The following is a 72,089-nucleotide window of genomic DNA, read 5'->3' as shown; positions in this document are numbered from 1 at the left end:
GTCCCAAGTAGAGGTGGTAAGTGATGGACAGGGCTGTCTCTGCATCCAGAGACAACAGGTCTGATCTAACAGACATTACTATCCAAATGCCCACAATAGGCCACTTCTTTCAAGAGGGGATACAAAGAATGGGGAAAAACAGCTGACTTCTCATGCTACTGAATGAATAAAAAAATAAATGTTTCAAACAACACAAGATAATTGTTTTAATTTGTTTTCACTGGAAGCTAAAAAGTGTCCCACAAAAAAAATTTATTTCCCCTTGAAACATTTCATTTTGGGTGTATTCTTTATTATCAACAAGACAAAAAAAGGCTAAAAAATAAAAGACCATGTTCTGATTTCTGCATGAATTTATGCACATTTTAGTCATCCCCAAACTGATTTTTTTGGGTTTTTTTTTTCCTAAATTAATATTTTGCCTGTAGAACCCTGCTTTCCTCTAGGTGAGTGTAATCCTGCAGGTGTAACTAAATGCCCATGACAGGATTATTTCTGCTAAAAGCAGTCCTCAAACCTTCCCTGACTCCCAGTATCACCTCCATTTACTTACCAAATTCACATTCCCTTTGAAACTCTTACAGAAACATCCACAAGCCCAAGTTTACATGTTAACTTTCTTTTTTGGCAGCTTCTCCATATGGAACTCACATCACTATTTGCACTCTCAACAGCTTGACTGAATCCCTCACCCACACACTGCACAAAACGGGCTCCTCTTCAGCTGCAAGCCACAGAGCTCCCCGCTGAGCCGGAGGGAATCACTGCAGTGCACCAGCCAAACTGCAAATTCATGCAGTTCAGTCCTCAGCCCTGCGATCCCAGGGAAATAACTTCCCTGTGCAACTTCCCAGGGAAATAACTGGAGAGTCCTGCACCAAACCTTCTGAAAGCTGCTGTTTGTATAGAGCACATCCCCTGATCATCCCCCCTCCAAAGCAGCAAGGGTTTAAGGGAATTTGGTCAGTGCTAAACTAAGCTTCCAGAAACTACTTAAGTCACTTTTCATTCCCAAGAGTATTATATTAATATAATTTTTGGTACTAGGTTACAAAACCAGCATTGTCAGCCTCCTTTCTGGCTGAAGAAAACACTCTGTTTAGTTGCATCCCCCAAAGTGGAACTTTTCTTTTTGCTTATTGGTGTTCTGACAGTTGAAGAACCTCAAACAAACAGGTTTCCCAACAGGCTATTCCCGTTCTCACTGAGGTCACTGGTGAGTCTATAGCTCCAGTGTGGAACTGAACTATATTCAGGGGATATATTGCAGAGGCCTAGCTTGGCTTTTGCAGTTCGTGCAATGTCTGAGGACAAGCCAGCAGTTCTCCCTGGGTGCTGTGCAGGACTGCTGAGCCCTGACACCACAGAGGGTCTTGGTGAGAAGCAGCTGCCATGCACCGTGCTCTGAGAAACAGAGGACACACACGCAGTTGCTGGTCCTGACTCAGAGTAATGCTCCTTTTTTCCCCCCTTGCAGATGCCTTTATAGAATTGTGTCTGGGTCTAAATTTTCTCTGTTCTGCTATAAAATACTGTGAAAAATAAAGCCCCACAACTAAAATATAACAAAGATTCTAAACAAGGAATTCCTCTGAAAATCAAATGGCCGAGAAGAGATCATAGGGCGCACTGCCAGCCCTGCACTCAAAGTATTACTCGCTAGTCACGCTGCACTCTCACTCACAGCACCCCTGTGTCTGCTGAGTGGGATGATGCTGTTTCCTGAAAATCCCCTAATTTCTCTGCAGGGTCCAGGATGTTATCCAGCTCTGAGGGCTGACGTGAATGAATAGTCTAAATGGCATCTTCCTCCACTTCCCGATCGCAAACAAGGAATATTTTTATGCATGTGTTTTTCCTCCCATGGGAGAAGTTTTCTTCAAACACAGCAGAGATTAGATCTCTCTATACACTTTCCCATGACTAAGTCCCTTCCCTTTGAAGGAATTTGGAAAAAACCCAACAAAGCACCACCAAAATACCCTGCTTGAAGCTAGAACACACAGCTACCAAGAGGCCTGAGGAGAGGCAATGCAACGTGCTTACCATGCAAGGAATCAAGCAGCTCTTTCACAACATCCTTATGTCCAAAATATGCAGCCACCACGGCTGCATTGTCATCGTTAGGTTCTGTTGGTAACACCACTAATGCTTCCTTCAGTAGATACCTCACCGCCTGCAGATCTCCATATGCTGCTGCAATACCTAAAAGCTGACACTGGCAAAGAAAATATAGCAAAATTTAAAAAAAAATAGGGGAGTGGGCAGAGAAAGAGAACATTTCTAGAGCTGTGTATTTATCTGTGTGCACGCAAATGCACACCCACTGTGGTTAACTGAGAATATCACAAACACTAGTAGCAATTATAATAATTGGTAATGATATTTAATGATACTAATTTGCTGGGGGGGGGGGGTTGTTTTATAGTTTTTTCTATGGCTTTACCACAAAAGTGCCCGAACCCAGAACGGTGAGTGTAAATCCACTGCTCATGGATCGGCAGAACAAGCGTTAGCACAGCTCTGCTATGATGTGTAGCAGTTCCTGTTTTGGAGATGGTCAATACAGCCAGACTCGACATGCAGGTACTCTCCCAAAACATGAAGATAAGCTCAGGCCCAAATGAAGGTGAGACATGAAGAGCAGGCCCAAAATGAGGATTCTGAAGGCAGTGCCCTGCAGAAGGTGGTGCAGAGAATATAGAATCACAGAATGCTTTGGGTTGGAAGGGACCTCAAAGATATCCAGTTCCAACCCCCTGCCATGGGCAGGGACAATTTCACTAGGCTAGGCTGCCCAAAGCCCCATCCAACCTGGCCTTGAACACCTCCAGGGATGGAGCATCCACCACCTCCCTGGGCAACCTGTTCCAGTGCCTCACCACCCTCGTAATGAAGAAACTACAGTTCCAAACACAAGCAGAAAAATCTTCCTGGGGAGGCTGTTAACCATCTTTGTACTGATGGGGGACTACATTTTTTGGTAAGTCTATAAACCGCTTCCTTTTTATGGGGAAAAACGTATTTCCCTGTTTTAGTGACCAAAGCACCAGTGCCCCTCCTCACACAGCCTCCTGTTCCTACTTATGCTGTTCCCTGAGGTCTCATCTTTCTGATGGGTGCTTTCAAGGGCAAACACAGTCCCTGGGCATATGGTTCTGAAGTGTCCCACACAGCCAGCCATGGCTGCTGGGACCCTGCAGACCCAGCATAATACAATTAACCAAACGGATTTCCTGCATAAGAAATGATGGAAGACAGCAGCATGGTGTTTTGGTTTCTTTCCCAATAAAAGGAGTAGGAACCTAACCCTACCTTTTCCACTTGCAGTGCAGTCTCCTCGCATGACAGCTTAATCAACTCTTGGGCCTTACTGGTGTCTCCAGCTTTGTAGGCATCCTGAATGCTTTCTGTCACAGGTGTCTGAATAATGGAGACTTCGCCCACTGTGGACTGTTTGCCACCCATGTCCACAGTTCCTGCCATGGAAATAGAAAAGAAGGGTGAGGAAAAAAGACCTGTTCATCACTTGTGCACAGCTGTGATGTCAGTGCATCCTGGCAACAGAAGAAGGGGTTCAATTATTTTCAGTGGAATATTTATACACAGAATGAAAATAAAAAAAAAAGAGGCAGAAACCTCAGCACCCAGTTGCCTGATAAAAGAAAGTGATAATATGTTAAAGTACTTTCCAAGAGGGACGTGAAACTAGAAGGGACAGTGAGTTCCCCAATTGCTCCCACAGGTGGTTTCCAAAGGGTGGTGTGAAAGCTCACACACACAGACAGGCCCTGCAGCAGGAACCAGGGAAGGGAAGGGCACCATGAGACTGGTACCCACCAGGCTTCCGAAGAAGCAAAGTGTCTGCAGCACCTCCCGAGGTTCTCACATCATTAGCTTTGGTTTAGTCACGCTTCATTCACCTCCTAACAACAGCCTCAGGAATACTGTACTTCTTCAGCACTTTCAACCAGAGCTTTATGCAACTCAGTCAACATGAAAGAAAAGAAATCAGGAGTATTTTTACTCCGGGAAGGCAGAGTGAAAGGAGATTATGCAAGATGCCCAGCATCACCCTGATCAATCCTGGAGAGCCTCCTAGGCTAGACATTTTTTTTAAATGCCTTTAGGAGCCAGAAGAGTTTTCACATGTCAAAGATTAAAAGCTGCAAACCATTAGTGAAGATGCTTGCCGATGGGTAACGAAGAGAAAACCATGAAGCCTCCCACCCACCCTCCCTCCCCAAATACCAGGGCAGGGAAAGCTGCAGGAAAGTCACTGAATTATGAGTAAGACGTTCAGATCTACTCCTGAACATCACACAGGATGGAGAAAAGAAGCACTTTTCACTTGAAAAGCAACCATTCCATTCTCAATTATTCCTAATAATTATTAATCCTTATTCTTTATCTGCAACTGGTTAAATAAAGCCCTTAAGCCCACAGATTGCCATATATGTTAACAAGGATCTATTTTCTTTTATTAATAGACATCTGTGTCACGCAAGGCCTACTTTAATGCAGCCTGGAAACAGAAGTGAATTTGCATCAATACATAACTGTCAGTAAACATCGTGGAACAATGCAGTCTGAATCACTGATACACTCTGACTAACACTGCTCATCAATTATTTAAATGAAGCTCAAATCACTCAGACATCGGAGACGGCCCCAGAGATTGATGCCATTAAAAACGTGCCCACATCAATAACCTTCCCCAGATGATGCAGAACGTGTGAAGGACGAGCAGCAGAAATGGAGGGAGATGAGTGTGGTGTTAAATTACAGTATAATAAACAGCACCTCTGAGTTCATGTTAATGAGGGCAGTGCTGTCATCATCCTGCAGTTTTTATGGAGTATGTGGGAAAAGAAACTCATCCACCATTTGGTCCAGCCTTTCTAGCAGACAACTCATCTGGAATGGATCTCTAAGAATACTGCACGTGATTTAATTCTCTTTTTAATGGATACCAAAGGTAGGAAGTGCAAATGACCCTTAGGCAAGTAATGGTTCAAAGGGTGATAGGAGAGAGAACTTTCAAGTTAAATAGTTCTTCAATCTAAACAGCTCAGAACTGGAGTGGGTAAAATGGAGAAGTATAGATCCAAGCAAACATTGCAGTTACTGGAACACACAAGCCTCCCTCTGCTTGGCACCCTGTGATGAAATCCTGAACCTAGAGAGAAGCACTGGAATTCCCCTTGGAGGAAAAAATGCCTCACATCAGAGATACAAAACAGCTGGAAAGCTGAGCAGGAAGCCCTGCAAATCAGGGCTGACAGAGCACTGCAACTTTAATCCAGTTACTAAAAAAATGCTGGAAGGAGGGATAGAATTTTACTCCCTTTCAGCTTCAATCCTGATTTTGGGGACTATCCCTCAAGACCAGCATCCGCAGCCAATTCAACATGCAAAGGCACATAGTTTCTGCCCAGGATTAATCAGGGCCATCCTTCTTTCTTTTTAAATATTGGCCAGGGAAGACAGAGATACAAGTATCTCACGGTCAGAGATTTATTTGGGATCAGGGAGAACCTGGTGTCACTTCCTCATCTATTAGAGAGTCTCCAGTCACCCTCTCACACATCCTCCACACTAGAGCTCTTCTTACAGGAGCAACTGCCACCTCTCCTACTGGAACTGCCCCACTGTACAGGGAGGACTACCAAATCGGTTGGCCAGGGAGCACAAGAAGGACCACAGTGCTGTAACTGAGGGAAGGAGGAGTTCCACAAGCTAGACCCTAATCCCAAGACTGTTGCTGTGTTTTACCCAGTGTCTGCTTCACAAAACTTTCTGGCTAACGTGTCATGCTTCCTCTTGAATTTTCACCCTCATCAAAATTTCTTACCTCCTTCAAGTGTAATAGCTTAGTTACAGCCACTGTTCCCATCACCACTGTTGAGAGAACATGTGCTGGCCATCAGCCATCACAGCCTGCTCGTGTATGTTAGGTGTTGACTTCTGGGCGCTCCAGGAATGGAAGGATCACAGATGTTTGGCTTTCAGGAGTTTCCATGTTCCTGGAGATAGCTGGAAGTTTAATTAGAAGTCTTTGGGATCACAGAATCGTAAGGTTGGAAAGGACCTTTGAAATATTAAGTCCAACCACACCTGTCCTCTACTAAACCAGACCCCTGAGCACCTCATCTACCCATCTTCTAAATCCATCCAGGGCCGGTGACTCAACCCCCTCCCTGGGCAGCCTGTGCCAGTGCCCGATAACCCTTTTGGGGAAGAACTTTTTCCTAATGTCTAATCTGAACCTGCCCTGGAGCAGCTTGAGCCCGTTTCCCCTCATCCTATCAACTGTCATTTGGGTGAAGAGACCAACACCCATCTCTCAACATCCTCCTTTCAGGCCCCTAAACTCAATTTTAGTCTAGTCTTAGGCAGATAAGTACTTTTTATTCATCTAACTAAAACTGCCCAGTTTTGAACATTTGAACATTCATCAAGTAGAAGTCAATAAAAGCTTCACTGAATGTAAGAGATCTGTTTGAAACCAATATATTTATATCTAAGTATTCTTGGCAGAAGGATAATGCTGCTCATCATTCAAGTTTCTTATTTAACTGTCATCAAAACCTCTTTCTATGAATGCATTTTGCAGAGTAAATTGATCCCTGATGAAGACCTGAGGAAAAAAAGTGGCCAAAGGACATCAGCAAAAAATGACCTTGGAATTCAACTAATTACAAACCTGGGAATAGCAAAACTGCTGAGATAGAGAGTGATAAAAAGTTTGCCCTCAACAGACAGCTGTACTCGTGTGATTTGGTCAAAATTAACTTGAGCTTTCCAAGGTTAAATGAGAGAAGGTGGGTCATCTATTCCTAAATTCCCCCAAACACACAGAATCCATCCATTTCAAAGCTAAGCATCTTGCCAACCAAATGACTCAATTCCCAGAAGATTTCCTGGTAAAAGATATACTGACTTCTGAAATACAAGTGGAAAATAAGCAGCAGCATGTTTTATAAGCAGAATTTATACTCACCAGTAGGAAAAAACACCAAGGAAAATGACATTCTACTTACTAAAGACTGGTTTATTCCCACAAGATGCATGACTGTACTATCATCAGTACTGGCATTCATGTAGGCTGGGACTAAAATTTTGCCAATAAATGCATGAGCCCATTTTAGCAAAAATCTGGGCCAAAATCCAAAGAAATTCTGCCTATGGTTTTAACCCTACAAATCTCACTCTCTTTACCTGAGCTCTAGAAGTGGCTTTCCCACCTCCCTTGTCTCAGCTTTGACAAACACCATATAAGAGCAATACTGAAGTTGAATAACAATAAATCTCTATTTTTTTTTGCTTGATCATGCAATGTGCTGAGTATTTAAGGCTGGATGTAACAAAGTGCTTTTAATCCTTAGATTGTATGGGTTTAGGCACTGGCTCCTGCATTCTGCAAGATAACATGTATGACAACTGTGCACTGCTATATGCAGATCAGCATATATGATAGCCTAGCAGTACTTCCTGGGTATTTCTGTAATAAAAGGCTACTAGAAGCTCCAGGAACTTAATACACACGTTGCAACTTCCTTTACTTTTCGCTTGGTGCACACAGTTCTGGGACAGGGCTCTTGGGTTGGGACAGGTTCCCCTAAAACTAGAGCCTTGCATCAGCACCTCTGTTGTGAGTTTGCAACAGGGAAGCTGATAAATGAAGCCTGTTTGAGCTCAGGTGGTATGGTGTGGGCTCATTTCTCTAACACATTGGAATCTCAATGAAAATAAGGTCATGGGGTTTACTCCACATCATTCAGATCATCTCTGCATCATCTCTATTCAGTTTCTCTGTAGATCCACAGCTTCTTTTCCTTCCTTGCTTTCTAATGACTGTAAGTAATCCAAGTGCTGTTTGTAAGGGGAAAAAGGGAGCATCTGCCAACCTCAAAAACACATCCTTCATCTATTCCTCATGCTGCTTAACAGCTTGTACCAAAACAACTAACTCTGGAAATATTTCCCAACCCAGATTTCAATGTTTGATGCTTTGGAAGTAGCCTTTAACCTTGGCTATGTAAGTAACAGCCTTTTACAAGGGCTAGGGGCAAGGCAAATTTTCTTTTGAAAAATATTCCAATGGAAACAGATTATCAATTAATAAAGCAGTGTTATTTTATTGCCATGCAAAGGTTACAAGAGCATCGCTTTTAAAGTGCAACAGACTGCTGGCCCGGCTCAGAGAAACAAGCCAAAATTAAGGCTTCTAATAAAGGGCATGATGAAAATTTCAGAAATAAATGTAGCTACACACTATCTCAGGCCTTGTTATTACAGCAGGTGAAAAAAAAATCTAGTATTTCAAAATTGAGAGTATGCCATTATCATCCAAAAGGTGAGAGTTTGCAGGTCAGTGCTGAGAAACCACAAACGGCCACGTAACACAACAGCACACTGTAGATGACTATTATCTTTATATCCCAGATCACCGCATTCCTGTCCCTGACACATTAACTCAGAGGGTTTCTAAGTGCTACATCAATCCCTTTGATAAGCCAGGAGTTCCCTGGCAACTACCTGGAATAGTTTTATTTAGCAGAGAAAGATATAAATGAATCACAATCGGTAAGGGGATGCTTAACGTGGGTAAAACAGGGCAGGAAGCTGACTTACTCTAAAACACAACCACCAGAGGAATAAAACTTTAAAGCTGCTACTGACCTTGTCATAACGTGTGCAGGTATTTCCAGAGCTGGGAGCAAATCGAGATGATGACTTTTAACACAGCATCCCGCTGAGTGATGCTCAGTTAAGCTATGAATTCCCTGGACTGTTAGCCACCCACCTCTGCTTCAGCACAAGCAGCTCCTACAGCGGCCGCTGGATGTAGCGTCTTTCGGCTGGCTGGCTGCTGCTTTGTCTGAATTAACTACTACATTTTAGCCCTGACAGTTATTTTCATCTCCACGTCCCACTACAGCGAAATCCAAGCCTCTGGTTCAGAGAGGACCTGGGGATGGGGGTGGGCAGGGAGGCTGCCTCTCCGGGCTGAGCTCAGACATTAATTCCTCAACAGCACCAGATGGTTACAGCTAACCTTCACCAGCTTAATCTTTTGCCATTTTGACTTCTGAGTGCTGCCACAGAGGAAAGAAAAAATGGGACAGAGATGAGGTTTAAGATGTGTTGAATATTTAAAGCCAATCCCCCCAAATGCTTAGAAACTCTCAAGTGTTGCTGAACATCTTTCAATACGACTCTATGGAAGCTTTGACCAGTTGGTTTGCAAAATTACTGGAAAACCGTGTTATTTCTGAGTCTCTGTAAGAGACTCATGCATTTTCTGTTACTTTGAAAAACTTCAGGCTAATAAACTGAACAACAGCCAACAGGAAGCCTCCAGTGATTTCAAAGCACGATGGATCTGTCCTACATTGTGCTTTCCGCATAGATGGGGAAGAAATTCTTGCAATCCTCTAAAAATCTTTGAAATACTGAAAAATAATTCCCAAACCAGGAAAAAAAAAAACCCAAACCCTGTTTTCTTCAACAATAAAATGTAAAAATTTAAATCAGCACAGTCAAAATGCTTCAGGAAACAAAGATACCTTTTGTGTACCTTCTCTAATTAGTAGGCACTTAAATTTATTGAAATCAAACATATAGTCAAGGTCTATGTGGCCCCACAGCCAGGACCTGGCCCAGGACCATTCAAAGGAGAGTCCTGGAGTAAGAACCCTACGATCTATTGCACCTTGGTCTCAGATTTAAGTAAAAGACCTAAATGAACTCTGATATGAAATATCCATGGCAAGGTTCAAAAATGGTCAGAACCACATATAAACCCGGCTGTGAGAAGGGAAGCAGAGAAAGTCATGGTAAATCCAACTGAGGGGTAACAGGATGGTTTATCTGGGAAATTCAGCACCCCCACAGGACAGGGAGATTGGGCAATGTCCCTCTGACCCCAATTAATATCTGTGAGTGAGATGTGCCAAGTTCTCAGCACACAGAGGGAACCCTACACCCAGTTTTTCTGCCTATTTTTTGTGGTTCCATTTCACCCAAACATCCATTATTTCAGCTAATTAAAGGAGTGCCTCTACACTAAGACCTGCCTGCCAAGGCAATGGAAAAGATGATGTATTGAGTGTAAAAGAACCCCACATCTACAACACATCATCAATGCCTGCTGCCCCAAAAGGAAACTTGTAATCCTACAAAAGACCAGATCTGAAACACAAAAGAATGTTGCAAAGACTCCAACTCAGTACTGAAAGGATCTTTTTCACTGTTATTGCATAATCTGGAATTATTTTTGAATTGTTTACATGCCAGTACCGTGCATGCAGAGTGCTTCTCTGCATTAAGCATTTTCCAGCAAGCATAAAGGATCTCATAAAGGGCAAACTGGCAATTTTAGGTACAGCAATGCAAAGTGACCAATTATCACCAAAGCCATTGGAAATTTTCTATTTAGAAATGCTCTTGACCTGCAAGGAAAAAAAAATACATATTTGCCAATGCAAACCTGAAAGGAAAATATTAAGTGCTGGATGGAAAAAATGCTCTGGACTCCTGCCTTTTTGAGGAGCTCCAGAACTGAACTACAGAAAAACAGACGTCTCTAGCTCTACACTTACAGGATCATTTCTCAATCATGCAGGATAATGGGGGAAGAAGGGACAGAAAAGCCTCAAATACTAATGACACAGAGAGGCTCAGCAGGCTTCAGTGGGCAGTATCACAGATGCCTGAATGGCGTTGGGGAGCTGTCTTTCAGCCACAACCAGCACTGAGCTGGGGCAAAAATGCTCTACCAGATCTGAGTGGGCTCCTGCACTTGTGTGTATAGCTCCTGCATCCCTGGGACTCTGGAACTGATTTGCATTGTCTGAGAAGTTCAAATGAAAACAAGGTTTTATTCCTATTTAACTCTACTTTAGACACGATGCTCCCCACTGGCTATGCTCTGGACTATGCCTGATGGAAGAGGGGCAGTGAGACTTCAACTCTCACCGCAGAATTGAAGTGGAGGCATGTCACCAGCACCGTGACTGGGCACCCCTTCCTCCCAGCTGGGCTCCAGGAGCTGCAGCCAGCCTTTTGTGTGCTGACAAACCTCACACAGAGCCCCAGCCAGCCGTGCATACCAGCACACAAGGTGCCCATTGCTCAACACCCCACCTTTTGTTTCAGCCTCTCTGTTGTTAACACTTCCTGAGCTGCAACAGGGAACACCAAGACAACCTCCCCATCCTGAATGAACCGCAGCACTGACAGCAAACACAGGGCTGCTGCTTCCTCCTCTCTCTTCTCCTTCTGACTTTTCACCAGGCTGTTGGGTACCGAACACAAGCAGGCAGCCCTTCGCTCACCCTGCCGTCCCCAGCTCACCAGCACGACAAACTGGGCCACTGTTGGTGATGACAGTGATGGGTTTGTCCTCTCCCCCAAGTACAAGAGTCAGGCCTAAGCAGCTTCATGTGCATGTGTTCAACCTTATCAATCCACTGGAGCACTCAGAGCATCAGTGGCCACAAGACATTTGTCAGTCACGTCACGAAGGCACCATCATCACTGGTAGACACACTACTAGCCTTTGGGCAAGGGAGCAACAGGACAGAGCCAAGCTCCAGCGAGCACAGGGCAAAGGCTGGCTCTTGCAGCAAAGGGGAATGCCCCCCATCCCTCCTGTACTGCTCTCTTCGAGGTGCAAAGGATCAGCAAACACCACAAAGAACAGTGGTGTTAAATTCCACCCCAAGGGAAAAGAGGTTGAGGGAACCAAGAGAACTTCAAACAGCCAGAGCACCAGTTGCCGTATTGAAAATGCAAATGACTCAGCTCTAAGTCAAAGTTTCTATTTTTGTCTTTTGGCCTCAGTGATTTGGTCCCAATCCTACAGCTTGAATCATTCAGAAATCGGCTTTTGCATGCAGGGCCAGCTATGCCACTCTTGCTTTCCAAATTTTAAATTGGAAGATATACATTAAGCATGCAGAATGTACAACTACTCTCTTGGATTTGCTTCGTGCTCATTTCCAGGCATGGCTGGAAAGAGAGGATTATTAAATGATGAAAGGTGTCTCTAGTGGGACCATTCCTGTCCAACTGAATCAAGTATTAGAGCCATGAAACCAAACCAAGATTGGATTTCAGTTGAAACTTCATAAAATAAAATTTCATGGCTAACTCTGGTTTCTTTGAACTCCTGTAACTCCCCACATGCTACCAGCAAAGACAAGAACTCATGGGGCTTTCAGAGAAAGCTGATGAAAGTGGTAAGATGAAACTCATAGTTGCTCCATCAGGTCCCCTTGGGTCACAGCAACAAGCCCAAATCTCCATCCCTCTGTCGCATGGAAGGGGTCCTGGGTAGCTGCTGTCACCAGCTCGACTATCAGTGTCCCTGCTCCCTTCCCCAGGGAGCAGAGTAGGTCTCTTAGGGAACCTGGACAGATGAAGATTTTTGGGAAGGCTGGACAAAGAAGAGAGGAAAAAAGGGAAAGCCACATTAAAAAGGTAAGTAAAATACCTCACATGACTCCAGTGTATCGTGTTCAAGGAAGATTAAAAGAATTTAGAAGAGGTGGAGAAGACAAATTGAACGAACGGGCAGCCTAATTACAAGACTACAGATAAAAAGAACTTGGCTTGTTGAGCCTGGGAAAACGAAGGCGGGGTGGGGATGGGAGTACTGTCTATAAATACCTCCAGAGGGAGACACCAGGGAAGGAGAGGAGCTATTTATGAACAGGGTATGAATACATTCTGGCTGCCAATTAGAAGAAAGTTTAAAATGTTGGAGAAATGAGGCTTTGGAACAGTGTTCTAGAAAAAGCAGCAGCAAGGGACAAATCAACTCACTTAGAACAGGCCTTGCATAGGGTTTAGGAGTGTGATACCAGGGCACTGACCTCACCACTCCTTCCAGCCCTACATCCCACATTCCCACTTCACACTTGCATGGACATTAACTCAGCTGCCAGGCACTAAGGCATGAGGTAACAGCTTCACAGGCTACTTTGAGGGAAGTTTGCAGAAAGAGAGAATACATTTTATTAAACAAACTGATGGATCTGTAAAAAAACCCAGACACATCTAAGGCAAGAAGCCCTTCAAGAGATCTGAGGGGCTGAAAAACCCATGCAGCAAAATCCAAGCTTAGTATATGTTAGACACAGCTTAATGGGCTACTTTAAAACACCTTACACTTTGCTAACCTCACTTCTATCACCAAGACACCAGCTCTAGTTTAGATTAGGTGAAAGTGTTGCATGCAGAGGAAAAGAAAACACAGTCAAGATAGAGGATGTGGTTGGCACCAAGAGAGTTGAACGGGTAATCTGGCAGCAGCAGAGCCAAGGGAAGTGCAGAGCTGAGAAGAGCATCAGAGAAAAGAGATGAATGGGATAGTTTGGGAAAGAAAAAGCCAAACAACGGTGCAGAGAACGAGGCTCCACTCCAGCTTCTACTGAACTCAGTGCAAGTGCTTCCACCAGCTTCCATATGAGCAGGAGCAGATCCTCGGAGACGCTGGCTTCCGGGATGGAATACTGGAGAGGGAAGATTAGATTAACAGCTGGGTCTGGAGCAGAATAGAAAGCCTGATGAAAAGAGCTCTGGCTAAGACAGTGCTGGTCCTGGACCAGGCTGTGCAGCGATGTGCTGCCAATGCTTTGCTACAGGGGCTACCGTAACACTAAAACCTTCCCTCGCTGGTGACAAACCTCTGAGCAGCAGGAGTGCCCACATTTGCAGGGGGATATGGAGAGATAGTTCCCTTTTGTTTTCCTGATGTCTGGGAACATCAGCGTTTGTTTCAGTGGAGGGAGGACAAGGACTCTGCCTGGGAGGATGCTAGGTTCAAACAAAGGTACATGCCATAACCCTGCTGCACCCACAGCATTTTCAGATGGCTGCTGCAAGGTAGAGACAGAAAAATTATACAAGGTGCATTTCATACCCTTCTCCCCAACCTCTGGTGAACCTGGATCCACTGCATCTGAGAACCTGGACCAATCCATGCAAATGACTTTGATTTGACAGCGTTTATTCCCACCCTGCCATGGTGCAGAACGTCCAAAGGTGCAAACCACTGCAGGACTGTGAGCATGACTAAAAGCCCACTTAAGGAGTGAGCCTTTTTTAATTTTCAGGCTCCACTTGAGATGTGAAAAGGGGTCTTGTCCATTAGCGTTACAAGGAAAAAAAAAAAGAAGTTCCTGTTTGATGCAAAAATAAAAGCAATTTCAAAGGCTCTTTGATGTTCAAGACAGAAAGACATGCAGGCAGATTCTGGAGGAGGTCTTGTCTTCAGCAATTACCAGCAGTCTTTTTGAATCTTACTCCCCAGACAGAATTTTTATGTGAAGCAGATAATCGCACTGCAGAGTCTATCAACTCTAAACCTTGTGGCTTTTCAATTAAGCAGCAATAACCTCTAGTCAAAGTACTCCTTAACCAAGATGGGAATAAAACAAACAACCCCAAAAGCAACTATCTATGGGTGAAGCGATTCCAGAGACATACATCCTTCTTAAAGATTTCATTTTGAGCTCTTCTCTGGTAGCCATGCCAGTTTTCCAAGCAATATTCTGATCATTAAAACAAGCAGTGATGTAATTTCCACAGCGACCACAAACATACCGAGAATATTTGAGCTAAATTTAGCCAGGCTTCTTGTTTGAATCACTGCTTTGGTTCATTATTTTTTCCATGATTTTCAACTATGCACAGAAAAGGAATTATGGACAGCCTGGGACTGAGCTTTCGCCAGCACTATCTGAAACACCAATCTTTCAGCTTAGGAGCCACATACTGACTATTAGAAACCAAACGAAGCCGCTCCTCCAGCTTCCAACCTCAGGTCCTTGCTCCTTTCACCCATGCTCCTTTCATTCTTCACTCCTTTCATCCTTGTACCTCCCGCCCTTCCTGTAGCAGCTTGACCCTTTCCCTCACCCTTGGGTGACACAACATGGGGCTTGTCTTTGTGGCCAAGAAGTTTCCGCAGCTCATCACAGATCAGCCACCCTCCCCAGCCAGAGATGGAGCTGTGGAGAGGACCTGCACCAGATTTCCCACTGCTCTGTGCAGCTCCATGGCAGACCCCAAGTCCTGCCAGCCTGGCTGGAGTACCACGTCCCACCATGAGTACTTGTGCCAGGAGAGCTCAGGATAGGAAACGTGTCTACAAAGGCATCCCTGGGTTTTGCCCTCTCTTCCAACATGCAGAGGGCAGCTAATCATTATACTGGGAGGGACTGGGTATTTGCAAAACCTGCATCATAACCCTGAGATACCAGCTTTGCTACTGTTCAGTCAGAATCTTCTTCAGCTGCCAGGTTTTAACATGGTACATCCTTGCTGACTCCATTTCAGATTCCTGACCAGCCTCACCAAGTTTGCCTGCATGTAGCTGTACACTTGTAATTCCTGAAAAAACACTTTAAAAAAAAAAACCAACAGAAATGCTTAACCCCCACAGCCCTGCTGACTACAGAAGGGCTTTCTGAATGCTGAGGGTCTTCCCTAATACTTAAAGACTTCTTTTATAAGTCATCCATTTAAGTGGAAGGAAGGCACAAATACAAAGCTTGGATACACTTCTGTTGTGAAACCATCAGCAGCTTACATAAAAGGGCTGCTGCTGTGGTGATACATAATCATGCAAATAAGCAATTGCTGACCCACTAACAAGCACACAGACTTGGAGAGATGAGAGGAACTAAATATCAGCTAAACTTGATGTAAAACCTGAAACAGAGCCTGTTAAGGGCCAGCCTTCACCTGTGCATCAGACAGGGAGGTGGATGGTATAAAACCCACTCCCCACATCCTCATCTGCAATGCAAACATTTCCTCCCAGTTAGCTGCCTCTGCCAAGCAGAGCCCTGGCAGCCCCTTTATCAATCAGAGAAATGAAAAACAAACAAACCGCAGCCTTAATGCTCTAAGGATCCCTGAAGATCTGATCCCAAGCCTGTTGTGTCAGTGAAATGACTTTAATGGGTTTTGGATGAGGCCCTCACAGGCTTTGGAGAGGATTATAAAAAAAGAAATGATAAAATTCACAGCACTTTCTTTAATTCAAGCGTAAAATTGCCTGTAACATCACTGACAAAACAATAAATCAAGCACGGGCCTGGTACACACCAGGTCAGTGTGAGCACTATCAATTGCATTTCCCCACTGAAACAAAGGCTCTATAATCACAGTGTGAACCCTCACCTGAGAGTCACCTTGTAACTGTCATTAGCAGCACTGATACGGAATCCCCAGCTACAGGCTGCAAGGACAAAGGATTCTCTTTACTTCCTTATCACCTCACCTTTTTTTTTTCCCAGGCTTCCTGACAGAGCTGTCATAAATGAAATCTTCAGGTAATCCACCACCAATACATTTTGACCGAAAGGTGAACAAACAAAGCTGTACAGCAGCAGATAATGCCAGACACAGCTCAGATAAAGAGCAATGTTTTACTACTGCCTGTAAATCCAACTGCCTTACAGGTTGGACTCTCTGCTCAATTAGCTTCTCAAAAGTCTGTACTTGCACCTCTGACACTCCCAGCAGCTCTGTGCTCCTTGCTAGAGACCTCAAGTCCAAGAGAAGATTAGCTTTTATGGTATTTACAAGGGCAAAAGCTGGTCCTACCACTGCTAACACCTAAGTGCTCCTTTGTATTTCTTTAACAGCATCCACTAGCCAAACGACCACTTTCCACATGCACAAGAACCTGTTTTCAAAGACAAATAAATGGTTCTTCTGGCTGCCTCTGTTTTTGAATACAAGGGACGTCTACTAAGGGACATCTTAGCGCCCAGACTCTGAAAATCAGTTCAGAGCGTCGTAAATCAGGCACCTTACTGTACATGCCCCAGCATTTGTTGTCTTCTTGGAAATCCAGGTGAAGTTTGGCGAGACAGTGCAACACGTGGATCTGTTACAGTCCGCACAGGAGAGCAGGCCCAACCGCAGGCCTTTTCGGCTGCGGGCCCGCCTTCCGCATTAGCTCCTGGCCCCATGCAAGATTGCACCACTTCTGTATGAAGTGTGTATTCAAATATGTTTAAAAATACAAACCTATTACTGCCTTACCAGTGCACTTCCTATTCCTGCCTAGCATTTCCTACTTCTCCTTCTGCAGGGTGTTATGCAGTAATGCTAACTCATAGAAGATACCTGGGTTAGTTTTTGCCTGGTTTTGTGGGAGTTTTGGGGGGTTTTGGGGTGGGTTTTTTTGCTTGTAGGAATACTTTCAATGTCCTGTTTGGACTCAAATTAACTCGCAGCTTAACGAGTAGGAAGAAAACCAGAACACTTTCATTTAGCCTGACCGTACAGAACTTCAAGCAACCAACACACTTTGAAGGTCTCCAGTGCCCTGTGTGCTCACATCACCTCCCAAGTGCTCTCCTTGTCCTCACCACCACGCTGCCCCAGCAGACTCAGGGATCTACTATGCATATGGAAAAAGCAGGATTTGGGGCAGAAGTACTTTTTCCCCATTACACAGAACAACGTGCCACAGACGGGGCTAAGCCAAAGCACCCCAGGACCCAGCTGCTGGCCCTTAGCCCCATGCACGCAGCTGATGCAGGGGTTTTAAGGCTTACATGGGGAATTCAAGAGGAACAAAGTGGTGCTGCAAACGCTGTTTTCTCTTTCCTCCTCTATTCAGCAGGAAAGAGTCATAAGCAAAGATATTCATGCCACCGAATGCAAGTTCCTGCCCTCCATGTTTAAGGTAAAAAAACTCAGCCGTGCAGAACGATGAGGAAACAAGTGCCCAGACCTCATCTGGAGACCATGCACATGCACACCCTGGAGAAGGTGAGCTCTGCTGGCCTTGCTGCTATAAAGAAGTTGGATTTTTCCCATAGACTTTTATTTTTTAAGTGGATTTTGCACTGCCAGGCTGACAGCCTGGGAGGCTCAGTGAGCACAAAACAGAGAGCAAGTGAGGAGTCTGTGGAAGTTTCCATCCCTCCACCTACAGACCCGTCAGTCACCTCAAACTGCCGCCTCACAATGAAGGCCTCGGCCACATTTGCAAACGTCCTGGCCTCATGCAAACAGGGGAGCGACGCTGGATGCACAAAGCGATGTCCCAGGAGAATAAGCTGCTTCATTTGCTGCTAGCTAACCTCAAGCTGTCAGCATTCAAGGCCTTGTGAAACTTTCCATACAAAGCCAAACTAGGTCCTGAGCAGCCCCTCTTGTTAAAACGACCCTTTAACTCTTCCAGTTAAACTCTTCTTACTTGTGCTGGAAACTTTTCTATGATTCAGGAAGCGGCAGTGCCCGCAGCAGCTTTCCCTCTGAGTCAGTACTGAGCTGAGCCCGTGGCCCAGACGGGGTTGCAAAGGTCACTACCATCGTGGGTAGGATCTTCCTGAGAACATACAAGGCCTCATGAGCTGCAGGGTCACCACAGCACTTCTGAAACACAGCTTTAAGCCTCTGGTCCAGTCCAAATGCCAACTGGTCATTATATCCTGGTTACTGGTTTGCTCCCTCATTTTAATGTTTAGGTTCCTTTTCACAGAGTCACAGAGCGTTAGGAGTTGGAAGGGACCTCGAAAGCTCATCTAGTCCAACCCCCCTGCCAGAGCCAGATCACCCAGACTAAATCACACAGGAACCCATCCAGGCAGGTTTGAATGTCTCCAGAGAAGGAGACTCCCCAACCTCTCTGGGCAGCCTTTCCAGTGCTCTGTCACCCTCACAGTGACAAAGTTCCTCCTTACATTCACATGGAACTTCCTCTGCACCCGCTGCCCCTTGTCCTGTCGCTGCCATCCCTGAGAAGAGCCTGGCTCCCTCCTCCTGACTCTCACCCTTTACATATTTATAAACATTAATAAGGTCACCCCTCAGTCTCCTCTTCTCCAAGCTAAAGACGCCCAGCTCCCTCAGCCTCTCCTCACAAGTAAGGTGTTCCACTCCCTGCATCATCTCAGTGGCCCTGTGTTGGACTCATTCAAGGAGTTCCCTGGCCTTCTTGAGCTGCAGGGCCCAGAACTGGACCCAGTATTCCAGGTGAGGTCTCTACCAGGGCAGAGCAGGGAAGAAGGACCTCTTTTGACTTACTAACCACCCCCGTTTTAATACACTGCAGAATGCCATCAGCCTTTTTAGCCACGAGGGCACATTGCTGGTCACTGTCATTCTACCATCCCCCAGGGCCCCCAGGTCCCTTTCCCCTATGCTGCTCTCCAAGCACATCTTTTCCAGGCATATTGCACATGTCTGTCTGTGCTTCCCTGGACAGCTGAAAGTCACCAGCTTACAATAATTTCCCTCAAAAGAAGCTATGAAGGTTCATTTAGTTAACACCTGTAAAGCTGTAAAGGTTTCAAACAGCTCTCACTGGCATCACTGTCCCTGACGATGCAGTACCCCACACCTTGCAACATAACACCCCTTAGTAAGGCTCCGTTCTAGATTTTGCTGGAGAGAAGAGACACCCTCTGGTGTGTTTGAAGGATAATCCCATTCCACCTCTCACACACACACACACACACACACACGGCACATGAGCACTCTGGGACTTTGAATAAAATTCTCAGTGAGAGAGAGAGAAGCTGTTTAACGACAGTACCCTTAAATCTCAGGAGACAATGATTGCTTTTCTACCTCTTTCCTGAAACTTACACAGGAATTAAATCCTAGCTGTACAATTTCCTAAGGTTCCAAGCAGCTGGCAGAGAGGAAATGAATCCCTATTCTGTTCTAGGCATTCATCCAGTGATATCTTTGGGCTCCCATTGTAATTCCTGCAAGATTCGTATTATGTAACCTCCATTGTGTTATGCAGAGCTCCCTAACCAAGTTTAAAAAAAACCCAACAAACCAAACCTGCACTTAGCAAGAGACTGCAGCCGCCCCCGTATCTCCATTTGCTTCCTTTCTTTTAATTAGGACAAGAGGAACGAATTTAGGAGAGGGGACGCAGTGTTTCAGGAGGCAAAGGGGATGCTGACTGCACCTGAAACAGTGTTATTCTGTACTCCAGTGACAAATCTCTCTGTGGAGCAGCGAGTGCTCGACCAGCACCACTGAGTCAAGCCCAGCACTGTGCCCAGAGGGTATATGGAGGGTCCAGCTCTGAAACACAGCTCACCTGCTCTCATGGTAAGTGGGAATCCTGACGGGATACAGGCAAGATCACTGCCACAGCCAGGAGGAATGGAAGAGGAGACACAAGCAGTCAGGTGAGCCCTTGCATCCTATGTTCCGTTTCCTAACTAGAGTCAGTGATGCTGTAAACCTGTTCTCCACATAAACACCTAGCTAAATGTATGGTTGCCAGGTTAAAAAAGCCCCCCAAAATCCTCAGGCTGTCACAGGATGAAGGCACCGGGTGCAGGCGGTACCAGCTGCAAGGTGCTTCCCGCACTGTGCCAGCTGCAACGCTGCGCCGATCCAACTGACCCACCACGGGGCCAGAGACCATCCGTTCAAAAGAACCCCTCCCAAGCTCTGTGGGCACTGAGGGTGTCTGTGTTAAAGAAATTCTCTGTGATCTCACTTCCCTTCCCAGTGGTTCCCACTGAATGGAAACAGGAGGCTGCATCTAGATTGTTAATAAATGCACGTAAACAATAGGCTCAAATGTGGGGGCTGAATGAGTCACCACGTTCCTGCTTTCAAGCTGTGTGAAAGGATCCAAATGTAGAACAAGGACCAGATAACTTAGGGAGTGGACTGGCTAGCTAATGACAATTATTCTTGGCAGGACTCCAACAATGCCAAAATAAAAATGAGTTTAAGGATGTACAGTATGCTTATAAAGAGCAAATCCACAGGGCAGGACTAGATCTTAAGCTTTCCTGGGATCCCTCTCTGCCAGTCTTCCAATACTGTTCATCAAATAAAATAACCCAGACATGTAAGTACAAGAGAGTTATACTGGTAAGATTTGTAATCATTAGAGCAGATTAAAATTCTTCTCGTGGTTCATAGCTTAGTATTCAAGTGGAGATAATTTATTCCAGAGAGAAACTCAGAAGATAGAATTGAATAACTGTAAGAATATCCAATAATCAAATGCTCCTGATTATTATAGAAAGATACAATGCTAATTAACCAAAGCAAATGCCAACAAAATAACCAGTAACACAGAATAAGCAGAATACATACAGAGAAAGGAAAGAGTTCCCAGAGCTCCCTGTGACGCTGGTGAGGAATGTCTTCAAACAAGCTAAGGCTGCCTCTGAATAAAGTATCAGGTTTTGCTTCATAGTTGCTGTTAAAATCCAAAATAAGCCTGCAAAAACATTAGCTTCCACTGAAGCCTGCTTACTCACTACAAAGCGTCAAACACACCTTCATCCCACACTGAAAACGCAGATGCTGCCTCCTAATGAACCGCTTGTTGCAAGGGGGGAAATACCGTTATACAATAACCAGGCGGCTACTTCTCCAGGCAGAAACCTAACTGGGTTTTGACTCAGAGAGATGCAGCAGTCCCTAGGAGCTGAGGGCTTCAGCGATAAAAATCAGCTAAAAATAATTTGGCTGCTCAGAAAATGAAAGATTTTAAAAACTGAAACAGGAGGCAACCTGAAGCACACACCCTTCCCAAAAGAGAAACTTCCACCTATGGATTAATTACGTTACATAAACACAGAACATCTCATCTAGACCAACAACAAATCACTGCAAGCCACTGAAGCAAAGCTGACAGTAAAACTGGAGCAGGTTAGTGTCTGTTCAGCCTGAGAAATGATGCTCTGATTCTTAGCAGCTTTCATACCCTGAATACACACTGCATCAGTGGCTGGGAACATATTTGCATTCACACGCAGAGAAAGCAGAGATCTTGTAAAACATATTTAGGAACTGGTGAGACGTGATACATATATTGACTAATTCTGTGGGCTTATGGAGAAAAATTGATCTTCAGGGGAATGCTATTCTTATCACTCGAGTAGTTCAACATCGTTCTCCTTGCAAATAAAAATCCTTGTTCTGTACTGGAGGTTTTCAAGGATTAGGGCTCAAATCACTCAAAGATCTCTCATATATTTGAATTTCATCAAAACTCAGTGGCAGCTGGCCACTGAGATCTCTTAAAACCTTTTGCTCCCAGTCTGAAGAGGAAAGAAAAGCAACAGTTTCTGTTTACCATGTTGGGGATCCATGCTGCCCTCTCTGCAAACAGCGGCTTCCTCAGTTCCCACACACCAGTACATTCTGGGTTGTGGCTGTGAACATCCAACAGACAAACTTTCTGCAGTGCTTCCAACTCAGTATTGTTGTCAGAGCTGAATGATCTCCATCAATCAGACGCAGGAGGAGAGCAGCTGCAAGTGAGCACCATCCTGAAGAAACATCATGCCCCCTGTTTAAAGAGAAACAGGAAAACAAATTAACCTTTCTCCTATAGAAATTGCAAGGTACTTATTTCTCTGCACTCCAGCACAGATGACTAAATATTACTTTGCAGAAATGCACTTATCCCATCAATACAATTATTTTCATAATACCTTTGTTAAGAGCTTAACATGAATTAACAAGAGGAGACTAACAATGTCTCCACTATTGAAAGATAACGGTCCCAACGCTGTTGTGTCTGGGCAGAGTGTTGGGGAGTGGGCAGAACTCACAGCTGCAGTTTCAGATTCTCTGCAAGTGAATGTAAAAGCAGAGCACTGAAACCATGCAGTGCAGCTGGAAAAATCCTAAATGCAACCTCAAAACCTTTCCCTTCCACAAAGACAACCGTGGCTCTTGAAAGACTCTGCGATGAGAAACCGAAAAATACTATGCGGTTGCAAGGGAATCCTCTGCAGAAAAGAGGGCTGAGAGGAACACTCCAGTTCCCTTCCTGGTCCTTTTGGAGAACTTGACCACCCTAAAAGCATCAGGCTTCTTCAAACATGTTCAGGAAGGCAGATCAGGCCCTTAGGAGCTCTTAAAGGTTGGCTTCTTCTGAACTGTCTTGCCTAACAGCCAGCAGAAAACTGCACCGCTCGGCCCCCTGAGCTCCTTACCTCTTCAAAGCTGCACACCAGTAAATTTCTCTCTTTTAAAGCATCTTCCATGGGGGTTAAAACTAGGGGGGGAATGTGCAGTGTGTGCCCAGTGAGCATCAGCGCTCCTTCACTTTCTGCTTTCAGTTTCAGTCAGTAAACGCCTCCCAGATGTAACATGATGTCCCTCACCTTTGACTCTTATTAGCTTTTCTCATGTCTGGTGAGTGACACTGAAGTTTTGATTGGAGGCTCTCATTTGGCAAAGCATGTAACACGCCCCCTGCTTCGGCCAGCAAGACCCCAGAGTATCCCTAATTCTCCCTGAGCCAAGACAGTTTCCTGAGTTGGGATCAAAGACCGAGGGGAATATAAAAACACACCAATCCATCACCACTCTCTGGGAAGCTTTCTGCTCCTTCCTCATTACACAGGGTTTTAACCACCAGCCAACAGTCTTAAAAATTCCTGCATCAGCTGTTTCCAGGCAAATATTTCAGTTTTAGGTGCATCTACAGCGAAACTCATCTTCTGATGATCCCTACTTTGTGGTGCCTGGCAGCAGGTGCCAAAACCCACACCCCTGTGCCCTGCAATCCAGACACTGGGTGCTGCCACAGACTGCTGCAGTTTGGTTCTTGGGGCTTTTCAGAGGTGGGAAAAACAATTTGGGTGCCATATGGCAAATAACGATATGGACTGAGAGACCTGGGCCAGGCTACGTGCAAGCACTTCCACACACACCCCAGAGCTAAACACTTCTTTCCCAGCAGGGTGGCTACAAGTCCAGAAGGATGCAGATCCCTGAGCTGCTGAGCATCCATCCATCCCTGTCTCCACACCATAGGCTGCAGGGGCAGCTCATCTCCCAGGTCAGGGCCCAGCAGCTCTCGCAGAGGTTGGGCACATCTAAGAGGCTGGGTTTGGCAGTTTATCCCACCTGAGGAGGGGAGGCAGTGTTGCTGCTGCAGGAGGCTGAGATGGAGGTGATCCCTAAGCCCATGAACTGGTGAACTGGATCATATTGGTGGAGGACTGGATTCTGCCCTGGAATATGCTGAGTTCCCACCAGAGTCAGGTTCCCTTGGCCATGCTGGAAGGCACAGCTGCTGCACTGGGACCCCACATCTCTGCCACATCGTAGGTGAGTTACCCCAGGCAGAGGTACAGGGGAGGCTCTCATCCCTCACAAAAGCTATCCATGTTGTTAACTCTGAAAATGGAGGGGATGCAATGCTTCCAGCAGCCACCCCCCCTGCAACCCTCACTACAAGTGCACTGAGCAGCTACAGTAAGAATAAATAGCTCCCCACGCAGAGACCAGCAGACTCACTCTTTTTAGCAGATGCTGGTTTCTGAGGCGTTTCCTTGCTGTACAACAGGGGGAACAGCACCTTGTGCCCTCACAGCAACTGTACCAGAAACACCGGTACAGTTGATGCGAGTGCACTGGGGACTACAGAGGGTTGAAAACTACCCCACTGCTGATACCTAGCTTTGCGCTCAGCTTATTCCCCAGGATGAAACTCTCCTCATACATAATGAAAGGAAAAAAATCCCAGTGAGGTTTTGATAATCAGTTCCTTTTAACTGCAAGCAAGAGTCTAGCCACCTGTGCTACTGCTACATAGCACCTGTGCAAGCAGCATTCTTTATTTCAGAACCTTTGTGTAAAAAACCCTCCAAAACCTACAGTGCTTTTATCTTAATCAAGATACATTCAACTGTAACACATGCAAACATTTTGCTTTAATTTGACTTAGGCAGATGGGTCCACAGATTCACAGAATTTAGGGGTTGGAAGGGACCTCCAGAGATCATCAAGTCCAACCCCCCTCCCAAAGCAGGGTCCCTAGGGATCCTGTGGGCTCTGCAGAATCTCACTCAGAAGCAGGACCCCACAGAATACACCTGAACACTGATTTACCTCTCATTTCACACACTCCCAATCTCTCTCCTGAGAACTGCTACAGCATCACAGCACATCCAACTGTGCCTGCCCCACCCCGAGCATCTCCTCTGCACTTTGCCAGCCTGCCCCGTCCCACCTCATGCATCACTGCAGCAAGACACCCAGAAGCACCACAGTTTGCCCGAGATCTCTTCCCAATTCACAAGAAACCTGCAAAATCAATTTTGTTTTGGCTCAAAACACCTGCTGTTCCTGAGAAGCCCACCTGGGGCTGGGCAGAGCGATGGGCATCACCACGGGTCTAGAGAGGCCCATGACACCATCGGGATGGGAAAGTGCCGCAGGTTCATCTACCCGCCATGGCACAAAGCAGGATGAAGCCAGCCCTGGAAGCCCAACACCCAGCCCAATGCCCACCTGGGGACATCCTGTCCGGTGGGACACGCGTCCTTCATCCTCCAGTGAGCTCTGTGCAGGGAGCAGCAAAGCAGCCCCCAGCTCCCCACGCCAGTGCCGCCAGCCGAGGGGAAACAAGACATCACGCCCCGACTTGGGGTGGCTCACAAGCCTCCCCAGGCACCTTTCGGCTGCCGCCCATCCTCTCGGCCAAGGGGCTCCGGGCCAGGGCCGAGAGAGCCGCCCACAGCCGGGGTCGGGATGAGGCCGGCTGAGCCCAGTTCGGCCCGGCCCAGCCCGCGGTCCGGCTTACAGAAACCCGAGCTTTCCTTAGGGCGAATCTCGAGGGTTTCCTCTCTCCCTCCTCACCGGGCCGAAGCAGCCGCTCTCCGGGCTGGAAAAGGCAACCACCGCCCCACAAAGTTTCCTCCGAACTTTTACTTTTAAAAACCCCACTTGCCCCCCGCCCCGCTCCCCGCACGACAAACTCCGGCGTGCCCCGGCAGCCGCCCGCCTCCCGCGCCCCGCTTCCCCTCACGGCCGGGCAGGTGCCCGCGGGGCGGCCAGGCCGAAGCGGCAGCAGAGCCACGGTACCTCCTGAGTCCCGGGGCTGGCAGGGTCCCTGTGGCCGCGCCGCCTCCGCCTCCTCCTCCGGCGCCGGCCGGTCGCCCGCCCGCCCGCCTCACTCTGCGGCGCGGGAGGCGGAGGGAGGGAGGAAGGAAGGGGCAGCGGCTCGGCGCCTCCTCCGCCACCGGGCCCTCCGGCCGCTCAGGCGCCTTACGGGGCCCCGGCGGTCCCTGGCCGCGGTGAGGGGCTGCGTCTTGCCGGGGCCGGCTGAGGGTGACGGGCCGCGGGCCTCGCACGGCTCCTCGCCGCTCTCCCGAGGACAGCCCTCTCCCGCCGCCCGCCGCTGTGCCCTGGGCACGGAGCCGGCCCCGCTGAGGGGAGTGGTGGCACAGGAAGGGCGCGGGGCTCCTTCCCCAGCCGGAAACCCCTGGCCATCAGCCGGCTCCCCAGGCGTCTCTATGTGGGCTCCAGCACTTTGGGGCTGGATTTTTAGTGGTGGGTTTGGGGGGTTTTTAAGGAAAAACGCAGGCTGTGGAGTTGTGGGGACTGAAGCGGGGCCCCTGCTCTGAGGTACAGCAGGCTGGGGTCACCCTTTGCTCCAGCTCCCATGCACCAGGCTGGCATGGAGGGAGCCAGCACCGCTACCCGTGTCCTCTGCATCACTGCTCAACGGGGCCTGGCCTTACCCATCACAGAGCTGGTGTGACATTTCTTACCCATCATCACATACCTGATATTCTTTCTTTGAAGGTTGCTCCTTCCCCAGATTGCAAGCTTGCTTCCCTTTGGAAGAGCAACGCGAGCTTGTCCCCTTTCTTCTGCTGATGTTGGACATGCTGCGCTCCCACCGGCATAGTGGTTTTCTCCATCACGAACCAGTTCATGTCCAGGTACCAGGAACCTCTAAGTCTGGTGCTGCTTTATTTTCCCTGTCGATTGGACCTTCTAATGGAACATAATTTCTGCATGCCTTTCATTTTTGTTATTAGTGATTATTCCAGAAATTATGTACATTATTTTTTTCTTCCCCCAATAAATGGGTCTCCGGTGATTGAGGATGGAAAAAGCCATATCCACTCACTGAACAGCTGCTGCAGGCTGAGATTGGCCCACGGTGTTTCTTTGATGCGATTATGGAGACAGAGAGGATGGGTCTTCAGTGGTGCTTTTACCTGTGTTCAGGTCGCCATTAATCAGCTTTTAGCTGCAGCCACAGTAACATTACCTGGGTTTAGCACCCTTTCCACCTCCTACCTACACCTCACAGCCTGGCTCTTACCCAGACTTTTCTTACAGGTTTTTTTAGCACAATTGTTCGAAAACCCACTCAAATAACTTTTTTTCCTTTCCCCCTAGCAAGAATTTCTCCACATTTTCAAGCTTTTTTTTCCTTCTTCCCTCCCCCAGTCTCATCCCACTCTTCGTGGCTTACGTCTCCATTGATCATGTCACTCAGTGATCCCTTTGTACCTCCAGCCTGCCTCCTTCTAAAGTCTCAAAGCTGCTGAGCGATGATTTTAGCAAGTGGAAAATTCAAAGAGCTGGGTGTGGTCAGCACAGGGAGGTGACAGGTATTCCTCACACATGTATTGGGTGGGGCAAGAGTTAAAAGACAACAGTACGGGCATGTTCTTGTTGTCTACCTACATTGCAGATGAGGGAAGCAAGACAGGAACAGGAGGAAGGTAACAGAGGTGTGCTGGTGCTGGATGGGCCTCAAAGTGGATTAGGAAGCGGCTGGACCAAGGTGGGAAGCCCCATCAGGCAGCGTGGTCCATGATTTCTTCAGATTCTCCATTTTGAGGCTCACCTCAGAAGGCAAAAAGGATCCATCTGACTTGGATCTGGAAGCAACTGTGCTTGCCCCTGCCAGCCGTGCATCTGCTCTCCTCCTCCCTCTGCTTACTGTAAATGGCACGACTCAGAAAAGTGACTGCTTAAAGGGTAACTACCAGGCACACGCTCTGCCTGCTGTGTGTAGAGTGCTGCCAGGGCTTCGGCTGATTCTTCAGTAATCACGGAGCTGAATCCAAGTCCAGGTTCCTTCACAGCCCCCCTGTGAGACAGTGAATCCCCAGCTACACACATGCAGGTGCTCTGCACTCAGTTCTGCCGTGTGGAAAAGGTACCTGGAGCTGACATCTCCGGTGAGTCCAGTGCACGTTTCTGCTTGGGGACTGGTCTGAGTCACTGCATCAGGGGAACAGACACAACGCCCTTCTAGGAAGAGCCTGCTAACTACAGCAACACAGGGCCAGTTTGGTTTAGAAGCACGAAACTAGAACCTTTTTCCTGTTATTATTACTTTTACCGACATGGCAGGCTGTGACCACATGCTTCCCTCCCTCACCCCCACCTTTGCCCTCCTTTTTCCTGTAAATCTGGATTAAGTGATAACCATGGGTGATGGTTGTGATGTCTGCAGCCACCTCATGGTGATTTGGGGAAGGCAGATAACATAATAGCCAGGGGCTCTCTCTGCTAATGTACCCACCTGGAGAGAACGCTGGGCAGTGTCCCCTGGCACCTGCACGTGGGATGTAAATACGACTATGAGCTAGACATCTTTCTCCATGAACAGTGAGCAGACCAAGAGCCCTTTGAGCTCTCCTGAAACAAGAGCAGGCTGCACAAGATCTCCCCCTGAAAAGGACACCTCTCAAGGTTACTCCTCGAGGTCAAGAGAATCCTTGCTGCAACAGATCCTCAGTAAGTGAATTGGGAATAAGTGCAGGAAAACTTTGTGAGCTCAGCTAAGAAGTATAAAGGATGGATTGTGTGTGTATATATACATACATATATATATATATAACCCTTTAGACATAAACTGTTGACCAAGACTGGATACAGCTGCAACTAGGCTCCTCTCCAAGAAGGAATTTAGAATTCAAGGGGGTCCTTTCTGAACCTCGTGACTCAATGGGAGGGTCTCCCTGACAGCTTCATCTGGCCCTGCTCTCTGCACACTAAACAAGCACGATTGCCTTACCATCAAACCTTCATCAGTCGCGTTTATTATCAAACACTGTTACACCTTTTGTTTTATATCAATAAACATATTGTTGCCTCTCTCTCAAGAGTGAAGTGCACCCCTCTTAGCTCTCCATCCACAACATGGGTGGAATTCAGAGTGAAGTAAGAAACAGTGACAGGAGGATTGAGTGGAAGCTGTTTGCAGAGGGAAGGGGTCTTAACGTGCATTACAGGGGGTGGAATTATCTTAAAGCAATAAGCAGTGTGAATAAAACAGTATTAAAAATACTCTTCTATTAAACTAAGTAAATAGAAGTTTCCTGCTCCTCCACCTTCTTTTCTGAGCAACATCAGCCTGTAGCATTTCGAAACCATTTCACAAAGTGAAACATTTATTAGGAACAAGAACTATTACAAAAAGATACCCATAGTCTAAATATATACATGAGGTTTAAACATAGCATTTTCATGTACCTTTAGCTATAAAAATACATTAGATTAACTGTAGCCTAATTTATAAATATAGTTCTTTAAAAAAAAAGTAGTATTTCATATGAAAGCCTTACTGTGCAATGAAGGAATATATACCCTCTAAGGGGTTATTTTAAAGTTAGTGTCTAATGTTATATAACTTAGAAAATTCAGTGTGTAGAGTCAAACCCTGATTTATACAATAAGAGATACATTGACTTTTTAAAAACTTGATAAGGAAAAAATAAAAAACCAAAGAGGTGAAATATATATCATAGGTATAAAGCCAGAATACTACGATTTTAAGCATTTCGGATGATTTTGATTTTAACCACTGTTTATCAAAAATACAGAGATAAATCAAGATAGCCAGCCTTTTACTCTTTGCCTTACCTCCCTACTGTCTGACTGCAGCCCTAGAAAACTGTCTAGTCGGCAAAAGCAAAACGCTTGTCTGAAGATGTTTGCACTCTTAAGTGTTTTACAAAAATAGAAACTTATTTACAATGTTCCCATTTGGCCTTTCATGGGGAAGGGAGGACATTTTCTTGACTGGACGGGGAGATTTACCTGTCTCACATCCCCACAGGACGACAGGCACCTAGTTATCCACCACTGTTGGAGGTATGTATGTCATTTAAGGAGTTAAGCAGTATTGAAGTGCAATTTCAATGTTCACTAATAAGGAAGTTTAGGCTCATGCAAACTTTATCCTTACTTACTGCCACCCACTTTCCTTCCCCCTCTGACAAAAGGTCAACTCCCACAATAGAACTTGTTACTGAACGGGTGTATCTCTGAGCAAAGGAAGGTACCAGTTAAATCTTTGCTAGCATCAGAGAAGAGAGGTTAGCATTTCTGCTTTGAGCCCCTGACCTCTGGAAAACTCCAGGCAGCAATTTTTGCCAGTGCCCCAGTCTTTACCTGTTGATATGCCACAAGGAACCTCTGTTTGCTCTTGGGACAATCCCAGCAAGATCAGGTAAACCTCCTAACAAGCTGACACAACTAACTCCTGCGTACTTACAGCTCCTGCAGACATGGAACTTCCAGTACATTTGCCAGTGGTTCTCCAGTACAGAATCAGGAGGAGGAGGGAGAGCAGTGAACTGAGGAGCTGAAGACAGCATATGGGATGTCTGGGCATGCAAAGAAGTTACTGCAGGAGATACTAAGGCAGAAGGTGGTGTGACAGCTCCAGGGATGCTCTCTGTGTAGGTGCATACCTACACGACTGTAAGCAAGAGACACTCCAAGGCAGTTCCTTCCTCAGTGAAGGATCAGCTCCTCTGTGCTTGCCACAAGATGACAGCACTCACAAGGACAATTACTGCAAAGCTGATGACACACTTAAGCCCAGCCATAGCTTGTTCCATGGTAACTGGTTTGTACACCCACACCTTTAGCACACAGTGTGTGCTTGGGAACACCTGCCTTTTCATACTGTACTTCCAGAAATTTATTTTAAGCTACATTCATACGGGATAAAGAAGCAGTGAGAAGAGCATATGAGTTTTACTCTCATAATAACAGCTCTGGCTCAAAAAAAACAAGAGATGTCCACACAGCCTGAAAGTTACAGAGGAAGAGAGAGCAGAAAAGCTTCTTGCAGCTCTTCTGCTCCTGTCCCCAGATCAGAAGGACTAGCATGGGACGTTTTCTGTGGTATCTACCATGCTACATGCTTAGCATTCAACTCTGTGTCATCACGGTAAGTACAGTGCAAAATCCTCTTGCAAAAAGTGCTACAGTGAAGGTTTGAGAAACAATTGTGACTCATTTGGAGCCAAAAGGGTAAGCAAGTCAGGAACTTGCATTTGCAGCATGTGAAATGTGTGCACACCAAAATGTTGGGTTCAAAGGACGCTTTGAAGTCTAGCGCTGCTGGGTGAAATACTGGCCCCAAAGGAGTCCTCTAGGAAACTCCCACAAACCTCATTCAGGGCCAGAATATCACCAGTTCGGGGAATGCATACATCTTTAGAGAGACCAAGACAGCTCTTTCAAAGAGAATTTCTTTACAGATCCTTCCATGAAAGCTTGCACTCCCATTCCAAACTCCAGCTGCAATCTTCACACAAACTCTGCCAACTTCAGTCAAGGTGTATTAGCCTTACCACTCAAGTCCATTTAAGCCAAGTGAGGTGAGGCCCATATGCCTCTGAAGGTGTTTAAGTGTCCATGCTACTGGTACCAGAAGACTTTCTAACATGCCATTGATGTCCAAGTCCTTCAGGGGTACAGTTTGAAAGCAGATGTCCTGCAAACACTATGACTGACCAGCATTTCAGTCACAGGTAGCAGACAGATGCACAGCTGGGAACCTGTACAGTACAGGTGTGAGTAATGATGCCAGCAGGGTCAGTTGGATCAGTTTTTGAAGAGCCAGTTGACAAAATAGAGTCCAGTAGATTCAGTGTTTCTAGAGGAATAAAGTTAAGTGTTTCCATGTCCTTCCTATTCCACCTCCCCACACACCCCGCCCCCGCTCTGAACACGTCCCCCATGTGTCACATTCAGAGTGTCAGCATTTTAGGCCTTCTGTTCTCATGGACTCTTCTGGGACACTTTAATAGTGACTGTTTTCACTTCGGTATATTCTGCCAAAGCATATTCACCACTGGAAGAGAAGAGAGAAGGGAAAGGGACAAACAATTGTAGCACGTTAACATGCGCTTCCCGAAGAGAAGAGATTTCGACACAACTGCATTTTAGCCACTGATCAACAGCTGCTGGACCTGACATCAGGCCATTAAAACCAGATCTGAACTAACTTATACCCTCTCTCAGCCCACCACTTCTAATCATCACTAAGTGCATGCACGTAAGTACACACAACTACACCCTTTTGTAAAGGAACAGTGGAAAGCTTCTGGTCACAGTAACCCACAAGACACCCCTCGTGACTATCAGCCTCATGAAACCCAAGTCCTGCTGTGAGAACCTGTAGAAGAAACATCCAGGTAAACATAGTTATCAGGGCTTAGACAGTTACCTTTTCATTGAAAGCAAGCTTCTATCTATGAGATACCACATAATCAAGAGGGCACTGCTGCTCCAGAGACACGTACTGACAACAGACCCCACTGCATTATGTCTTGGATGGTGGAATCTGGCTCTATTCCCATGCCTTGCTCAAGGGATAAACCCCTGACATCCTTTAATTAGCCAGGCAGTCAGGCAAAGTAAACCATAAGGTCTCAATATATATGTCCCAACTGGGGATTCATTCATTTGCTGTGCTTAGCCAGTGAGGCATCTGAACATCTCAGAGCAGCAGAACAGCTACTGGAAATGGTTCCCAGAAACAAATCTGGCTTGTGAAAAAGTAGGTGCATTAGATTCCTCTGAAGAGTCCTCCAAATGGGGCAATAAACCCTGCCCCTCTCCTATACATGATGAAAATCACTTTTTAAGTCAATTCCTCAGCTCTATCTCTGACTTAGAGGGTTTAAAAATTTCTGTGTTAGTAACTAATTAGAGTTGGAATCCCTGATAGCCATGGTGTAACAGGTCAGGCTGGGGCAGAGAGAGAGAAGGTCTTTCTATAATTTAATAGCAACCTTGGGTGGTGGGAGATAGAATGATCTTGGGGATCATTCCTTGTGGGTCTAGCTCCAACATTAGAAAGTCAGAAGTAGGTCGAACTAGGAGCAATGGTAGAGCAGTCAAGGGAGGCCCAGATACAGCCATATACAGATGGAGGAGTTTTGGGTGGGTACCTGTGTCCCCAGCCAAGGTGCCAGACTTCTCCCTTGATCTAAAAATCTGACTAGTAAGGAAAACCACTTGCAAGTGGAATCGACCAAACTGGAGTTATTCAGAGCTTATAAAGCAGAGGAAGGTACTCCTGAAGGTACTGCTCATGTTCTCACATTTGTGCTTGACATCCACACTGTCCTGGCTTAACACCTCCCTGTGCAGCATTCTGCAACCCTGACAGTTTAAAAGCAAATTCAACATTATTTAAACTGAGTCACAACTGTTGTTGCATTCACCATCCACGTATAAACACAATATTGATCAAAACTTACAGTTCTCTGCCATTGCCTGACATTTTAAAGCCACCAAAAGGAGCCTGTGCATAGAGTGCGTTGTAACAGTTGATCCTACAATGAAAACATCCATTTTCAAAAGACAATTCAATATAAGGTGATGAGAACAGCAATATAAAAAAGGCTGAAATCTGTCAGTTTTCTCTCTGTACAGTTCATTCACTGGAGAAATCAGATTTTACCACTAAAATCTTATTTTGCTACAGAAACAGAAAGTATTTGAGTGGTATTGAGTCTGACCTACATCTCACTTCATCGTCTCTACTGGCTAAGCCATTCATGCTTGAGCTGGCATTTATGCTGTGTTCAGAGCTGTGCTTAAAATAAACAGCCCATCCTATTCCCTACTTTCACAGGGCATGTTCTGAAATCAACATGCCTTCTCAGAGATGTCTAAACACAAACAGGCCCCACCATCCACTTCCAGGTGTGGGAAAAAGCTGGGCTGCATTAGAGAGTTGTGCTCTATCCCCATTTCTGTAGGCACTTCACTCTGAGAAGCTTAATGCAGACACTTCCTCAGCATGTCAGAAAGGTGGAATGACTGGGAGAGACTGGTATGGCCTGTGTTGAAGGACTGTCCCTTCACACATGTACAGCACATGTATCCTTCAAAGCCCATTTTTATGCAAATATTACTCAGAGGCAGATTTTTCTGGCACCAACTCTTGAAATTAATCCTCTGTATGCATCAAAACCAGATACTGGATCTAATTCCTGTCTTTAGTGGGGGGAAAAGACCCCAGGATTCCATCTTTAAAGTTAGTCTGATATTAAAACAGGAAATTTTGGAAGCAAGAATAGCTACTTCTCTTTTTAACAGTGGTGTGGTGCCATCTACTGTCCATGCCGATTTGTGCACCTAAGACAATCCCTACGTTTGCAGCTTTCCAGTGAACTATACCGATTGAACACACTTGTCTGCTTCTCACCAGGCTGTACAGCCCTCACCACCTTATTTTGGTGAGGGGATGTTGCTTCTGAGCAGAATCTCAAGAATTAAGCGGCCTACTAATACACCTTACCTCAAGCAGTTACACACCCTCTCCCCTCCCAGATAACAAAATCCCAACCCACACTGGTCCCAAGCAGCTTACCAGACAGTTCCTGACTGCAGTGCAGAAGCTAGCGTCAACGCTCTGTCCAGGTTTTTTGTGAACACTGCAGCTGTAAGTCCATACTCAGTACTGTTGGCTCTTCTGATGACCTCTTCTATACTTTTGAACTTCATAATTGGCTGAACTGGCCCAAAAATCTGCAGAGATCAATTAAACATTAGTATGTTTAAGCAAAAGCCTTTGCTAATCATGGTAGTTTTGAAGTAATCAGAATCAGATGCTTTTTTTGGATACTGTATTTAAAACGTTGCATCCTAGCCTTCCAGAAGTTGCTGATAGAACCTCTTAAAATCTGCTAATTAAAGTGACTTCAAAGGAAGCAGAGTGATGTGCTGTAGCAGTTAATGTATACCAAGATCCAACAACTAACGGATCATCTATAACAATCAAAACAAGCAGAGCTAGATCTGGACAAGTTTCAAATGATTCATCCTTACTCCATTTACAACTCTCCTTTTGAACTCAGAAGTTCTGTATACTCAAGAAGTAATTAATATTTCAAGGACTGCAAGTTTTCTTCCTTGGTTCCAACTCTGATTCTGTCCCTGTATGCAGTTTATTTGCATGCCATGCATTTACTGTGGATGTGTTTGACCACAGACTTGGAAACTCGGCTTCCCAGGTTGCCAGTATCAAGGCAGCAGGCAAACACAATGCTTCCCTGCTTCCCAGCTTCTGGGAATGGAGTTTCTCTTCAAGTACAGTATCAAAGGTGGGGACTTTTTTCACCCTGCATGCCCTTGCAGTACTATAAAAGCCCACCAAAAGCGAGATGCAGTCTCACTCATGCTACCTTGACAGCCACACCAAGCAGTTTGCCTGGCCTGAAACAAGGGTTTCTAAATTCCTTTGTTGTGTGAGATCCAGGTGCCGAACTGGAGCCTTGATCCCAGGCAAAGGATGAACGTGTATTCACAACAAAACTGCAAATGAATGAAACTGGATAAGCTTCATGAATCATCACTTGGGATTTGGAGTCAGTTCATAAAAAAAGGGTCTGTCATGAGATTTTCAGCTCTCTTTCCCCTCTATTTTTAGACTGAAACTCATGCCCAGAGTGACTGATATCTTCCCCAGGTTCCTTAGAGATGCTGTGGCAGATCTGAGACATCTAAACATTTTGCCAGAAGTGAACAGTAAGCAGACCCATAAAAAGCGCTAGGCTAAACTATAAAATACAAATGCAAGACTTTGGCAACTACTTATTTTCCACAGGGAACATGCTGAAAAGTAGATTAACTTCTATTTCAAAGGAATATCACAGGATCTAATCACATGCAGCCTGTTCGTTTTTTCTGCATGGGAATAACGAAAGCCAAGTATTAGATCTGTACTTTGCTGGCTTTGACAATGTTTTCCTATAGGAAAAAAACAGTCAGCCTCAGGGGGTTTCACTATGAGAACAAAATCCAGGATTATTTCAGATGCTAAAGCTACTTGAGAAAAGTTCTTCAGCAGCAGTATAGCAGGACCATTTCTTCCCTCCCAACCAGCTTTAGGTCCCTGAGTTTTCGACCCACTTTTCTTCATGGAAGTAACTCTTTTTTTTACACAGTGGCAGAGCAAGAACACACATTATATTACCTCTGTTACTTTGCATGCACAAACCACAGCAAGTAATTTCAAATCCACTCAGTAGGAGGTGTGTAAGACACACAGCACATACAACCTCCCATCCGTGTAGAGTGGGAGAGCTTAACTGGCTCTTCAGAAAACGTTCAGGGCAAAGAACATGTAGAACTGCTCCAGCTTGCCACAGGTTCAGTTATTTTTATTAGTTATTTATATGTAAACTCAAAGATTCAGACAGGAACCTCTCCATCACCTCTGTTCCTTATTCAGAAACAGCATTTACAGCAGCTGTGTCTAGGTAAGGCATGTGCTTGCATTCTGCACTGCATCAAGTTCTCCTGAAAAACTTGAGGGTGGTGTTATTCACTAAGGGTTTGTTATGTCCAGTGAGCACACTCACAGAGCTCCTTCCCTTTTGGAAAACCAAATAAAATGGAGGAAAGCAGCAAGGCATTAGAAAGGGCTGGCACACGAACACCGATTAGGTGCATAAAAATTGCCACTAAAATACGTTGACAGGTTTACTACCTGTTCTGCCCTCTTTCTCCTCCTCCTCCTCTCACAATCCTCTCCCCTCCAAATTGAAGCTCACCTTGCAGTTATGTCACTAGTAGAACAGATTTCAGCATCAGGCACTTGTTAGGACACTGAAATAAATGACTTTGCTGTTCTCTTCCCTCAGGTTTTCATTTCAAAGCACGATCATACCTCTTTTCTTTCCCACTTACAGCAGCCAATATATATATATGAAGGTTCAGGTGACTTGTACTGTACCTCCTCTTTGGCGATACGCATGTTGTCGGTGACCTCTGAAAACACAGTGGGTTTTATAAACAGGCCTCTGTCTTCAATGGCAAAGCCCCCACACTCCAGCTTAGCCCCTTCGCTCTTTCCACTTTCTATGAGCTCCAGGATTTTATCAAACTGGTTTTGGTCAATCTGTTAGACACAAAAGGAAAAGAAACAGAAGGCAGCACCTTTATTATCATGGTTCCAGAGACTGGAGTCATGGTAGTTGGCCCAGGGGCATACTTCCAGGGTGCTGTCAGACCAGGTAAGCGTACATCTCTTTCTATGGTATGGCAGTCAGGCAATAAGCAAGTTGAGACAGGACACAGGCACAGCCCCAAGTCACAGGAAAACACAAGGTGAAGTTGCATGTGATAGATCAATCTGATCTAACAGTTGCTGCCACATGGAGGGGTCTCCTCACGTCTTCCTCCGCATCCTGATACACAGTTCTGTGACTCATCTCATTCCAGCTTTGGGACTTACCTGCCTCCTCCATACACTGATTTAGCTCAGTAGCACCACGAGAACAGCTTGAGATGTGTTTTGCTGGGTTAGCAACCTCAGTCAGCTCAGGGATCCCTCAGCCAGGGAATATGACCAGCAAAAGAATCGGTTCTATTCTAAATCGATTCAGCTGATTTTGCTGTAATGTAGTTTCACCTGCAGTATCTGTTCCCAGCTGGAAGAAGCCAGCAGGCTCTGCCTCCTTATCTTTCCACTCATGCATGCTATGGAAACAGCCTCGAAGACAAGCCCCATTAGTGGGTGATTCAGAACACCTACCGCCCTAAGTCTTTTTAAAATCAGAATCCCTTTCGAGACTAGTACCATCCCAGCACTTTTTGTTCCCTGGACTGGAAGCCATATCTTCACTTTTAACTACCAACCTTGTCTAAGTCCTCCCCACCCACACCTAAACACACAGTAATCTCAAACAGTGAGTGCTGCTGTGTTACCAGCCTTTAAACTAGGGGGTTCAGCAAGGTGAAGAAAGAACAGTTCAGTTACAGGACACTGAAGTCACACCAGTGCAGCCCCGCACCAGGACTTGGAGGAGACATCACGCACTCCAGAAGCATGGTGGGTCATGTGCTGGGAAGAGGTGCAGAAGGCCACAGCATTTCTGATCAGAACTGGTCCTTCTTTTGCACAACACATGCAGCAGTGCTCTGCAGGCACTGTCAGGTTTCAAAAAGATGTGGTTATTGGCATGATGCGTAATTAAGCGATGAGACACCTCAGCCCAGCACGCTGCAGATGGTAAAACACATATGGAAAAGTTTAAAAAAGTAAAACTAACAAAAACCTTGACAAATTCATTGAGGGGATTAAATAAGAGACTCCACCCACTCACTCAAGGTGCCCTGGCAGCATGGGAGATTATTCCGGACGCCAGGTAACTCCAGATGCTTGTACTGGTTCAGTACCCCTCCCTAGGCATCTGGTTTTATTTCAGCAGGGCCAGCTGCCAGTTGGGACTGTTTACATGGAGTGTTCCACACTCCAGTCCTCCAGATTACAGACTATATCCTGTCCCTATTAATCCTGACCACACGCAATCCAAGTTTTCATGCTTTTAGACAAATATCAAAGCTTCAGGAGGGTGTCCTTGGGGTACTTCTGGTACACAGCAAAACCAGAGAACAGCACATGTCCTGCAACACAGATGTGCGTGTCACACGCTGTGGACAGCTTGTACTAAGTGCTCATGTTCTCTCATGTGTTAAGATGCTACCCAAAAGAACACTCAATACATGCTACTGCAGGAGGAGATGTGTGCCCTCGTGTCAGATACAGAGTGTCACATCCTAAGTTTGGCAGGTGTCATGTATATTGTCTATTTGTCTGGTTGCTTAGTTGCCAAATGTAAATAACCTGAAAAAAAATCTGCAAGCGCTTTCCATCCTGGCATGTCTGTGATCCAGACCAATCCAGTTCATCCACTTCACATCACAGAAAACAAAACAAGGATATTTATACAGCTGTAACGTGTTGCAAGGCAAACTATAGTTAGATGAAAAGACACTGGGGAAAGAAAACATTTGTAAAAATGACATGCAAGGGTGGAACTGTTTGTCATTGTAACTAGAGCTTGTAAGGCTTGTTTAAATTCTGTCCCCTACTCCACTATTATTTATGGTTTGAGCATTGGCTTCTATTAAAAACACACGATCTGGTAGAAAAAAATTCTCCTATTTGTCCATCTAAATGAAAAGAGAAGGAGGCTTCTAAGGATGCAATGCTGAAAATCTGAGAATCCCCAGATCTTTGTATCTTGCTTCATTTAAGTCAAGACTGTATTTTGCCCTGTTCCAAACCTAGCATTTGTAATCCTACAGAATAACCCCACAACCGTGTCCAACAGACTGCTGGACACAGACTCTTTCTACTTGCATATTTTACTTTCAAGCTTTAATCCTAAAGTATACAAACGTCTACAGTGTGAGGAAAAGATTCATCATCTTAAAAATCAAACAATAAGTTTTGGGGTGAGTAACTACTGGCTAGCAAGTGCTGTGAGGCAGCCTTAGAGCTTATTTTACTCCTGTAGACCAGGTCTTACAGACCACAAATCCCAGTATTTGGGATTCTACAGTAAAAACACCAGTCTAGTCTTGTTCTAATAGAATCCTTGCTCTAGTCCACCACGACCTCAGCCTCATCTAATGCAGTCTGCTGTTACAGTTCTGTAACTGGTTAACCAGTTTGCCATCTGTGCTGATGTATTTTATTACTTCCTGTGATACAGCTCACATGAATCCAAAGTTAAGAAATGCCCTTGGTCTGCATTTGAGGTTGGCACTCTACTCAAACAGCCCTGATCATCCCTCAGGTTTCTTGTGGTGTCCTTTGAATTCCAGCCAGCCAACAGTCAGACACATGTGAGTTTTGGAGAAGTCTCATCAGAAGCATGCCTTATTTCTCTTTAATACTCTTTAAATTTGACCTACTTTTGATCAGAGCAGAGACATTTTTATCAGCATAACCCAACAGTGCAGCTGACAGTCTCTTCCCCACATGCAGACCATGAGGGCCCATGCCAAGGGACAGTAATTCACATCAGGGAACTGACATGAGTAAAACCTTTCTTCCTCACTTCTAAAAAGGCTGGATTAGACTCGAATCATCCAGTTCCCCAATTTAGTTAGTATGTGCAGTGCAACACAGGAACAGGCAGCTGCAGACAGAACCACTTCTCCAGTACTAGCTTACATCAACTTTTAACTTCTAGTGGAAAAGTATTGCCTGTCACCCCACGCTGTCCTGCTCCAGGTTATCTCAGCAGCTTCTCAGAGCACTATGCTCAGCTGCAGTGTGGCTTGATTTCACAGAGCACCAGCTCAAAGTCCAGACTGCAGAGTCTCTCCTATTTTATGCTTTCTGAACTCTGTAGGAGTTGCTGGTCCTGTTGTCTGGCTACAAGTACTTGAGGCTGATGTAAGACTAAAAGGATCACGGGCCATGACCACCACCAGCCTAAGATCTGGCTCCAACTGCTTCCCACTTGTGGTTTTTACGCCAGTGGTCATCCCAGAATGGGGTCTACATAGCAGCACGTGGACTGTTTATGTAATGCCATTGCTTATGTTCAACCTGACCCACAGGAGAACAAAAGAGTGATGTGGATCTGAAGCAACTGAGGCCTGATAAGGAGAAATGAAGAAAGAGGGAGAAAGGTTATTTTTCCTGGTGATTATTCCCTTATCAGTTTGGGGTAAAAAACCTCCAAACCTCACAGCAGAGCAGGTTACCTCAGGAACAGAGGAAAAATTTGGACAGTAACGTGTGGGCAGGTGTGAATCTGCTAGTTTTGCAGGTATTTTAAGCCCTTGTGACACTGCATTATTTTGCTCTTCTGCTTGAATTTCTCCACATCGTGTCTTACAGCACAGGCTCCAGACAGCAAACCACTGTATCTGCAGAGGAAGTGGTTGTTCCTTTGCACTGGCAGCCACATGAAAGCTTTGGGATTAACAGTTTCCTCCCACTCTCTCAACACCTTCCCATCTTGGGTTTGACGGTTGCATACACAGAAGTTCAGGTGTGTGGGGGGTGCTCTCTCTCCTCACTACAAGTCTAACAGGTAAGCCAGCACAGGAAAGAGGACAGATGGGCCATATTTAAGATCTCACCAGATGCTGCTATTCTGGCTTAGTGTTACTCTTAATTACAGCTCTGCATGCAAAGAATCTTCCTTACGCCACAGTAGTGGTACCAGAACACGGTGCTCTCTCACTGTGCTCACTGGGAAGTGATCTGACGGCCTGGGAAGAGCTGGGAGCATTGATGAACTGAAACAAGCAGCTCTTCTACATGTTCTGCTCACTGCAGAGTGTTTCACCCTTTAAAACCTCCCAACTACTCCCAGTGGTTTCAGGGGCTGAAATCAATGGTCTCTGTCAGAGCAGCCAGGTGAACGTGGTCCTAACATGGGACTGACTATAAAGGCAGCTCACTTACTGCTACTTCTGAATAAGGATTAGGATGATTATAACTATAATTTATATAATTATCTGAAAGAAGGTTGTAGAGAGGTGGGTGATGGTCTCTTCAGCCAGGTGACAGGAAGATAGGACATGGGGAAATGGCCTCAAGCTGTGCCAGGGCAGGGTCAGATCGGATGTTAGGAAAAAGTTCCTCACTGAAAGAGCTGTCAGGGCCTGGAACAGGCTGCCCAGGGAGGGGGCTGAGTCACCATCCCTGCATGTGCTTAAAACAGGGGTAGATGAGGTACTTAGAGATATGGTTTAGTAAAGGAAAGGAACAGTTGGACTCGATGATCTTAAAGGACTTTGCCAACCTAGTCATTCTGTGATGATGTTGTATTAAGAATAAAAAACAACCCCCAAATCAACCAATCAAAAAAAAACCCCAAACAAACAAAAAATAACCCTGAAAAACTTATGACCCTTAACAGAATGTAAGAGCAGAGATTGAAACAGTTGAAGCTCTGTTGAAGGAAGTTCCAGCATAGGATTATTTTCCCAAGATGGATGAGCAGTTTAAAATCTCTTTCTAGGCAAGTTACAGGGACAGGCATAGCCCCAGCACAAACAGGGGATGTACAACATCCTATTCCCCATGCATGAAGATATGAAATGAGGTTGGCATGCATGAATCATGTAAATGGGCCTAGAGCCAGCTAAGGGGAGGCAGATGTCTCCACGGGCATCCCTTCTCTGAGGGATCCTATACAGCATCAAGGAGAGCGCACAGTTGAGTACTGAGACCAGGAGATGGAGGCTTCAGATTTCTGGAGGTCTCCCTTTATCTTTGGTAGCAAGCAGTGGCCCTTTAAGAAGATCTGACTTGAGGATCATCCTACTCCAAAGCTCTCCACTACAGATGAGATTGCTTTGGAAGGAAAAAATAAGAGGAAGGATCTGGAAGCATTGACAAGGCTGGTCATGACAGCAGCTTGGCATGGTTCTTCCTCCTGATTCAGCTGAAATCTCTCCAAAGGATCAGAAAGGGGGCAGGGGAGGAGAGGGGAGGTGGGGACTCAGGACTCCCTGGGCTCTAATACTTGTCATCACCAACACAGCCAAGTAGCTGAATGGCCGTTTCTGCAGCTGCACTCTTCTGCGCGTCGCAATTGCTCACTGCAACATGCTTTGTGTTACAGTACCAGGGAGACAGCCCCTTCCATAAAGCTGGATAAGAAGTGAATTAAATACATTTGTGTTTAAAAAAAATTACAACATAATGTTTCAACAGTTGTGATTAATTGGTATTTAAAATAGAAAAATAAAGCCATGATACATTACTCACCCCTCAGCGCTTCTGCTGGGACCATATTTGTAAGGATAATATTTACACAAGGAAAATTAAACAAAAACACAACCAAAAACCAAAGGACAACTGTTCTCAGGCACACAGTTACCTGGGGCCCTTGTTCGGTTCTGGCATCAAAGGGGTCTCCAACAAGTCTCTTCTTGGCATACTCCACGCTGCGCCTGACGAACTCCGGATATATCTGCTCCTCCACAAACACTCGCGAGGCAGCCGTGCAGCACTGACCTTGATTGAAGAACACGCCTTGATGGGCACATTCCACTGCCAAGTCCACTGCAACATGGCCCAGGAGGGAAAAGTGTTACCACATGCACAGATTCAGTCTTCCAGTGTTTCCAGACTTGTTTTTTCCCTTCTCTTTTGAAAGCCTCTTGAAAAAATGCTGACAAGGGTCCACACCCATACAAGGCACTCACAAGGCCTCATACTGCCCTCACACCAGATCTCTTCTTATTTCCACCCCCTTCCCGCCTTTTGTCTCAAGGTCTAGTCTGCCATAGCTCCTGACACTTTCTTCCACAAGGATTCACTGAGGGCAGTAACCAGTTTTTCTTGCCATAGGAATTCAGATGTGGATTCTTGCATTGTTTCCTGAAGGCTACTTTGAGCACTGACTGTTCAGAAGGCAGTGTGCTCAGACCAGGTCCTTGCAATGCTCACTGTTAGCAGATGACAAACATCTTTAACCTCTACTGTGCTGTGCCACAGAGTAGAGAGTATTTTCCCCAAGCCAAACAAGATTTGCCAGTCACTGGTGGTCACAGGATACATGTTATGTCCATCTCCTAGCACTACCCACTGATGCAATAAGTCACAACAGAACATGCAACCTTCAGACCCTCAGGACAGAGGTGAGGCTGGATTAGATCAGGTCCTACAAAACCCTTTTGTCACTGGAATGCCTGCAGAGGGGCTGCGTTTTAGGAAACCACTTTCCACTCTGCTTAGTTCCGGCTCTGCAGTACCACCAGCCAAAAAGAAAACAGCAGAGACACATGCAAGATTTAATCATAACTGTAGCCATCCTTCAGGAAGGCAACAGTACAATGGTTTGCTTCTTTGCCCTGGGAATGGTCCCTGTGCTGGGTACCAGCAAAGCAGATCTAGACATGGGTTTCCTCCATCCAGGGAGATACAGCGGCAGTCCCACTGACACCAGGCCTGCTAGCTGCCAGAGGACAGCAGAAGCATGCAGAAAGCACCAAGCTCATAGCCTCTTACAGCAAATAAACAGCAGCAAATACTTACAGTCTGCATCTGCACACACAATGCAGGGGTTTTTCCCTCCAAGCTCTAATGTCACCCTTTTGAGGTTGCTTTTAGAAGCAGCTTCCTTGATCAGTTTTCCAACCTGTAGCATTGAGACACAAAGAGGGCACAAGCTGTATTTCCCCAACAGTCTTACCTCAGTGTGTCAAGTGGGGTGCTAAGGAGGGTAGAAGAGCCTGGTGAGTAGCTGAAGCATGTAGAAGTCAGGGACAGCATCCTCAAATGGTTTGTTTCCTACTGCTGCGGTGGGATAGGTCAAAACCAGCCCCAGAATTTTTGTCTGGTTTAGCCAGATCTGGAAGGATGAGCTATGTGGGAGAGCTGCAGAAGCTGTATCCTTGAAGCTACCTGCTACCTATAAGAGCATTTAACAATCTATTTTTGTTAGAAACAGTATGAGTTAAAACTATTTAGGAGCTTCAATTGTTGAGGCAGGTTATTTTTTCTAAGTGTGACCTTATTATACGTGTATTTCCTCATTTTTAACTGGTTTTCTCATATTTTACCACTGCACATGGCAACCTGAAGTTCATTTCTGCCTAAAACCACCGGTTTCCTGGAGAGGAACTGTAAGGAAAGCATCAGGCAGCTTGCTGGCAGTTATAGGTCTGTATTTCTCATGGTTTGCCTTTGTAAATCGAGCGAGTCGCCTTTAGTCACTCAGCAGCCTAGTCCTAGCAACAGCAGAAATCAGTGATGCATCCTGCTGCAGATACACACAGCTTTGCAAGAGGCATCGCTCCAAGCTAGCTGGCCAAAGAGGAGTAAGTTAATAAAATAAGGGAAAGCAAGAAATCTAGATGGGAAAATTCTCATGGAGTTTAAGATTAGTATTTCCAGGCTGGCACTGAGCCCAAGCTGGGGCTTAAATACTAAGTCAAAATGTATTTTGAATTAGCTTCACTTCCTGGCTCAGAAACAGTAGCATTATGCTGCAAATACTGCAGAGATGCAGCTGAATTCGCAGATGGGTGGAGGGGGAAGAAAACACTTCTAAATCACACATGCATTAGCAAAGAATCTGTCTCCCTCGGTGTTTCCCGCACACCCATGGATTAAGGAAGACAGGCACAGCATCTATAGGATTTTTTTGCCTACAGGCTCCAGCAGCTGAGACTTTCCTTCTGGCCCTAATCCACTGGATATTCCTTTTTCATTAAAAACCCAAACAGATCCATGTGGGCTGGATGAGTCTATAAGCTCTTTTGTTTTCATACAGCCAGCATCTCATCTGGGCTAAAAGTTTCTGATCTAGGATTTGGAGAGAAACATGTAACTGGGTAAACTCCTAGATTAGACCAACTATCAAGAGAATAAAAACTCATTGTGAACTTTTCCTTTATCGCGTTGGTGTTTTGTTCCCATGATCCCTGTACAGAAACAGAGGCTTAGCACACCTTCTCCTGTGGGATAAGCAAAGCAGTTCGGATGTACACAAAGCCACTAGATGGTACTGTTGTTAAATGCAGCAGCTTCTGAGCGGTTAGAGAGTTACCTGTACCAAGAATACCATGCAAGGTAGCTTATCATCGTTATACAATTAGATTACACTCTGCAATTATTAGGATAGACATAAGAATGGATGAATTCAGCAAATCACTGATTCACAGACTTGTAGGGGTTGGAAGGGACCTCCAGAGATTATCGAGTCCAACCCCCTGCCAAAGCAGGGTCCCTAGGACAGGGCACACAGGTCGGCATCCAGACGGGGCTGGAGTATCTCCAGAGCAGGAGACTCCACACCCCCTGGGCAGCCTGTCCAAGGACTCTGTCACCCTCACTGGGAAGAAGTTCTTCCCCAGATTGGTGTGGAACTTCACATGCTCCAACTTGAGGCTATCGCCCCTTGTCCTGTCCCCACAGACCACTGAGAAGAGGCTGCCCATTTCCCTTTGCCTCCCACACATAGCGAGAAAATTCTAGAGCAGTGAGTGGAAAAATGTTGATGTTTCTAACCAAGCTTTAGTGTGAGAATTTTCACCAGCCATTACTGGAGACAAATATGTTTGCATGTCACAGCTCTGCTCAATTCGTGAAGCAGGCCAAACCATGCACTCCTTTCCCCCATACAGATACAGAAGAGGATGGCTATAGATGTCTGATAGTGCAGAGGTCTCACTTCCACCCCTCTCTTAAGCAAGGCAGCTGCAGGGAAAACAACAACTGAATCGAAGGTCCCTTCCTGTGCAGTCTCAAAAGAAGCTCAGGTGTTAATCCCATCCACGTCAGCAGAGGAAGCCTTGGGCACGGGGCCATGTTTTTATTTAAGTCCTAGTTCCTCAGAGGTAACTAAAGCCAAGGAAGAATTGTTCAGGGCTCTGACTGACATGTTTACCAGGTGCACATGTTTGCAGGGCAGGACTAGCAGACAAACTTGCCCAGAAGGTCCATCGGGTCAATGACATGACGTTAAGTTGCTGCTAGCCTCCCCTGTAGACTGTCTTACCTCATGTCAGAGCATCTATTACAGCTCTTGCACAAACGTGGCAGTTTGGCAAAACCCAGCACAAGGACCTGAATTAGACCAACCCCAAACATTTCCAAGAAATCCTGCCACATGGAATATGATGGAAAATGATGTTGGCTATATAGAAATCACTGCTCCAGTCTTATGCAGGTGGGAGTTTTAGAATAGAATGCTAAGAGGAAGAGCAGGTGTTTTATAAAAAAAAAAATCCATCACCTACCTTTGTTGATCCAGTAAAAGCAATTTTGTCAATGCTGTGATGGGTAGAAATGGCAGCTCCAGCTGTGGGGCCATAGCCTGGCACTATGTTCACCACACCTGGAGGGAAACCCACCTAAAACAGAGGTTAGATACAGCTCTGTAGAGAGATTTTTGAGCACCCCGGAGCTGATCTGCATGAGAGTGCAGTTCAGTTCCCCAGCTGCTTGCATTAGTTGCACTATATTCCTTGTAATGAAGGACTGAGAGTTGCAGATAAGGAGCTTATACCAGATACATCACCGTTCTCCAGATTCCCCAGTAACATGGTTGCGTGTTACCAGCTGGAGTAGACGTGGGTGAAAGTAGCAGCCATGCTTTGGAAATGCCAAGTTTCAGTAAGAATTCTTGGAGGAGTCCCAGCTTCAAGTCAAAAGAGAGCAAGTCTTTTGGCCAAACTTGGCCCCCAGCTACTGCTGCGCAGCTGGAGCCAAGGGGTAACTGAATGAAAGTTTGTTTTGAACAAAGGTTGACATTTGTGGTTCTTCAGGGGCCAGAGGGATTAAGGAGTCAGTAAAACCTCACTAGATGATGGGGCTAATAAAACAGGAATACAAGAGCAGATGGTAACAGACATATGCCAGTTTCCACCACATTTACAACCTAGATTAGCCAACTAGTAGTTTTGCCAAAAGAGACAAATGGCAAAACTTTAGGTGAAATTCTAGTGCGAGGAGAAGTGCAGGACTTACTGGTCTGTTTTTATTTCCTGAAACAAGAGTTTCAAGGATTATGCTCTTCTAGGGTAGCCCTCCCCTACTACTGATTGCACAAGGCTGTTTTTCCTGTATTTTCTAACAACGGAATTGCAGGATATCAAACATTTACTTCATTTCTTGTTGCTTTTTTAGGTAAAAAAAAAATCTCAGTAAATGCAGTTGCTCCTTCCTGTTGCAGAAAAAAACAGGAATTAATTGCTCCTGCCCCATCTGGCAACAAGTTATCTTCATAAGACTCCCCCTCCCTATTTTTTCTTTTCATAAATTAGAAAGTCTGATTTTTTCTGTGGATGTAACAATGATAAAAGTGAGTTTAATAAGAGTTTGCATCTTGGCTAATGAGTTTTCAAGAAAATACTGCATGTCAAACTGCGCAAGTAATGGTGTTTGGAGTCAGCAACAAAGCCACAAGGAAACAGAAAATTGGTTCAGGTCACCCTGAGCCAAACAGTTTTTTTCTATTTTTCAGCAAAAATGAAAGCCAAAATATTTTGATTGGCTCAAAATTGTTTCATTGAACTTAACATGTAGTTTGCTTGTGTGTTAACATCTTCTGAATCCTTTTAAAGATGAAAAAAAAAAAAGAAGTTTAACTTATTCTTCTGAAAAACTGCAAAGAATTTAGATAATTTTGGGAGGAAAAAGGAGCATCTTAAAAATTATTCTACTTTACTCACACTTCAAGGACAACTGGGAGAAAAAGGCAGCTTAGAAATTCAACTTCAAAAAGTTAATTTCATGAGAACTGATTTTTTTGAGGGGGATTGCTATGCCTGTGTTTGGGGAGCTATATGTCAGAGTGAAAAAAGCAGTTGTGTGTCAGGGCTAACTAGAAGTCATGAAAACTGTAGCCTATGCTCACTCATCTTGTGTAATCTTATGAAGTCAATTAACTGCAGAAGATACTTAACAGGTAGTTTTTTTCCACTGCCTTTCCTGACGGAGGAGTGTCCGTTATTAATATATCCTGTTTTCTCCCAGGCTAAACCAAGAACAGACAAAAATCATCATCATTTGACTGAGCCTAGCAAACACTTTCCAGCTGAAAGGCAAAAGCATATCTACAACACCTATAGTTTTCCTTACAATTAGTCATAGACATAGAGAGCTGATGCACTGACCCATGCTGGAAGGTACTGTGCACCTCCCACCACCTTGGTATGATTAAGTGGTCTGAGGGCAACTGAGATCCTACCTGCAAAGCCCTAAATCAACATTTTGAAATCCTAACATACAATCTTCCCTTTATGTTAGTATCCAGTTGGCTTTACAGGCCAGACATAGATAAAGTGTCCTGCTAACCACAGAAATGATGAAGAATTGTTTCCCATGGCACTCTGTACCATTTTTAAGTGGGATAATTCAACCTAGATAAATATAACACTACAGTCTAATCCCACTTTTTCATCCTACTGCCTAATAAAACTGAGCAGTAGTCTTTCCTTCTTTTGGGAGAGGGGAAGACAAGGCAGGGGAATAAAAGCATTATTTTTACTCCCTGCAGCTTCTGGAGAAAGGACAAAAGTCTACAGGTTTCGTGATCTTTGCTATTCCCCAGCCAGCCACCAGCAGTCACAAAGGCCTTTGAAGGAAAAGGCTGAACACAGAGGTTGGTTCTTGCTTTCCTCTCTGAGGCTGTAACATCTTTAAAATATAAAAACCTGAACAACAAATTCAAAATACCATCTTGCTTAGGACCTTAAAAGAACAGTACCTACACAGGATGTTCAGATTTCCTTACCTCCTTGATCAGTGAGCCAACGTACAGTGATGTGAGAGGAGTTTGTTCAGCTGGCTTAATAACCAAAGTGTTTCCACAGCACAGCGCCGGTGCCATCTTCCAAACCAGCATTAGCAATGGGAAGTTCCACTGTGAGAACACAAAGCTGGTCAGATCAGCCTGGCACAGTCACCTCCTCACTTCCCCACAGCATTTTACCCACCGTCACACCGCCAAGGGAGAAAGAAGCAATCAGGAGGACAGCCACAAAGAGAAGTGGCTCCTTATAGTACTGTGTTTGCTTGGACTATGGAGTATAACTTCTTTAATTCCTGAAAGATCCCAAATATTGCTGCCTCTCCTCAAACTAATCCTTGGAAGCTGGACAAACCTCTGCATAATGTGACCTCATTCTTTACAGGAGTCTGATCACACTTTGTACAGGATTTCAGCTGCTCACAGGAGCCGTGTGTCAGAGGGGGTGTTCTGATAAATCCCTTTTGTACAATGTCTGTATGTGGGGGAATGATATGGTGCAACTGCTCATCAAAATAAACCCCTCAATTTTTCAGTGTTAGGAACAGGCTGAGTAATGAGGAGTTACACGATGTCATTCAGTTCCAGGTTTATAACGAGGAAACTGCAGTGGGTTGTTCAGTCGTGGAAATCAGGGGAGGTCTTACACTCCTCCTTTCAAATTGTAAATTGCTCCTTTCCAATTAGTTTTCTTATTTGGAATTAGGAAGCAGTCCACATCAGTTTCCTCTGTGCTAATCTCTCTCATGGTCATATGTATTTGTAGATCTTGGAGCCTAAGCAAGAACTGGAAAATCTAGCTCACACTGAATCTCAGAGAGGTCATTTGGCAGCAGAAAGGATTTCTTCATTAAAAATAATTAATGCTGCTTTAGGGATGATGGAAGCAGGCCAACAGTACGGGGACTTCTTGTCAAAACTCATGCCAAGGGCCTTCAGCTATCGACAAAGAAGCCAAATATGTTAGGAATCCACAAATTCACACTTAGAAATAAATTAGCAGTGTAGCTTTTAAGAGATGAGTTCTGTTCTAACCCAGCAGCCCTGAGACAAAGCAGAACGCACTCTAATGTGCTATTCTTCAGCTTGCCTCTTCCTCCTTCTCAGACCTGTTTCATTTCAGTGATCTTCTCCAATGGCCACATCCCATAATTGGACAGTTTGTCTTTTTCTCCTATGCCTTCTTGGAGGCTTCACTTTGCAGCTTGAGCCATCCATGCCTACTTCTCCACACTTTCAGAGCATGACATAACTCAATCAGGAGCCTTCCCTTACAGAATGGCCGGTGAAAGTAACACCAAAGGACTCCAGGGCTGCCTCATGATATTGTGTTGGGGTAAAGGTCAGTCATAAGCTGCACTTGCTAAAAACTTCCCTTGCTAAGAATGTTAATCAAGCCTAAGGAAAAAGAGAGAATTGATAATAGGTCTAGGAAGACACATGCAGAAGAGTGACATAAACTCTTTAAATCAAATCAGAATATACAAACCCACAGACTGTTGGTGTTAGAGATCAAACTGGAAAAAAAAATGGAGGAGATTTGTTCTAAGAAGTGAACTGAAGACAGATGTGGTTTTGTTGACTCCACTCATCCTGTTCACAAACACAATGTTGAACTGGAGTCAAAGTTGGTTCTGTACTTTCTATTGTATTTATGGCTGATGTAAGGTCAACCTGAAATACCAGAAGTCCCACTGCTTCCCAGTATAGTGGTCCTCCAAAGCATCCTACATGTAGGTTTGTAAAGAAATAGCTTCCAAAAGCAGTGCTAAGTGCCAAAACTGGCTGAAGCATGACAGGGAGATACCTTGTATTTGGTGATCAAGGTGAGGAACCTGATGTTTTGATCCTAAGTCACAAATTCTAGTTGCTCACAGTCACATTGCTCGTTCAGACAGAAAAGCTGCCCAGAATTCATTGAGCCAAACACGATAACTAGCACTGACCACCTCCCACTTTGCCTCACCCTGACATTGCTGAACAGACCGTACCACCTATCACTGGGGATGTGGGCTCAGTCCTGAGGAAGAAAAAAGAAGAATTTTCCCAGGTATCTTTGGGAACTGGTCCAGACCTGATATTCCCAGGGTCCAGAAAATCCAATACCCCGCAGGCATTTCTCTCTGGCTCTCACATAACCTTATCCCAAAGGTAAAGCTATTCTATGGGCTCTTACTGATCCACGTATCCAAACAGAGAATCTTGGCACACCACCATTTGCTTCATGGCCTGTAGGAGACCACGTTCAAAGCATTTTACAACCAGGCAGGAACAAACTATGTCTCCCATGTAGTTGTAAAGTCTTCCTGGCTGTCTGTTTAAACAGAGCAAGCAACACACTAAACTGGAGTTATTTCAAGAACTAGGCACACTGTCCCCTCAGCAGAGAACAAGACATTAAGGAAAAGAAAGATTTAATCACAGAAAGTTCAGAGAACAGCCAGGGGTTATTAATGGTGGCTATGATTTAAAACTCAAAACTATGCATCAGTGGTAGGCAGCAAAAAGATGGTTGTCCCAGCAATGCAAGAGTCAGAGAGCTCTGACTGGTCTCTGGTGACTGGTGTCAGCTTTGGAGAAGAACAGAGCATCTGATCAGGAGACCCACCCTTCCACTGCAGAGGCCTTGGTGTTGCCAAGAGCAATTGGCATGGGGGTAAACCAAGAAACTACATCAGGGATCTGAGATGGGAGTTCCCTGCAGAACAGCTGTGCTTAACTAGGGAGCAAATGGCTGCAGAGTGAGATGGGGTGTGCACATGTACTTCACCCAGTTCTAAGGCAGATGCAGGGCACCATCACTGTTACTTACTGGAGTTATAGCTCCACAGACACCCATTGGTTCATGCCTGGTGAAGCAGACAAAATTTTCATCTGCAAGACAAAAAAATAAAGACAAACAGTCAAAAATCCTTGCTTCCACAGAAAGACAGAAAACTGCATGGTAACAGGTTGGGGACAGAACTAAAATCATATTAGCCAAAGAACCTGTTCATCATAACTCATGCCCCTGGGATGTTCCAGGTGGATGAAGATCTGTTTCAGAACAGGTCTTGTGTTAGCTCAAAACCCAAACACTGCTCATGTTCACAGTGGATCCTTTACAAAACAGGGGTTCAATTCCTTCTGCAGTCTCCCTGTGCTGAGGCTAAAATGGAGGATAGCTCCCTCCCACACTGAAGAGCAAGCACAAATTCAATTCAGATTGTGTCCTGTTGAAAGAAACAAAGCACTTCTTTCCCTGAGGGGGAGTTTTTAAGTCCATTCTGTATGGGAATCATATGCAGTGTTATAGGAATTGCACTGTGGTAAAAAATAACAGGAAGCAATACCATTCATCTTAAAATACTGTGATTACTTTTGCAAAGAGAAAGCAGGAGGGACGTTTTTACTTACAAATTAATTCTTGATGAAAACCTAGTTTCATTGGGAAGGTCTGACAGAAGACATGAACATTTCTAATTACAGTTTTTGTAAGTGATCTCAAATCAAGACCAATGAGCTAGGCCAGGAAAGCTTCCTGTTACTCTGAATGAGGGTGACAGATCTCAGTTTATATGACTCCCTTTGCTAATGGCACAGGTTAAACTAATTCAGCTCTTCAGAGCCTTTCCCCCTGGCGTCTCATTTTTGTCTGCAGTGCCTGTCCTTCATGCAGTCTCAGTGATCACCCTCACACAGGGACAAAACAGGCTGATTTTGAAAATGCACCATAACACTTAGTGTGCCACATGGACCTCCATTGTCTTAACTTGTTCACCCCAAAACTGTATTTGAACTTATATCTGAACCAAAGCATCCTCTGTCCCTATCACAGCTGTGCAGTGTGACCACTCTGCTTCTGTGGCCTAGGAAATGTTTTGAAAAATTTCTTTCAAGTGTCAGAAGACTTGACAGAGTCCCTCCAAGAGCTCAGCACTTTGGCTCCTAAGAGGAGTCAAGATCTCGAACCTTCTCTTCAGTAAGAGTCTCTCCAAACATTTGTGAACCAGTATTTTCAGGGATGTGGGAATGTCAATGAGGTGGGAGGCACTGGTGGATTCTACATCAACCCTCCACCCCATGTCTGTGGCATCTAGGGCAGCACAATCTCTGCTGCCTTCATAGAATCACCCCTAGAAACCTCTGTCCTTTCACTCTCTGGTATCTGAATTTATTCCAGTGATATCTAATCAATAAACTTCCATATGATGCGTGGTTTGTTTTTTTTTTCTTTAAGAACTAGTCTAAATTTAAATGCAAAAATGTTTCTCTGTTTAAAAATGACAAAAGCAGCCCATGCATTATGTTCTAGAGATCTATCCAGGCATTCACATTGTTCTCACATTAGTTTAAATCTTGAAACACATCTAATGAAAATGCATCCCAGAACAGAAAGGTTATTTTTGCAGGTTGTCAGAAGCATCTCCCTCCTGCCCTCCCAGAGGCAGGTCCCATCCCAAGCTCTGAAACTGGGTCTGAAGGAACTTACCCACTGGGATAGTTCTGCCCTGAATTTTATCAGCCCATCCTGCGTAGTAACGGAGTGTTTTTATGCAGCCTTCCAGGTCGACGAAATACGCCTGCAGAAAAGGTTTGCCTGTGTCCATTGTTTCCAGAGTCTAAAAAAAACCCAAATTACATGCACTGTCAGACAAGTCAGTGTTTTTTTTCCTTAAAAAATAACTTCTAGAGCAACTCCTCCATTTTATTTTGCCTTGTGCTGCAGACATGGGCCTTCCTTCCCTCCCCTTACATTTAATGAAGAAGCTTGATAATGCAAATATAGGAGACAAGACCCAATAGCCCACATACAGGAGTTGCTTTGTTCAGTGACTGCAATGAAAGCACATCTTCCAAGAGCCCCCAGAAGGTGGTTGTGGGTGGAATACAGGGCTGGGGCCTGGGGCACTGGTCAGAAATGATGTGTGTCATGACTTCACCGCAACTGACCCTCCAACGCAGATGTTCTGGATTCCAGATGGTGTCACTGAAATCAGTCAGATCCACTTTCCTCTTATTTAGAACTCTCTTTTTTTTCTACTTCATAGACCTAAAACCAGCCTCTGAAAAGTCTCTTTTGTCCACAGGATGATAGAAACCACATTTTTTATGGAGTTCTGGTAAAGTAACCTTTGGGTTAAGATCTGTGCTGAGACTAAGGCAAGGGAGAAACTGCTGTGCTAAAGCTGGGCTGATGCTGAGCCATTCTAAATGAAGTCCAGTCCCAGCCTGCGTCCTTCTCACTGCTGTGGACATTAGCTCAGTGAATGCTTTGTTCTCTACTCAGGCCATTAAATGGGATATTGGCTCAAATGGCCAGCACATCCATAAAGGAAGTACTATCCCTTGGTAGATTGAAACAGCTTTGTTTACATATGAAGTCATACCCTGTCATCTTCCACAGACATTAGGGTCCAAACAGCACTCGAGCAGACATTCCCTGTGGAATGACTAGGATTGTTATCCACTCTGTCTGCTAAAACAACTGATTTTTATAAGTCATTGCTTAGCATGCAGCCAAGGCAGCCATGGCTGGTTTTCTGCAGTGAAAATAACAATGCCAAACAAGCCTTCTCAGATTAGAAGGGCAGCAGAAAGCTTACGGAACAAGGAGGGTCCACTGAATAACAGGCTGTTCATACACACATATTTCATTCTTTTATTTGCTGGTCTGAACTGCCCTTAGACCTGGATTTTTTTGGTTTTGCTCTACTGAAAGTGGAATCTATCATGTGTTAAGAGACATATTTTTGGACAGAGACGAAGCTCAAAACAGTGATGCAACTACAAGGTCCTAAGGACACCCCACATAGGTTAAGTCTTACTGACCTCAGTGAGACATCAGCTCAGGACCTTAAACATCTAACAGCACTAAATGTCATAAATGCCATTCCACTGGAGATAAGCAGAGTCAAAGTGCAGCATTGAACCAGTGAGCATGCAGGTCTGAGATCTTAGGTGTGGACTGAGAGCAGCTTGAAGCTGAGAGATGCTAGGAGCTGTGAGCACAATTTGGAAAGGTGCCCAAGGCCCACAGAGTCTGAAGGCTTTACCAACTGCAGCACGTTTTAGCTTGGGTCCTATTCCCCTTGTTCTGCACCAGAAGGACTCCTTCAGGACAGGATGGGGAATCATTAGCAACAGTTCTTCAGTGCAGAAGTCCAAGTTAACGCAGCTTCATGGCTATAAAGAGGAATGTACTGGCTCAGGAAAACAAGTAGGGAAAGAAACAGTTCCCACTTAACACACATTGTAAACTTTGGATGACGTCCAGCAAGAGAAAGATTCTCTTTCCAGCCCCCCATTTTAGGGGAAACAATTTGCAAATAAGTCAAAACTGGCCTTGTATTTTTGTAATAAAGAAGGATTGAGTCAGTTATGGTGGTTTGTGGGGTTTCTGGTTTTTGTTGTTGTTCGTTTTGGTTTTCTTTGTTTAGTTTTTTTTTTTAAGATAATAACCAGGAGGCAGCTATGAACACTGGTGACTGTGAAACTAAGAAAAATGTGTTTATTGCTTTGAAAATTTAAGTATTAATATCTGTAAATACTCCCACAGCTAGCTAAGACTTTAGAGAAGTCAACTATATAGAAGAACAGGTTCTTTCCAAGGCCCATGAAATCATCCTGCAGAATGAGGAAGATAAGCCATGACTCCTGCATGGACTCTTCTGCCCTTCATAGAGGGAGAGAAAAGAAGCACATTAGGTAGATATGGATGCTACAGAATTCAGAGGGTTGGAGCTGAGTTATCAGTCAACCATCTCACTGGTTTATCACCTCTTACCCATCATGGTACTTACTGCCAGGATGACTCTGTCCCGCTCAAGAAGATCAGCCAGCTTGTGCAGGAGTCGTCCCCTGCTTAGGGCATCCATCTGTCTCCATGGAGAGCCCCTCTGGAATGCTGCCTTCGCTGCTTCCACTGCATTATCCACATCAGGCTGGAGCAGCCACAGAACAAGAAAACCTTTGGTTAACAAGGACAGAACTGGACAACAGCACAGAAATCTCACCATGCTGCTTCCTGGATATTTCTGTGGTGGCTAAAACCAAGCTGTCTGGCAAAACCATTTCCATTTTACTCCTGGACTTGGACCCAATCCTGCAACAAGTTCTGGGTTTGGCCTGAGCTCAAACAACCTTGGGATGTGAGTACCAATTAGGTCTTTCTACAGTAATTTTATGCAACCGGTTTGTTTATACAATAATCCAGAATCGTGTTCCTGCCAATACCAGATGTAAGTGACACTCAAGGAAGACAGAGAAACCAGATTCCAATTCTGTTCCCATTACAGCTCCCCTAAGCTTGACAGGCCATTGGCCTGAATGAATCATCTCCCTCTGAACAAGTGTAGGAAGGAGAGTCCCACACAAGAGAGATCGTAGTTTTATCCAGAACAATCACGGCCCAGATCCCACTGTGGGATTCAGTGGGCTGAATTCAGTCCCATTGGAACCCACAACAGTAACAGCTCCCTTGGATCCTAGGTCACATTTCTAGAACACTTCTACCAGGTAGGAAGGGTTTTGCTGTTCAGTGCTCTAAGGCATTTCACCCACACAGAGTTGGGGCCAGTCTCCCTTTGCCTCCGAGCTGCTTTGCCATGCACTGGACCAAATCTAATCTTATTTATCCAAGTTACTACTCAGGTAGGCAGCAAATTCCCTCTCTCTCCCCCACCCTGAGAAGGAAGCTTAATGCATTTGCCTTGGCCACAGTATACCCTGGACTCCTCCCTTCTTCCCACATACATTGATTAAAAAAATGAAGCTAAGGGCAACCTCATAACCCAGTGAAGTCAATGGGAACACTGCCATCAACATCCACGAGGCCAAGGCTGTACCCCAAGCATACATAAAGCATATTTCACCCTGGCTTTGGACTGAATCCTGCTCTGCGTAATGTCTGGCACAGCCCCTGCCACACTTCAGCTGATGGAGAACTTGGACAGAGAGTTTCAGGCCTTGATTGTTCCTCACAGCACTTCACCAGTTGGTCTCATTTATGTCTTATCTCAAGTCTTGTCTGGATATAATTACAAAGAAAGCCTCTGCACTGATTCAACAGTGTCTGGCCATTCTCCTCTCATGGCAAAGTGTGTGGTGCTCAACCAAGAACAATGTTATGGGAAGACACGTTGTCTTCTTATAGCAAAAGTTCATGGAGAAAACAGCAAGTCAAGATTCCTTTCCTTTACAGGACTACACAGCTTTAAAACAGCCTGACCCACACTGCCAGGAAAAGAACCTTACCCTTTCATAAGGGAACTGATGGGCAAACAATTGGAGGAAACTTGTGCTATTACAAGGGTTTTAAGGCTCAGATCAAGCAAGGGTGCTGGCGAGGCAGAGGTAGTGAGCAGCCACTGTGCTCAGGCAGGCACATCCTGCCTGGAACCCATCACTCACAGGCACAATGGGCCTTCAGTTCACTTCAGTTAAGTTGATCTGGATTCAAAACAGAACATCAAAGTCCAGGAGGCACCACCAGCCACTGCACAGGTATGTGCTCCCCATCCTGCCTGCTACAATGAAAACTCAGTCTGAAAGAAGACAATATTTTGTAACAAAGAAACACAAGAAGTGTGCCAAGTTTAAATAAGTCTTCACTTAGCAGCAATTAATTAGCTACCACGACCTGGCTGGGAGCACCAACATGCAGAACACTGGGCCTGCAGTGGCACAGGCCACAGTGCAGTGTTGTCTTGGTACCAAGAGACTTCCCACCACCCCGGCACTCCCAGGAACAAGATGTCTATGCATGCAGAGGACTTCAGGGCATGCCCAGGTCTTCCCCATCTTCTGAAAATGAAAGCACCTGAGCCCTCACTGCAGCTCCTGTAAATACCAGTTGTCTTCATTCTTGCTTTCTTGGACACATTGGGTACATGTAGCAGCTTAGAGAACACAGTCACCATCACACAAGCAAGTCTTTCCTAAAACACCCTCAAGGCTAGCACCACCAAGTGAGATCTTGTAAGCCTGCAGAGCCTCAATAGGCCTGAGAGACCAGCAAAAACAAGGAAATTCTTCAGGAAGGCTGAAATGCCATTCTTAATCCATCCTGTTATGACTAGGCATTAGTGGAGTCTGAATGGCATGTTCATTGCAGGCATGTTGCAATAGGTAGGCACAATGCGTGACAAAGGCTCGTAACTGTCAAGGTGCCAGGGACACACTGTGGTGCACAAAACCACAAGGAGGAGGTCTGTGCATCCTGGTGCTGGGCTGTGATCTATACACATTTACCATTACATAAAAACTCCACTAAGGATATTAAGACTGCAGAGTCAAGCACTGCAGCATTGGGAAATGCCTGCAAACCTTCATACCCACCCTGGATGTTTGCATTATGATACAACCCCCAGTTACACAACTGCATACCATTTTCCCCTGAACAAACTCACACCAGTCTTTGTTCTAAGACACCTCCTCCACCTTCCTCCCCTACCTCAAGCTCTACTCATTGCTGCTCCATTTCTACCTTGCTCTTTCTCTCTCCTGCCTCAGCAGCAGGCTGCAGAGCATGGTGATGATCACCCCACTGGGACTGAGTAGGAAAGACACCTGCAAATCGAAACCTGCCCTGCTTTAGGGTCAGCGTGCACAACACCACTTCAGTTTGGCTGATAAGGAGACATGCCAGGGATGGAGCACATCCAGTGGAGACTGGCTTTCTTCAATTCAATTACTTCTTTGTAAAGGCTCCACTGTGCACATCTTTGGAAAGGCGCTTTTCTGACACGGGGCACAAGCATGTCCCAGTTTCTCAACCAGAAGAGGTTGGGAACTGACCTGCTCCCCTGCAAGTCCTCTCCAAACAGTCTTCATATGGCATTGCTGTAACTTTTGAGCTGAAATTCCAACCAACTACAAACAGCATCTTATCAGCCTGAAGTGTCCAAAACCATTATCAAGGCCACGGCAAGTCTGCCATAGGGAGTAACACTCACACACTCTCCTACTGCAGCCTCTTGCTGCAATCTGAGGTGGGGTTGAATGCCCATGAACAAAACCCTCTGACAACCTTTCAAACACCTGCATGGGAGAGTGAACTGCTTAGAAATGATCATGATAGACCTGTGGCAGCCAGCTGAGCTGGGTACTCCTTTGAGGAAGGAGCACCTTTTTTCCCTGTCTTTGCTGGATGTTAGCAAGCTGCTAGAAGAAAGAGTGCCTGACTTAAGCGTTATCAACAGCACCAGAGAAAGGGCAGTGGTGTAAGTATTTTTGCCTTCACATGGTAACACCAAGATGCATCAGAAGTTCTGGAGCTCCACTATTCACTGGGGACAGAGGGCTAACGAAAAAACTTATTCCTTCTCCATTATCAACCTGGCAAACACTTGGACACTAAGACCTTATTTGGGAGGAAAAAAGCCTCTAAGCAACCAGTGGAATAATTTTCAATTTTATTTTCAGTGCTTTTTTTCCATGCAAGACTTCCCTTTATCCCCCAACTATCCCATCAAGGGCAGTTCTGTAACCAAAGGGAAAAGCCAATCAGCAAAACCTTTGCTACTAACCTCATAAAGCATTAGCCAAGTTTTAGCACCACACTAAATTGTCATCACTGAGCTATCAGCTGCCAAATTTCCACCCCTCACATGCAGCCTAAGCAAAGGCTAACTCTGCATGGATGAGGAGGTGGAGGGCAGATTTCTGTTCAGGGCTAGGGAAGTGGAGTCCTGCTGTCAGCCTACATGCAGGCAGACGTGGTCAAGTGTTATCAGTAGCCAAACAGCTAGTTTGGGATGCTTCTCATCCATGACTGCTCTCTAACCAATCCAGGTCTAATACCACTCAGCCCCTCACAAAAACGTACTTAGAGGGAAAAAAAAAAAGAAATATATTGTTAAATGTGATGTAAAGGGATAGAAGAGGTTTTCAGCAGCCAAGGTACAGCTAACTTGCATTTCTGCCTGTACTTATTCTATGCACTGAGGAGTCAGCCACCTATGCTGAGCATCCACGGGCAGAGGGCTCCACTGACTGCCCTCAAGGGAAGGTTTACAGTGACTCTTCTGTAAGCTAGGGGCTGACATTAATCCTTGAGTTCTGGCAGGAACAAGTCTCAAGGAGGCAAGCTGCAAAACTGGCCTTTTAGTTCTGCATAACAATTTTCTTTAAACAAGTCATTAAGAAGCAGGCTTGAAATACTCATGTAATGCTTTATAACTGCTTGAGGAGACACTTAGCTCAGGGAACAATAACAGCGTCATGGTTTCTGCCTAGCAAAATACAGTTGCATCAGAGTTAGCTTCAACTCCACTGTTTACATGCCACTGCAATTAAACACAGTTGTGTCCTACCCAGTTAGTATAAAGAAATTACACATAGTGTCTGGTTCTGCCTCAATCTGTAATTGCTCCAGGGATGCACAGATCCCCCATGGCAATAGCTCTTAACAGAGGCTGCTTAAGCGCCATCCAAAAAGAACAGCTACCTTATGCACTATTTGCATGCAGGCTGGAGACTTGTATTGCCAAGGAAGTCTGCTCCAGAAAGGTCAGGCTCTGTACTCTACAGAGAACACCACAAAACACATTGTCCCTGCTCAACTACTATCTCTCCTACTAGGAAAGGATCCCCAAGGCTGTAAGCCAAGCATCGGGCCTTAAAGTGTTACAAGCTTAGATACCAAGATACCACAATAGGGGCAGAAAAGCCCACATTGCTCCTCACTTGCTGCCCACAGCAACGAGCAGCCAAAGCCCTGGTACAGCACAGAAGCTGTGATTCACCTTCCCATGACACACAAACAAAGCCAGCTCTCGGGCCAGCTCTTTTGCTTAGATCAGGCCAGTTGGCCCATACATAGTAAGCTGTTTTGGACAAAAAGCATCACATCTGATTGTTACCAAACCCAAGCAGTTACATCTCAGGTTAATCTACAGCACACCAGGGCCAGGGACTACTGAAGTTCTTACGAGATACTAGTTTGGTTTTAAATGAGAGTTGCCACATTTGCACCAGCCAGAACCCATGATACCAACTGGAAAAGCAACACCCCGTCTCTAGCAGGAAGTGGGCAGTGTTTGTATGGCTGAGCTTAAATTTCCAAGCACTCAAGTTATTTGATTGTGTTAAAAAAAAAAAGAAAAGGTGAGTTTCAGTTCACTGTCTCCAACAGGCTGCCATGCAGCTTGTGCATAAACCACTCCCAACATGAGGCCCAAGTTCTGTCAGGGCTGTGTATACACCATTATTGCTATCTCCTCAGACTGGCTGCTTCCTTCCAGTCTGGAAGCAATGCTGAATCTCATTCCTCTGACAGTGTTCAGAAAGCACTTCCCATCAGGGAAAGTAACTCCACCAAGTTGGACAAGACTGATCCCACCCACCCTGTGTATTTCTTGAGCAGCAAATCTAGTGTCTCAGACCTCTGGCTTAGTCTGACCATTTAGTTATATATGTTGTCATTAAAATCCAACTTTCCTCTGTGTGCTTCCCTTCAAATGGAAGTCCCTTGGAAATTCTCCTTTGTGCTGCCTTTCCAACAACACTTACCTTGTCTCCTTCCTCAATGTCACAAATTTTCTCCAGCGTTGAAGGGTTGTAGGTCGGGAACTTCTTTCCACTTGTAGACTCGTGCCATTCATTGTTAATAAATATCTGAGGAGAGGGCAAGGGGAGCAGGATGGGGAGGACAAAGAAAAACCCAATTCAGACAATACAAAAAGCCATAAGTACTCCTCAAAGGTCCTGAGGGTCTTCAGTTTCCATTGATAGCAAAGTTAAGTGTGTTCAGTCTCTCTCCCAGGGAGACTATTTGTGATACTGACAGCATTTATCCAAACCAGAACCTGAGCCAGAGAACAGATGAAAAAGCCTTCATGCACCCAGATAGTTCTGAGCAAGAGGGAAACAGAGGATGGGGCCCACAGAGTATAACACCGTAATTTGGCAACGAGGAACAGACAGTTTTTGAAATACATCTCCATGGGAACAGCAAGCAGACACCAAGAGAAACTGGTGTGGTTCAGGCAAAAGGAGCCCCTTGTTACACGCTACAAATGAAGTGTCAGAGTACAACATTACTTGGCTGTTTGTATTCTGCCCCCTCTTCAAGCATCGACCAGAGAGGGTAAGTACTGGCTCAGTTCTACTCCACCATGCCTTGTCACTGGCTAGATCAAGCCTCCCACGTCACTTGGAGTCATCTGTGACAAGATTTAAGTGTTTCAAAATATTGCATTTCCAGAGCAAGAACAAACAGTCCCAGTGTTGCGTAACTGAAAACGCATCAAATACTAGAGCGTTGTTACTCCCTGTAAACAGAGCATGAATACCTATATACAATTAATTGATTCAACATGCGTCTTATCCACACAGCCATCTAACTTGGCAGTGTTATATTTTATAAATATACTTTCAGTAAGATTAGATGAAGTAATCTTTATTAGTAGCCTGTTAGTGGCTGTAAGCTAGTACTTTTACTTGGAAGTCACCCACATTTGCTATCTTGTTTATGAGTCTTTACACACCACCAGGAGATTAATGTTGCATCCCTCACATTCGGCATTCCCACTGCTTTGGGTCATAGTTTTCTTTCCTTGGACAGCTTTTTTTTTTTCTTGAAAAGAGTTTCTCCCAACTATTTCTGCAAAAAGCATCTGAGATGTAACTGGTGTAGAAACTGCATTTTTGGACCCACCTGTTTCAGACAGACAGAGAAAAAGTTTTGCCAGAAAAGGTGCCAAGTGGAACCACAAGAAAAGATAAAGTGTTAGAAATATTAACTGACACTAATGCTCACAAGCTACCTCTGTTATCCAAGTATTGAATTTTAATTATCTGTTAAGAAAGAAACATTTTAACTTCAGTTTCCCTGTGTCTCACTAACATATCACATTTTAAGTCTGGGAGATACAGCAGGAACTGTAAAGTTACAGCATCAGGTATATGCTCATAAGCTAAGGACTGAGGAAGGGACACTGTTTTTTCCTCCACATTCAACATTAATTCTACGTGAAAGGGCTAGGATGGGAATGCAACATTCCTAGAAGCAGGAAAGCATGAGAATGACAGGATCAGGCTGTTTTAAATGTAACAAATATGCTGGCATCGTTCTGGGAATCATACCACAGAGCCCATAGTCAAACAGAAGAATATATCAGTCGTTCATGCTTCATACCCAGGATTTGGGACACAAATTGTGGACAGATCACTTCCATCACACATCCATGACAAGCATTAAGCTGTTCCATAAGTAAGATCTTTGTTGAAAACTTTTCCTCTCCCCCATCCCTGTAACTGGTAGAACCAAAAATAAAAAATCTCTGCGAAGCAGAGGAAAGCGTGCCGTCAGCTGTAAACATCTGGTGAAACTCAAAGCTTGTAGACAACCCCTCACAGCTTTATGAAAGCTGACTGCTGCTCATTATTTTCTCAGATGCACCGGGAACATCAGTTCAAGTGTCAAATTCACACTTTTAATTAACACTGGTTACCACTTTTTAGAGACTACCTTGACACGTTCAGTGCACAGACTCTAGCAAAACTCTGGAGAATAAAATGTGTTTTAAAACATACATGGCTGCAGAATCCGATCCCAAAGGAGTATTTAAAAGTGTTCACAACAATAAAAATAACAAAAACCAGAACATTTGGAAGTTTAAGAACCCTAATGGCTGTGTCCATTTTGGACACAGGAAAGAGCTGTTTGTGCAGCATTACGCCATTCTGCAATCAGCAGCTGCAGATCCAATTTGCTGCTAAATGACAAGTTTATCTTACAAAGAAAAAGTAGATAAATTTGGGATGTTAAAAATTAATCTAGTCCAGTGATTACTACTAATTGCTAATCTGTTGCAGTACTTCAGATGCATAATTCAAATCAACACTTCACTGGATTAGCTAGCGCTGTTTACTCCTCAGTGCAAGAGAATGAACCTCAAGTTCTGCTCTTTTAAAAAAGTATTTAATACAGAAGCATAAGAGTAATTACAATGCTCACTCAGGCCCTCCAAGTCTTTCAGTCCAGCCACATAGTTCAAGTTATGGCAGTCAAGGCCACCTAGCAGTGTAACTAGCCAGGATATTTTCCCCGCTGCACAGGACAGCGGGTCAGGCTGTTGTGGAACAAAAAGCGACTCAGCTATCACAGAGCTATGGCTGCGCCAGGCAGCGGGGATTTCTGCAGCGGCGCTCAGCTCCACACCAACAACAGCCTCAACTCTGAGGGACGGGGTAACCCAGCTCTGGGGCCTTCTGTTAAATCTGAGATATCAGGAGCAAGTATCAAAAGGGAAGCTCGATGGAGAGCGGAGAGGTGTGGGTCTGTGTGGGCTTGCTGCCTGAGCCCTCGTGCCACAGGGAGGCCATGGAGGAGCTCTGTTGGGATGGCGAGACACCAAGAAGACGAGTGTTAACGCCGTTTGTCTTCAGGAGCTATAGGGTGGCCCCAGTCCCACCACAGAGCTCTCTCACAAGCCCCAGTCCCGCAGGTGCTGGCCCTCCCCACACTGAGCAGGGCCCAAACCCAGACCCTGGCACCGACCCCCCCTCCCAGCAGGGCCTCACCCGCCACAGGGGCAATTCGTGTCAAGGACAGCTGAATGAAACCTGGGCAAGCAGCTTCCTCACCGATAAACCCCTTCTCTCCTCTGCCTGGGCTCACCCCATCCAAATCCGATTTCACTGAGCGATAACGCGACGCAAGACACATTCACTGTGCGGCTTGGCAAGAACAGCACAGGGAAGATGGCTGTCAGGGCGAGCGGGAGGGGACAGGCCAGCATGGCACCACAGCCCTCACACACCAGCCCTGCTGCTGGTCAGAGCCAGGGCCTGCGGTGCAGCCAGGGACAGGTGCCCGCACACACCTGAGGCAGCACCAAACACTCAGCGCCTTCCCCCTCTAAAACAAAATCAATATGGGGTTCTTGGGCTTTGGGAATTGGGGCAACAGCAGATCTCTAGACACCCTACAGCCATTGCTTGCTCCAGTCACTCAACACATGTACACCCCACACAAGCCTGCTGTCCCAAGCAGCAGGAAAACCCCAAATTACAGAGGGCAACAAGGGAGAAAGCGCCCACGACAACTACCAGCGCCTTGCCGCCAGCCTGAGCCCACCACCAGGCATCGACGACACGGCAGCAAAGCCCACCGCCCCTCCCCTGGCCAGCTCACCTTGGTGTACTTCACCTCCAGGCTCCGCAGCGGCCGCGGCAGCGGCAGCGGCGGCACCTTCCTGTCAGGCTGCCCGTTCTCCACGGCTCCGTTGAGGGCGGCCATGGCCCCGCCGTCGAGCCCGCGCCGCCCTCTACCGCTGACAGCCCGCGGCGCCGCCTTAAGAGCGGCTCGCGCCGGGCGCCACCGCCCACTCCCATTGGCCGCCGTCCCGCCCCGCCCTTCGTCCCCGCCCACTCCCCCTCGCCCCGCCCCGTTACCCATCGCGCGGCCGCGGTCCTCAGGTAACGGGCGGCGCCGCCCCGCCGAGGCACCGCGGCTGCCGGCGAGCCGGGGGGCGCCAGTGGGCTGCGCCGCCGCCTCCGGGCTCCCCGCGGGGCACCTCTCAGCGCTCCTCTCCCAGCTCCCCTTCGGGCTGCCCCTGCGGGCTCCCCTCAGAGCTTCTTGCGGGTCTCCTCTCTGGGCTCCCCACAGGACCATGGCAGGAGGACACCCACAGAGCCGCAGACCGCTCTGCTCTGAGGCAGCCCGTGGCTTGCAGGCAGAGCAGCCGCACTGGCTTCTCCCGAGGCGAGGCGCAGCAGCGGGGAGGGGGACGAGGGCATGGCCCCCGCTACCTGCTGCCTCTGCAACCCGCCAGCCACGAGAGGACACCGGCATGGGTCTCCACAGGAACACCCCTGCCCTCTCCAGGTGTGGTGGCAGGGAGCAGGTTGTCCGTAAGGCTCTCCCCTCACTCCCATGTTGTACCCTCTAGTCCCAGCTAGAAGGGCCTTTCCCCATTACTCCTGGCACCTTCCTCACCCCTGTCCTTCACTCGGTGCCTCTGCAGAGCCTCCCGGCGCTGTCCAGGAAGAAGGGTTAAATCAAGCATCCGACAGCAACTCCCCCGCATCCTGTGCGCATGCAGCGGTCTGGGACCCGTTTGGCTCTCCCAGTCAAAGGACTTCAGCCTACCCAGGCAGGACTAGGACCTTGGGCTGAAACTTCCTGCAGCGATGAGTAACCAACACACTTGTGTCCCGCACAGGCAACCTCCAGCACAGCGTTCATAGTAGCGTTCTCAAGTACATCAAGAAAGATGATGTCTTTCAAGAAGTCCTGGAGGATATGGAACATGTCTAAAGTGACAGCTCTAGGCTCTGCGCCTGAACAAGTTCATTATGTATTGCTTAACTTCATTCTGAATAAAATATGTGTAAGTCTCGGCAGGCTGGGGGCCAGGACACAAGGAGCACCCTTACACCCACACACACATGGAAGATAATACAACATATTTTCCATATAACAAGTGGCGAGATGCCAGAAGTTATCTTACAAAATGTTTCACAGAATCCGTAATCCCCAGCAATAGTCAGCACTTTGCTGTTAGAGTGCTTAAAAATACTCAGCACTTCCAAAGGCAGAAAGCCTGTGATATCATAGCAGCATAAGCATTAGTGCTGATTCAGAAAGGAAAGTACTACCAATGATTCAAACCCCACTTCCTGCAGCTTGCAGGATGTTCTTGGAGGTCCTCTGCCCAGGTGAAAAACTAATTTCGGTCATGAGAGCCACCAGTAACACAAAGGAAGATTCCACACACCCTCCCCCCACAGTCTGTATCTTTATGTGACAGATCCCTGAATCGATTTCTGTTGAACTGTCAATACTGAAGGACTCATCCTGCCAAGCAGCCACAAGGTATTATCTGATGGGAAAGTGGTTCAGCTACAAACAATTTATGGGAACATCCTTGTCTGCAGTGGCAGAATCAGATGAACATTCTTAGGAAATAAAGGGATGCATTACAACAGCAGAAATGTTTATCTCTAAGATGTCCAGTTGTAACTGTCTGGTTGTTAGTTCCCACAAAAGCTACAAAAGTGTCAAAGCTAGAAGAACCTCTCAACCCAATCCCAACATATTCCTAGTCCCGATAAAGACAAGTTTGGATGCAGGCTATCTTTAAATGTCATCAGTGACTTGACAGGATGTGCAAGTTGAAGTCTTAGACAGAAAACATTTCTGTCTGTTTTCTCTGGAAAAGTCGTGGCCTCTGATCCATTTTAGGACCAGTGCATCATCTGGCAACAGAACATTTGGGGCCTCTAGAAATTTGCCATTTCTGATTTTACCACACAACGCTGTAAGCAATAATTTGATAGTTCAAATGTCAGGGAGTAAAGAGGGAAATGTTACATAGGTGACAATATCTGTCTGTATTTCGCCCACAGAAATGCTCAGCTGAAGTGGGAAGTACTCTTCTAGTTAAAGGACAAAATACCTGTACAAGGAGAAAGATGAATAAGAAGGTCCAGGAGAAGCAGACTCTAAAGAGTCTTTCCAGTGGGTTGTCTTGTGAGGAATGACCTTGTCTCTTATCTCTCCTGAAGAAGACTTCTTTATGAGACATTCATGGGAAAATTATTTTAGGCATTATTGCTCCTTCGAGTTGAGGCATTGTGAGATACCTCTAAGGCAAAAGTTCCACATGCAGGGCTTGGGGATGCGTAAGCCGTTTCAAAGTCTGTGTGAAGGGAATGAATTGTGAGTCAGCGACATATGAATGAGCTGAAATAATAAACTTTAAACCATGTAGATAGTTGGATGCAACATTTCCCTTAGTGACGTCAGAATAAGAGTGACAAAACGTTCCACTGTCAGAGAGTTTTGCAGACACTGACTGGTCCCTTGTTGGGCAAACTCGGTCCTACCATAAACAGGAACAACTCCACCAGCCTCAGAAAACATCTCCTCTTGCCAGTGCTTATATTGGATCCACAAAGGTAGAAACACTCACTCCTACAGACTGCTGGACAGTGAGGTCAGCGGGAGATGCCATAAAAACAACAGCAGAACCCCAATCAGAACAAGTGAGGGACATTTTATGCTCATTCCCATGCTCCAGGAGGACCATTCCACCCTTCGGATAGATGCACTGAAATATGGGGTTTACCTAAGTTTGTAACAGTTGATAAATGTGTCAGAAACAAACGCAAGAGGAAAAGCATCTGTTAACAAAAGGTCACGTTACTATTGAGTCACCCTGTTACGTTCAACTGTTGTGGGAGCGTTTGCAGAGGTGTCTGCAACATGTGTCCTTAACCGGCTGCACTGGCTGCGGCAGCCCTGAGTGCCCTGGTGCTGTGCTTTCTGCAGAGCCCTATCTACCTGAAAGTCCCTACACTGTGAGTATGGGGGCTCTGCTCTGCCAGCCAGCACAAAGATTGCCTTTCCAACTCTTGGGTGGGGCATATTGGCTTTCAAACCGACTGCCATGAGTTAGACCTGACCACGCTTTTCTGTACCAGTCTGTGCCAAAAGCAGCCACAGGGTGTATTCATGCTATGGTGTAGCTGTCTCCCCATCTGCTATGGCACCAAGGGTCTCTGTAGGAATTAATCTCTCTGACTTCTTCACCTCATTTAACCATAACAAAGGGAATATTGCTGGTGGTAACTCCTCCTCCAAATATACGTTGCTCCTGTAAACATGTTTTATGTCTTGGCTCCACACTGGGAGTGCAGGGGGTATCCAGAGGATGACCTGAGAGCATGATGGTTCCAGACAGCTTTGCCATCCAGCCCTGCAGATGAAGACAGATTTGGCAGTGGGGCAGCTCTTCACCTCAGACCAGTGGTTCATGCCCAGCCAGCAGCGAGGTAGCAGCTGAGAGTGCTATACAGGTTGATCCATTGATAACTGAATGAGATTTTCCAGCCAGTGCTGTAAAGCTGTGCTTCAAGCTGACCAGAAGTCCCGTAGCCATGTAGTTAACATGGTACAGAGCCAAAGCTTATTCTCCTTGGTTTCCATACACCCCAAAGCACATACAAAAACACAAATAACGTGTGTGAAGCAGTGTGCTCTGACAGGCTACCAAGGCTGTATGCTCCAGCATTCAACAGCTAGGAGCTTTCAGAATTTACCTGGTTTTGTGCGTCCTGATGAGCTGTAATGGAGCTATCCATGCCCTTTTCCCCCTCATTCCGTGCTGGCACTGGTTGCTTCTCCTGAGAAAACAGCTCCCCTCATGATATATTCTCCTCTTGTTTACTGTGCAGTGATGGGGTTTTTTTAACTGCCTGTTATTCAAACTGTGCTTTGGGCACAAAATTCTTCATTTCCATACGGTTTATCCATGGTGCTCACGACAGCAGCGTCTGTTTCACACCCAGCAGTTCCTTTTCCAGTGATTTTGAGAGGATGCTAATCCTGTATTATCAGTGACAAAGGAAAGCAGGCAGCAATGAATTAAAAAAATGGGGGTCTTCACAGTTTTAAATTCTCAATCTGAGTCACCTACTGCCTGGGCACTTGAACTGATAGGTGCTGGGAGCTCAGCTCCCACTGAGCCCAGCCAAGGCAGTAATTGCACAATAAGCTGGATCTGAAGATCTCCCACCTAAACCCCCAGATAAGGCAGACTATGCAGCTGACTGGGCATTGCTCCCCAGTGACTTTAATCTGGAAATATTCTTATGTTTTCTGTGCCAGAACTTACTATTCCTGTAACTTTGTTTTTCCCATGTGCTTTTTTCTAGGGTTCATGCTATTTTTTTCCAAGTAAATTTTAAAACCCCTAAATTCCATCACTCTTGATCAAGTTCATCCTGATATGGGTTAGCAGCAGGATGGATTGTTTTGAGCTGCACTATGATCGGCATTTGACAGGCTCCCTCCCAGATAGCTGCAGTGAACTGTTTAATTGCTGTGGGCTGGCCATTTGAAGGGAGCAATACAGTTTTGGTTTTGGTTTGTTTAGCCAAATATTTTCCCTCTGCAAAATCCCAAGATCCATTCCAGACCCCAGAAACAAATGGGGTCTAGTGAGCTCCCTCAACCTGGTCCCCTCTAGCTGGCTTCTTCATGAAACAGTCCCTTAGATACCTTTGGGAAGAAGCTATTCAGTAACAGTGGCAGCTATTTGCCTATTTACCTGCCTAAATAATTATGTAGCTATCTATTGCTAATTACTGTGCTTAAAAGTTTGGCTTCTACGCTGTTTTTTTGCTGAGTTCATTGAAGCCAAACCTGATCAGCTGCGGTATAAAACAAGCAGGAGAAACGGTGATAACTGCTGCCTTCAGCTGTGAGAGATGTTGCAAGCAAAGTTAATGAAAAAGCCTGCCATATTACAGCAGAACGAGTTCTACTCAGTTTATCATCACATGCAGTTTCCAAAGGCTTGCAATCCAGTGAGATGCCTTTAAAAGAAATTTAAAAAACCCCACCAACCAGCCAACCAACCTGTCCTGAAGATCCTTTGCAAATCCTCTGTATTACGTGGGTAGTTTGGGGGTTTTTTAAAGTTAATCTGACCTTACTTGGGCTGTGCTGAATATTAGTGGAGAAAGGCTGTAGGCGTTGGAGTTTGAAGCAGCCTTACCCCATGATCTCACTGTATTTCTATTGCCCTCCTCATGCCCTATAGGTTAAAGCTTCCATTTAAACACACCTCAAGGTGGGGGGAGAAGAGTTTCATTTCCCATTCCTCTCCACCTCCACAAAAACCATCAGAAAAGATGAAGTCAAGCAAGATTCTGTGAGGTGCTGTTTGTGTAAGGGTCTGTAATCCTAAACATGACCTCATGACTTTGGTGGCTCAGGAAAAATGCAGCCTTTTTATACTTTGCACTGTAATTATTCCATGAAGCAAAATCCTCCATCAAATTCATTTTCTTTGTGCATATCACACATACTAAACTGTGACTGTGCACACAGACTGGCCTTCCCTTTGGTTTGCCCATCTCCAAAAGTAAATTGGAAATGCTGGTGGGAGGGAAATAACAAACAGCTGAACATTTTGAAGCCCTTTATACTTAAAAAAACCTTTCTATTTCCTCTTGCTTTCACTTCTCCCTGCCAGGAAGAGGAATAGAACAGAAGCAAGTGCACGATAACCTACTAAGATAGTGTCTGTGCTATGAAGAAGTTCAAGGACCTGTTTCATTACAGCCCATTCAGTGTGTCTGGCACCGTGGAGCTGATGGGAACCACTCCCCACATTGATCTAGCTGCAGACCTGAGGATTATTTGCCTACAAACAGCTATTGTTTGCAGGATTGGCAAATGAAAAAAACAAATATGTTTGTTTTCTCCACGGATCACTTCACTTCCTACTTTCTCTTGATAAGAAGCACTTGGGGCCAGCGCCCAGGTTTTGGAAGCAGCAGTTGTCTAGTCAGGAATTGAAGAGCCTAAACTGTGCTTTCTTCTCCTGCTCCTTCCTCCCCAGCTCTTTGCTCTCACTCATCCTCACATCTGTGCTGGGCCCAATGCCCAACAAGTCTGCGTTAACGGCTGAGCACACACAGGCTTGTGCAGCTGAACAGTTTGCAATGCAACGTACCCAAGTGCCACGATGTCTTCCCAAATCAAGCTCCTGCAAACAATCTTTGTTTACAGGAGGAATCATTCGGCTTCCTGGTGCTCCTTGTGAGCTGTGCCCAGCTGACTCCAGCCAATTCGGGTCCTTCCCAGAGGAATGGTTTTGCAGGGCAGTGTCACAAACTAGGAAATAGAGAACAGAGCAGGTAAACAAATATCCTTAAAGAAGATAGCATCCCATGTCTTGATCCCCCAAACTCGCTCGGACTTAATGTTAAGCCCATGAGCAGTCCCAGATGACTTCAGCAGAGCTCCTCACATGCTTACACAGTGCATAGCATTTGCCAGATCAGAGCTTTTATGTCTAATTGCAAAATAAAAGGCAAGTCTCCCAGCCCGATCAACTGTAATGAATTGTTATTAACAGCACATTTTTAAAATCGCCGTGGGGCAGATCCCAGGAGGACCCACTGGGGATAAAGTGATGTGGACTTGTTGCAACAGAACCTGGAAATACTTTTTCTTGGACAAAGCGCTCTGCCAGTCACACGAAACGCTAACCGTGGTGAGGTTGTTTTTACAGG

General features: G+C 45.6%; 2 protein-coding genes across 3 annotated transcripts in view; both read right to left on the bottom strand.

Annotated features, from left to right (window-relative positions):
* LRRK1 (leucine rich repeat kinase 1) overlaps positions 1-22,172 on the bottom strand; it is a gene marked incomplete at its 5' end in the record, with an annotated part of 74,710 nt that extends 52,538 nt beyond the window's left edge. Inside the window, 3 exons of the mRNA XM_084267821.1 lie at positions 2,047-2,218; positions 3,316-3,479; positions 22,106-22,172. Of these exons, the coding sequence (XP_084123947.1) occupies positions 2,047-2,218; positions 3,316-3,479; positions 22,106-22,172 (403 nt within the window). The remainder of the gene's footprint in view (positions 1-2,046; positions 2,219-3,315; positions 3,480-22,105) is intronic.
* Positions 22,173-31,787: 9,615 nt separating this feature from the next.
* ALDH1A3 (aldehyde dehydrogenase 1 family member A3) lies at positions 31,788-65,298 on the bottom strand (the record flags this gene model as incomplete). 2 transcript variants are annotated; one of them, XM_084268167.1, is made up of 13 exons in its annotated part: positions 31,788-31,891; positions 33,306-33,380; positions 34,424-34,581; positions 36,791-36,955; positions 42,693-42,877; positions 43,853-43,955; positions 46,561-46,674; positions 49,059-49,187; positions 51,886-51,947; positions 53,545-53,674; positions 55,856-55,996; positions 61,566-61,670; positions 65,194-65,298. In XM_084268167.1, 13 exons carry the CDS (start codon positions 65,296-65,298, stop codon positions 31,819-31,821), a joined length of 1,545 nt encoding a protein of 514 aa, XP_084124293.1. In that variant the 3' UTR covers positions 31,788-31,818. The 2 variants fall into 2 exon arrangements, with proteins under 2 accessions (XP_084124293.1, XP_084124294.1); XM_084268168.1 differs by lacking the exons at positions 49,059-49,187; positions 51,886-51,947; positions 53,545-53,674.
* Between the last annotated feature and the right edge of the window lie 6,791 nt (positions 65,299-72,089).

Source organism: Gallinula chloropus, assembly GCF_964237585.1.
Source record: "Gallinula chloropus genome assembly, chromosome: 9".
Taxonomy (NCBI): Eukaryota; Metazoa; Chordata; class Aves; order Gruiformes; family Rallidae; genus Gallinula; species Gallinula chloropus.
Note: the sequence above shows the minus strand (reverse complement) of the source record. Positions and strands in the feature narration are given on the sequence as shown.